This window comes from Lactuca sativa, chromosome 8 (assembly GCF_002870075.4).
Source record: "Lactuca sativa cultivar Salinas chromosome 8, Lsat_Salinas_v11, whole genome shotgun sequence".
Lineage (NCBI taxonomy): Eukaryota > Viridiplantae > Streptophyta > Magnoliopsida > Asterales > Asteraceae > Lactuca > Lactuca sativa.
In genome coordinates, this window is record NC_056630.2 from 204,239,734 (window position 1) to 204,311,822 (window position 72,089).

The following is a 72,089-nucleotide window of genomic DNA, read 5'->3' on the forward strand; positions in this document are numbered from 1 at the left end:
TATGAGGTTTTTACCATAATATGATTTGTAATCGTTCTTACTTTTCCTTGTATATATCCTTTATACGTAAAATGATGCAATAAAATAGTTAAATTTATGGTTTGAATGTTAATGCTTAAATCATTAGTTAATCAATAACAATATAAAGATCTATTTAAATGTATGAAAGTAGTTATCCACATATATTATTTTTTATTTTTGTAATAGGAATCAGAAATTAAAAAAGTTAAATTATGTTTCGTATGATCTAATGTGTAAAATAATACATTGGTTGATTAATAGTGAGAGTTAAACTTCACATAAATAGAGACACATAAGGGACCTTGGTCTAACCTAAACCCTAGATGCTAACAAATTAACATCCCCCCACCTCCCTCTCAAATTTGATCAGAGGAGACCATTAAAATGGAAATATAAACAAAACATAAAAACATAGAAAAAACATATGTGTAGATTGTGGTATTGCTCTGGTAAGGAAGACTAAAAATGACTACTCGTTGGAGAAGAAGAGAGAAGAAGCGGTGGCTATAGGGAGTTCCATTGTAGAAGAAGAAGAGAGCTAGCGACGGCGACGACGTTCATGAAGTCGGTGGCTGAGGGGTCTGGAGAAAGGCAACGAGAAAGAATAAGAGATCGAGTGTGGTGGATGGAGCCAATGTCGACGATATTAGCAAATATAGTGTTGAGAGTGAGTGGGAGAGAGATAGATAGAGAGAGAGAGAGAGAGTGTGTGTGTGTGTGTGTGTGTGTGAGAGAGAGAGAGAGAGAGAGAGACGATTGCAAACCGGAGGCTGTCCGACGGAGGGAAGAAACAACAACATAAGAGGCGGGCCAAGGAGAAGGCCCATCCGAGGAGGAGATAGAAAGCTTAGAGGCAAGGGCCATCCAAGTACGAGGTAGAAGTAGACAAGGAAGTAGAAGAAACCAAGGAATGATCTCTGGTTTGGGGTTGGCAACTATAATATTTTTTAGGAGGAGAAAGACAAAATGGAAAAATATTGAACCTAATTAAGACACCTCCAAAGACTATTAGAGAAGGTCATTAAAGGTGGAGGGTGGCAACTATGGTTTGTGGTTAGCATTAGGGTTTTAATTGAGAGCTATGATACCATGTAGGATAATAGTTGGTTGATTAATAGTGTAGATTAAAACCTCATATAAATAGGGATACATAAGGGGCCCTTAGCCTAACCTAAACCATAAGGGCCTTGGTCTTAAAACCTAGTTGCTAAGATATTGACAATATGGTGATGCTAGGACACATTCTATATGGAAGATACATAAATAAGAATAATTTAGTGATATATAAGTATATATCTAATATAAAAAGATAAAACATACCCGATTTTGACAAATTAGGTGTATTTATTATGGATGTAGTTAAAGTTGTATGTATATGAACCGGAAAATGACCGTTCAACATGAAGTACATTTATGAGAATGTAAATGGATGATGCTCATCTAACTAGTAAAAGACGAATACAAACAAGATTTTTTGTTCATTTAGTTATATGAATGACATAGACAATGGTCTTGTTCATTCATTTACATTCTCACACATTGATTTATGCTTGTTTATCACGTTCCTAAATTATTTATGGATTTTTGAATAGTATGTATCATAGGATTTTATATACAGTTATTTTTATTTACGTGTGGATCTTAATTTTAGTATTTATGTCTATTCGTTCGTTTATGTTTGGTTATATTCATTCGTTTTTGTTCTCATTAATGTCATGGGAATCACTACATAATTCTGTTGTCCTCCCTATTCCTTGTTTAATCAATCTTTGGACACAGTTTTAAGCAAGTTGTTGACATGCATCGATCACACTTATAATTTCATCATAATTTATGATAAGGTTTCTTACATTGACCTCGCCTTTAAAACAATATTCTAACACTCGCTTCACGGGATTTGTTGCCATCACATTTCCATGAAATTATGATCAAATTTGGAAAAAGAGTAAGGTGTCTTTTAAGATAATTTTAAAAACATGTGAAAAGTATAAAGAGTTAGACCTCTACCAAAATATGTTGGCCTCACATGGTCTTGTACCTGAAGCATGTAAGAAACTAGACGAGATCAAATCTTGAAAGTAGACTAGGGTGTACTTTCCCGAGGACATCGAAACTTAATAACTTCTAATGATCAATGTGAAAGATCTTTATGTCCAAGAGTCATTATAGAATGATATTGCTAATGACATATGATCCTATAGGGTCACTGCTAGTTCCATTTTATTTACTTATTTTCATATTTTCTTTTAGCATATTTCACTTCATTCTTGTTAATCCTCATGTATATTTTCCCTTTTTGTTATTTTATATTTGTATCGGGTACTTTCTACTTTCCTTGAGTATAAATGTAGATTTATTGAGGACCATGAGAAGCAAAGTGATTATGGGAATGCATGATCATGCTAAACTTGAGGATTGTAGTGTGCTTATGGATTTGAAAATCATACAATTGGGCTTGGTAGCAAAATAAAATGACATCAAATGGGCTAGTTGGTGTTTGAAGTTAGAAGAAAAAATGAAGAATTAGGCTTCTGGATTATTGAATATGATGTTGGGTTTTGAAAGTAGAGTGGGATATTGATTAATGAAGGTTTGAAGACATGGACTAGTGTGGAGTGATTGGAAGAATGTAAATTAGGATAACTTTAGATTCTAATTGAAGTCTCTTGGACTAATAATTTGATGGATAAGATTTGGGTTAGTGGGCTAACACAATTCAGGCCCAAGAAACAAAAAATTCCCAATCCTGACCAGCTTAAACAGCCCGCATGACCTCTTGTACAGCCAAATTTGAGATTTTACAGATAGCTGCTATATGGGAAAGGTTGGTGGCTCTATTTTGGAAATCTTTGGATTCGAAAATTGAAACATTTGTTGGATTAAGGTGTCTAAGCTCATAACTAAATTGGTATATACTTGTAGTTGAAAGCAAAGTCCTTTTTGGGTTGCGTTCAAAACTAGAAATTGATTAGAATGAGATTTGTAGAGAGATGATAATTTATTAGATTGTTATATGATTAATAATTTAATTGGAAGTTATAATAAATGATTTGTTAATATATTATATGATTACAAAATAGATGATTGATTTGTTAAATTATTATGTGATTAATAAATTAATATGAGATCAATAATTAAATAATTGATTTGTTAATTTATATTTATATAACCAATAAATTATTATCAATAAGAATTACTTTAGAATTTATCAGATTTAATTAGAATTAATTTTTGTATTAATTAGAATTAATTAAAGGTTAAATATTTGAATTTTTATTGCTCATAATTGAGTAATGAATGAAAATTCTAGAACCCATAGGGTGGTGGACCATTTTAGGAAGGATTGTAGGGCTTTTGGAATATTCTTAAAGGTGATAAGGATTACGATATTTGAATAGATAAAATAGTATTATTTCATTATTCAAATCTAGGGTTTCCCTTATGTCATCCACACTATTAATAGGACATCAAAGACTAAAAATTTCATTCATACTCTTTCAAGAGACATACAACCAAAATTTATTCATACCTACTCTCGCTCTTCTTCATTCTAGAGTTTCTAAGGTTTGGTTGTGAGCCATTAGAGGCACCATATTTTTTGTGCTTGCTTTCTGAAGTTCAAGGAAGGACTCAAGGAATTTTTTGCTATAAAAATTCTCAAGGTATGTAAATTCTAACTAGTATATTTTAATTTTACTAGGATTAGGGTTCTTATAGTTCATTGTATGTTGCTTTCAATATGTGAAGACATAGATCCTTATAGGTTGCATGTACCCTTAAATTTTTAAGTGTTTTTCTACAAGTACATGATTTTTGTAACCTATAAATTCCATCATTATTTTCTATGCAGTTTGGAGCCCTCTTAAAGATTGAAGAGCACTTTGAAGATTACATTTTCACCTTGGTTTACTTGAATAATGTTTGGTATTTCTAAACTAATTTACTTTTCCTTAATCTTAGCCATGTTAGGATAAGTTTATCTTTGGTTGATGTTGGTTTAACCCATGGATAAATAGTTATTTTGAAGATTGCTTATGAACTTGTGTTTGAAGTTTATGGAAGTATTTTCTAGTTAAACATGTTTTTATGTTTGTTTGTTTTTAATCATGAGTTTAGATAAATGAATGTTCGATTTGTTGGCTAATTTTTTGGTTAAATATTGGACTTTCAAATTAGCAAGAAGCAAATGGTTTATGTGTTTGTTTTCATTTAACCTAAGCCATGAAAGTATTACCTCCATAATGGTAATGTAAACATTTGACTACCTTTTGGATTTAGTGACTCTTAAAACTTAAAGCTAATTGATTTTCACAAATTACATGCTTCATTAACTTTGTGACTTTGATTAAGGAAATGTTTTATGATCTTCTCTAGCCATTTTAATAACAAAGAAGAGTTGAGGTGATTTATGCTTATGAATTGTTATAGCCAAGTTAAATGAAATCACAAGTATTACACCATAGCATCTAATGATAACTTAACTAGGTATACATATGGTGAAAGCTAATGTCAACCATCTTTCTCTCTTTGATTTCAATCAAACTATTTACTTGAAATTTCTATATCTTAGTGTAATTTTAGTTTATTTAAACCTATCAAAATATCAAAACCTCATTTTTACTTTAATTTAGTTTTACAAGTATTTATACACAAGATTTTCATAGAGTTGTAAATTGAATCAATGTCCATGGATACAATCCCTTTACCATTATATGTTATTTTGTGTAAGATATAGTGCATTAATTTTGTTGGCCTCGACAGCCACCCGTCACACCTTATAGCAAGTTACTACTAACTAATTATTTATTAGAGTAATTTTGATTATTAATAAATATCAACATTTGTACATAATTGGAAAAACATTATTTTATGAAAATATTATTTTACCAACATATTCTTTTGTTATTGTTGATTGGAATTATGGTTGGTAGAAAAAAAAATTAACTAACCTTTTTTAGCAACATACTTTGTTTAGAATCCTTTTTCAGCATTATACTTTTAGGAACAAGATTGCTATTAAACAAATCCATCATATCAAGAAACATCTTATTTTTTCCACTATATGTGTGCTTCGTAATTCATTTGTAACTAATGATCGTTTGAAGTTATAATAGTTTCATAAACCAGACAACAGTACCCACAAAAGGCATTATACTTGTGGATAATTTGCTAAAAATAACAACCTTTGATTTATAAACTAAGAAATAGCAACCAACAAAAACTAAATACAAATGATTCATTTTTTTGTATTACTAACTAATAAATGTAAATGGACAAACTAGACAAAATTTACAAATTTCATTAAAGTGGGGCCTTCATTAACACACTTCAAGCATTCAAGACAATTGTAGTTCAAGATTCTCAATGTAATTACACTAGCTTGAAAAATGAAGATACTAGGGGTTTATGATCAAGAGGCAAAGAGAATTTTAGAAAATTCATGTGAACAAATCAGTCAAAGCATTAACAAAGACAAAAATGGAAAATAGGAATAAAGCATAAGTACAATCACCTGATGCGTCTTATTGCAAAAAGGAACCGATGCGTGTGATTGCAAGAATGTGCGACAAGGAATAATGAGGACGATATCAATATTAATATGTGAACATGAGGAAGATGGCAAGTTAAATACAAACGTGTGAAATTTTGATATTTCCTACCATTTAGAAGTAAGGGCATTATGGTCCATTTATTGTTTTTATTTAATTATAAATATTTAAGGTTATAAAAAAAAGGATTATAAATTATTTAAAATCATTAAAAAGTGGATTTGGATCAATATGATATTTTATAACATTAAAAATGGCAAATATTAAATTTAGATGTTAGGCCGGATAAATATGATATTTTAACGTTTACTATGGACATATATAAAATTCTCCCATATTAAAATTACCCATTATTGATTTATATGTAAATTATTATTTATTTCATACATATATTTGAAAATAAATTATATATACTTGTAAAATATATGTTTATAATCTTTTTATTAATTTCATGCTTACGAAGCATTTTTAAAAAAATTTGAAAACATATATAATATAATACATATATTAATAAAATCAATAGAATTTATAGAAAGGAATTATTCTCAATGATAGGATTTCACATGTCTCACGAGAGAACACAAAGATCACAACTTAGCACTACTCACATGTATTTTATCTAATAGTTCAAAGAAAACGAGTTCTATAAAATAAAAAATAGATTGTCGATTATTCGGTATACCAAATTAATCCTAAATCAATTGGAATATTGGATCCAAATCGTTCAAAAAAGCCAAATCATGTTTTGTTTATTCAAGAAAACCCAACGAACTTAACCTTTTGTCTAAAAAAATCCCAACTAAGTTACAGTTTTGTTCAATTCTATGGAAGTCAGAGAAGAGAAATAGATGATGTGGCTTATTACTATATCAGGAAAATGGCTTGTCAGACCAACGAAGTTTCCAAACCGTTCAAAAAACTCCAATCATGTTTTGTCTGTTCAAAAAAACCCAACGAACTTAATCTTTTGAATAGACAAAACATGATTGTGGTTTTTTGAACGGTTTGGAACTTTGTTGGGCTTTTTTAGACGAAAGGTTAAGTTCGTTGGGTTTTCTTGAATAGACAAAACATGATTGAGGTTTTTTGAATGGTTTGGAAACTTCGTCGGCCTTGTAAGTCATTTTCCCATAAAACAAACCATGATCTAATGTAATAACTTATGTTAGAATTGAATCCGAGACAAATTCGTGCTAGGGGAAAATTGGGAAACCTTCCTTTTATTAGTTTTTGAGTTTCATGCTATGTAATGTTTTAATTAGATTAGGATTCTAATTTAGTCTAGTATAAATAGAGGTTAAGTATATGTTATTTTTATTTAGATTTCTAGCAATAAAACCTTGGTTAGTATAACACCCTATTTCAAATCATTTCATAATTCAGGGTCGTAACCCGAAGATCAGTTATCATAGGGCTTTAGGCGTTGAGGATAGTGAGGTTTAGACCCCTTTGGATGTGGGTAATGTAGAGTAAGGTGATCTGAAAGTTTGATTTGTGCTTTGGAGCCCAAGGGTATAATAGTAAAGTGGTGGTTCGAGCCTTTCATAAATTTAGGATTTAAGTTTGGAAGGTTCCAAGGAAAATGAGAGTTGATAGGATTATAGAGCTTCTCATTATCTTTCCGTTGATATAAGGATCTTTAGAATCAGAGTTAGAAATAAAAATTTATGGCCTTCAGAAGTTAGGAGGATTATGGATTAGTCTAGTACGTTGGGCATACAGAGGTGTACGTTGGGCGCACTGGACAAAGGGATCATGGATGCACCATGGAGTATGTTGGGCATACTCAAGTCACATTCAAACCCTAATTTAGGGTCTTGGACCCTATTTAAAGGCTCTAAATCTTTCTCAAACCCTCTTATCTTCAGCCTCCGTCCCATTTAACCCAAAGTTTGAAACCCTAGCCTCTCTTGTGTAAATTTCAAGCCTTGGTGTGATTTTTGGTGTGCCTTGGAGAAGAAGGAAATCTTTTTAGAAGCATTGCTTGGCTTGGAGCGTGTCGATCCAAGCTCTAATCATCTTTATCAACTTCCAGGAGGTATAAAGCTTCTAACTTGATGACTATGTGTTAGATCTATCATAGGGCTTGTTTTGGGTTTATTATGGTCTCCTGAGTTATCCTTGTGAGTATGAGCTACTCCTGGAGATTAGAATGTTTGATCTTAGCATTTATGAGGTTGTAGGTGCATAAACCTATCATCTTAATGGGTTTTGATGAATCATGCCAGAGTCGGTGTTTATGTTATGGACATAGGTGGTTAAAAATGGGTTTTGGGTCCCATTAAGACATGCAAACGAGTAAAGTTGGCAACTTTATAGGTTAAGACCTTATCTAGTGGATAGATCTGAGTTTGGACGTTTTGGTCTTAAGCATTAAGTGCTTAATATGGGAAATGGTCACCTGGGGCATATGTTGGATGTATGTATGCGTATGCTTAGCCTAATGCATGGATTCATTGTTTTAATTTATGATGAGTTGTACATTAAGTAGCGGAAGGCGGTATGTGGACCGTATCGATCTGGTACATCGGGCGTACTCCTGAAAGGCTCTTTTGGGCCTTGGGTCTTTTAGGAATTGGGTAATGAGATGTTGGGTGAGATATGGGAAGGGTAAAATGGTCTTTTACCCATTGGAAGGATATGATATGGATTTGAACTAAATGACCTTAATTATTTATTAAGGATATTTTGGTTTTGTTTAGTGTGAGAGTTATGGTAGCAGAAGCGCGTGTGTTTTGGTTATCTCAATTTGAGTTGAGTCATCTCACAACACTTGTGGGTCGGATGCACGAATGCCTCCTATTGGATTATGTTATAGTATTCTAGTTGTCTTTGTGACTCTTTCATGTATTGTATGTGTTTGTATACCAGGTAGCCTGATAAGTGTGTTGGGTGGGGCCCATTGCATTTTACTGACAGATCTGTTCCGGGCAAGGTCCGGTGTTGGGCAGGGTCTGATACCGAGCAGAGCCTGTTGGTTGTCAGGAAAGGCCCATCATATGTATGGTATGTGGTATTTTGGAGAACTCACTAAGCTTTGTGCCTATGATTTTATGGTTATGGTTTCAGGTACTTCCGGTTCAAAAGGGAAGGGCCCAACTTAATCGTAGTGCATACACCCATGTTTCCGCAATTATATGATTACTATCATAATTGTTTTTATTCTGAAATACTTTTAAATGATTTGAAAAAGGATAACTGGTGTTTCTGGTTGAATTAAAAATGACTTTTTACCTTATAATTTATGGGGCGTTACAAGTTGGTATCAAAGCCTTGGTTTGAGGAATTCGGATACACTCTCGGGTGTGATTGAACTCAAACTGAGGAGTTGATAATATTTTAAAAGAAATAAATTTCTAAAATGAATTTTATAAAGAAAAAGGGGGCGTGGAGTACGAAATCATGCAAGCTCAAGTTAGTGATTCCCAAAATACCCATACATGTTGATATGTTATATGATATGAATGTTTGCATGATAAGATAAGGCCATGGATACTTTCAAGAATTACATGATAGATTGGCCTGATTTATGATGCTTTGTAGCCTAGGAAGCATTGGATTCTATTCTAGATGGGGAATATGTAATGGTATCAGTAATAGATAAGTGTATGCTTTAAAAATTGTATACGGGTAGGATCATATACCCCTAGAATGACTGATTTGGCCTTATTTCCTGTTCCTTGTCTAGTTGTGGTCCTAAGGTAGAACCTTTCATTTGAGAGTCTATTTGATTCTCTATTGTGTATAATTTGCATGCATAAGGCAGCCAACAGTAAGATTGGAAGTTCCTAGCATGGAATGTAGCAAGTGGGCTTCGGATGTTATTTGTCTGTTCTGTGGCTTGGAGTGTTACTGCAAGAATGTTGCTTTTTTGTGCTTTGTAGGAATCTAATTAATGTGAGCTAACTATTTCATGAATATGTTAAGTTGCATGCTGCAAAGGTTAAATAATCTCATAGTGATAGATTTGACCCTATTGCACAGATGTCTTCTGAGTACAACTGTTTTAGGGTTGAGTTTGTTACTCAAAGGATTATCTAAGCTTTATGGCATGTGATTGTATTCGTGAACTAGTTAGCTGACATTAGTGGGAGTTCTTTAGCAGCTAATGGCAGGGTAAGGTTGGAACCTAAGAGGGCCCACGAAGTGGTTTAGTGGATTTGACTGCGCTTTTTAGCGAGTACTTAGAGTACGATTTGAGAAGGTGACTTATAGGATTTGGGAATACTCTTAAGGAAAGTATGGACGGGTTTGGAAGATAGTATTTGGCCCGTACTACTGAAAGCACAGGATCCATACTCGAATCAAGGGGATTTACAGAGAATCTAGGAAGTCTATGGATGAGGTTTTTTGTGTATGTTCTGATTATTGTATGGTTGCTTTTCGCTATGGTGATTAGCACTCGTGGCGAAGGATCAGGATCAGGCTTAGGTGCTGGTACTAAGCCACTCGATGAGCGGATGAGTGAGTTCATCTCGTCGGAGATCACATGTGGTATTTTGGAGTAGACAGTTGTGATCTTCGGTTCGGTCAAAGAAGGGATCATGGAGATTTTGGATGAGCATCTTGGCATGTTCCTCATGGAAATTATGGCTATTGTGAGAGCTCGCACTCTTTCCTTCTACGATTTTCATGCTTGTGGAGCTCCCAAGTTCTTTGGGGAGAAGGACCCATAGCAAGTAGGAGGTGGTTAGTGGATATGGTGAACGCTTTCCGGACATGTTTCTACCCCGAGGGGTTGAAGGTCAGATTTGATTCCTGTCATCTGAAAGGCAGAGCTCGAGATTGGTGGGAGGAGGTAGATTTCTCTTTGTGAGGCAAAGCCATTGAGATAATGACTTGGGATGAGTTTGTTACCTGATTTAGGGTGGAATTTTCCCCAGCCACTGAGGTGCAGCAGTTGGCGAGGGAGTTTTAGGACCTTGTCCAGACGACTGAGATTGTGGTGAAGATCACCACCAAGTTTAGGGAGAGGGAACTCATGCTCTTGCAATATGTCGTAGACGAGGAGATGAAGAAGACAAGGTACCATGATATGTTGCGAGACGATATTCGGGATTTTGTTAGGTTTTTATCTTGTCGGACTTTGGAGGACATGATAGCTAGAGCCCGAGAGTGTAAGATTGATTTGGAGCACCTCAAGAAGAGGAAGCCAGAGTAGATTCAGTTTGCAATTGGCCAGACGAAGAGGCCCAAGAATCAGGATTCACGTTTGGGAGACCATTAATGTTGGGGCCGTTGTGCCAAGTGTGGGAGGACCCATAAGGGTGGCTGTCAGGAGACAAGAAGGGGGTGTTTCAGTTGTGCTCTGATGGGTCATTTCAGTAAGGATTTCCCCTATGGATTAGTTCCGATGTGTTTTTACTACAACTAGGTGAGCCATAAGAAGGCCGACAGCTCGAAGTTGATGGGTGAATAGTGAGTGCACCTACTCCAGTTACTTTGAGGATAACTAACGGTCATGAGGGTAGGATGGAAGCCCTAACAACGAGGAGCCAAGCATTACAGCTTTAGTTAGGGGAGTCCAGAGTTTCATCAGATGCTATCGTGGGTATGTTATCTTTTGTTTTCTTCGTGCCTTATTATGTGTGTGTGTATATATATAATATATATATATATATATATATATATATATATATATATATATATGTGTGTGTGTGTGTGTGTGTGTGTGTGTATGTATGTGTGTGCTTTTGAATCATGTTCTTGAATGTGTGAGGCATTATCTTTAGTCTAGTTTTTTGTTATTTCCTAGTTTATATTATCAAGGATTGATATATGCCATTTTTTGCATGTCGAGAGTTATCAGTGGGGAACATCTTGTGGATCTGGATTTAGATGGTCAGGTAGATAGTTTTGGGCCATTGATGGAAATAAATTGGGGGTATCGCTTGGAAGATCAGCAGTCAGATTAACATGATTAGTTTAGCAACAAAGTAAGACTTCAGAAGTGTTGCATCCCTCAGCATGGATGTCGATCTTTTGTGGAAGGACTTTTGGGTTCGATCGCTACCACTGCTAGGAAAGGGCGATAGTAAATGGATGATAATGACGGTCGCATGGTCTTGTTCGGATTAGAAGTGTCGTAGTAACAAATGGAAAACGCATGATTGGATCTAGGATGAGGATTGTGTTAGAGCCTCTCTACCTGTTCTTGTCTGATGAAAGCTTTGGGGTTTTAAGCATAACCCAAACACCTGATTGGGTATATTCAGATGTGGGTTTAACTCATGATGATTATGGTTCGCTTAGTAGTTAGACAGTAAGAACATGGGGTTGGTCCATGATATTATGGAAGCATTGCCAGACTACGGGGCAGTCGTAGCATTCACAAGGTTGTTAGGTAGTTTTGGGAGTGTTGTAAGATTACGGGGTAGCTGTAGCGTTCACAATGGGGATAGGTTGTCGGAAAGTGTTGTAAGTTTGCGATGTAGTCGTAGTATTCACCAGAATGAGGTAGGCCACTGTAGGAGTGGCTGTTAGACTGAAAGAGGATTAGTGCATGACTGGGTTGAGGTGGACAATATTGTCGGAGGATTACTCTTTGTTTAGGATGAGGATCATTGAATCTGAGGGGAGGTTAGGCCTGTACAAAACTCAATTGGGTGAAATCCATAAGCAAGGCCCTTATGATTGTGCGGACTGGGTGAGACTCGTGGGTGAGGCTCATATGGTTATGATAAGGTTGGAGCAAGGTATTGGCTCACATTTATAGTGGGGTGACTATGTAGTCAGTGATTGGTATTCGTGATATGCAAAGGCTAGGGTAGCCTTTATCAGTTAGACTCTCAGTAGGAGCATGGTGGTGGGACCAGGTGTGAGACTATTAGTCTCCGCTATGGATTAGGAGTTTTATATCTCAGTTTAGTGGAAGGTCTCCATAGAATTAGAAGATTTCAAACAGAATTTAAGTGTAAATCTTTGGATTTCGGGATGTGAGTTATGTTCCGGGTTGGCGAATGTATGAGACTCGCGTTGGGGGTCGTCTTTATTTATACGTGTCACACCCCAAAACCGGAACGGCGGAAACGTTCTGGGGTTGATGACGTCATGTCAAGTATCACAACACATGCATTATAGTAATCAAACTATAACAAAACATTGCATTAATAGTAATAATTTTACATGGTTTACATTACAATATATCAAAGTAATACAAGCAAATGTAATAAGTACAGCAAGGTACTAAGCCATCTTCATCAACAGCTCCGAGGGTGTACCTATCTAACTGTTGACCTGAGAATACAAGTTATTTGAAAAGCGAGTATCAGCATTTTTACAAATGCTGGTGAGTTCATAAGTATTTAGTGTCACTTAGTCAAATAACTTTATAAAGTAGTAGTTTAAGTGTTTACAGTGCATTAGAGTTCTTTCCAGAAAATCCTATATTTTCTTTGATAAAAGCAGCCTTCTACCAAGACTGGTCAGTGTTATGTGGCAAAAAGTAGTTTTCCCTTAATTGCTATCATTATCAAAATACTGAATTTGATTATTAAAGAAAGCAAGAGACATCAGGGAAAAGCATATGCCTCAGCAGTGAGGACTGCTGACTAAGGCAAGGAATTCATAGACTCCAGGTGAGTATCGGACGAACGACACGCCTGGTTCAGTCTAACAAGTGGAGACACAGACCCCAGAAGGTACCAAATGAAAGGTACAGCTGGTAAGGTCTAAAAACAGTGAACACGGACCCCAGACAGTACCAACTGAATGATACGTCTAGCAAGGTCTAAAACAGTGAATACAGTGGATACAGTGGATACAGACCCCAGATAGCACCAAATGAATGATGCGTCTAGTAAGGTCTAAAACAGAGAATACAGACCTCAGACAGTATTAAATGAACGATACATCTTGCAAGGTCAAAACAGTGTGACTTTGAAAAATGGGTTACCAGCATACAGTGTAAATTGCCGGTGAACACCGTTACCTTAACGCCAATGAATTATAAGGTAACTCGGGATACTCGTAACCATACTGACTAGAGTACCAGACGCCTTACAAGCGTCTAAAATATGACATTTGTCACCCGTTGGCTTGGTAGGCCGGGACTGTAGCTAGCAGTCTGGGCGCGGGGTTGTCAATCCCGTATAGATCTATACACACAATGTCCGCTCTCCCTACAGGAGATTCTAGTTACCAACTAGACGACGGAGAAGGCCGTGTCCTGAAGATGCATCCCAAATAGTGTGTAGAGACTTCCAAATAGTGGGTTTCTAATGTTAGTGTTGAACTAGAGGTAGAGACTCATAACTGAATTGACAACCCATATGTCTATGCTTGTGTACATAATATATAACTAATGAATCAAAGGACCTTCGGATGGACATCCGATCCCACCAGACCACATCTCAACGAAGAAAAGGAAATAGGGCGGACAATCCTTCCTAAGTCCTTCAATCATTATTTATATGCATCTATACAAGTACAGACATACATCTAACTACACTTGAGTGTGTATCAAGTGGAATCATATCGTGAAGTATAAGTGTACAGTGTGGAATAACCGACTTGTGAAGTATAAGCGTACAATGAAATATCTGAGTCGTGAAGTATAAGCATACAGTGGAATGTCCGAGTCGTGAAGTATAAGCGTACAGTGGAATATCCGAGTCGTGAAGTATAAGCGTATAGTGGAATATCCGAGTCGTGAAGTATAAGCGTACAGTGGAATATCCGAGTCGTGAAGTATAAGTGTACAGTGGGATATCCGAGTCGTGAAGTACAAGTGTACCAAGTATAAGTGTATCACGAAGTAGAAACGACGATAAGTGAAGTAAGAGTGTCTATCATGTATAAGCGACTACAAGTATAAGCGAAATAGAGACAATAACAGGTATAAACGCATCACGAAGTGAAAGCGTTATCTAGTAGGAGTTTAAAATAAATGAAAACGAAGCGGCAGTAACTAACAAGTAAAAGTATACATGAAAACCTTGGAAAAACCTTTATACTTAGGGAAATCGCATTTTGTATTCTTTGGTAAAATAAGTGTGAAAACCTTTAGAAATCTTTGGAACCTTTATAAACCAGTTTGAAATGATTTTAGATAAAACAGTATAAGTTAGAGTTTTGAAACAATTGAAAACCATTATAGTGTCCTACTCGGTAAAACAGTGTAAAGTGTGGTAAAATCTTGTGCATGCGGGTTATCAATCACATGTGATTGATATGATAACTGGCATGTTTAACTTGTATTCCCCCCTATAAAACATGTAAAAACATTTAAAGGTTCATTCAGGGGTATGAACTCACCTGGTGTAAGTAGGTCCGACGAGGGTGCCGGTTGGGTGTTCGGTGTCATGTAAAGACTCGAACACACTCAATGACCTATTTAACATATGATAACATATGTTCACATACAATTAGTATATTTAATACTAATTAAACACGTATACGCACTAAAAGGAGCGGAAAACACTTTGGTTAAGTGTTTGGGGTGTCCCGGGTAACGTCTAAAGATGTGTATGGCTTAGGAATGGAGTTTACATTCTGAGAGTAAACTCCCAAAGCTATGTTTACGGCCCAGGGACATCTCACCATGAGTTTACGGCCGTAAACTAATGGTGAGGGGTTCTAGTGTATTCCCATGTTTAACTTGTATTCCCCCCTATAAAACATGTAAAAAACATTTAAAGGTTCATTCAGGGGTATGAACTCACCTGGTGTAAGTAGGTCCGACGAGGGTGTCGGTTGGGTGTTCGGTGTCACATAAAGACTCGAATACACTCAATGACCTATTTAACATATGATAACATCTGTTCACATACAATTAGTATATTTAATACTAATTAAACATGTATACGCACTCAAAGGAGCGGAAAACACTTTGGTTAAGTGTTTGGGGTGTCCCGGGTAGCATCTAAAGGTGTATATGGCTTAGGAATGGAGTTTACATTCCTAGAGTAAACTCCCAAAGCTATGTTTATGGCCCAGGGACATCTCACCATGATTTTACGGTCGTAAACTCATGGTGAGGGGTTCTAGTGTGTTTTAAGGCCTCTAACTTGTTCATGGAATTATTCTAGGTCCAAAACTACATAGTATGAATGAGTTTAAGGTCTTTAAGGGCATTAAAATGGAGTTTACGGCCTAGGGACAAGTCCTAAGGGAGTTTACGGCCGTAAACTCTTATTCTTTGAGTTTATTGAAGTTTCAAGCCCCTAATACCTTGCTAGTAATTTATAATGAAGTATGAGGCCATTTGGGGGATTTAAAACTACCTTTTTGGCATGTTTAGGGGTGTTTACGGCCTTGACACATGTCTGGGCCGTAAACTCCCTTTACCCCTTTATTTCCTTGTGTTTAAATGATCTAAACCCGAAAGGATAAGCCCCTAATTTATGTATTAAGTCCAATGGTGTTTTAGGAGTGTTTTGGGGCATTTTGACATGTTTAAGGGGTGTTTACGGCCTTGGCATATGCCTGGGCCGTAAACTCCATTTTACACCCTAAATCCTTGTGATTTAATGTTTAAACACTCCTAGGCTAAATTCCCAATTTATTTCCAAGCCTTTAGGGACATTTAGGGTCTTTTTGGCCTCATTTAAGGTGTTTACGGGCTAAGGAGGAGCTTAGGCCGTAAACTCCTCTTCCATAGCTTCTAAGTCCGATTTTTGGGCTATAAACACAAATCATAATGTTTAGAATAATCTAGGGTAAGCGGACTTACGATTTGGAAGCGTTTGGTTGCGGATTCGGGTCGAAAACGAGTCTAGAGAGAGAGTATAGAGAAAGAGGGTGGAAAAGCTCCAAATGGAGTTTACTCCCCCTTATATATGGGTGGGAGTTGGAGCTCAGTGGAATTCTACCCAATATTGCCGTTAGACGGGGCTTTTGGTCGCACCCGTTTTAGTGGTCGTAATAATAAAAACTAACTATTTCCAATTAAATGGAAATGTGTGTTATGTGTTTTTATTTCCTTTGATCACGACTTAACGGCATATTAAATGTAAACCAATGGAATGTTTATTAAATTGTCGACCTTTAATTAACGGAACTTTTATAAACTGGAAAATTCCGTTAACGGTAACGGGGAAATGTAACGGAACAGCTTGGGTTGACACATCATCCCCCCGTTAGAGGGAATTTCGTCCCGAAATTCAGGTCTAGGCAAGGAAGTAGGTATGAATTGTCAAATAGAGGTAAGAGAGTACTTCCTATACGGTTGTCCTCGCATTCCCAAGTGAACTCTAGGTTGTGTTTGTCATTCCAACAGACCTTCACGTACGGGATGCGGATTCCGTCTCGTGTAGCTAGTGGGTTCCAACTGGTGTATCTACAAGGTTAGGGTTCTCAATGGTTTCTATCAAGATGAGTTAGGCACGAAGAGTGAAGTCGGGAAATCACATATCAAGTCTAAGAAGTGGATCGACCGGGTGTGAATCTTGTGGTATATCCGAAGGTAGTAGCGGCCTGAAAAGGGTTGGACCAAATCTCTATAAGGATTCTCAGATGGTCCTAAGCTCTCGGAATGGTAGAGCTTTTCAGTACTAAGAACATAGTGTACTTCAATGGCAATATCATCACTGGCGCGATCGCCATTCCGAAGTTCCTAACGTTCTCTCCCGTACTGGTAGTGTAGTCCTTCAGGTTGGTTCTTAGAAAACTCGGGTGGTCTTTGGTCTCGCGTTTGCTGTCAACTGGCTGGTAGAGACTTTCTAGATCGTCGAGTGGGTTGTGTATCTACGGTTATCTGTCTGCTGTAGAGTGTCTATCTCAAGCTTGTGCAAAATGGACCTGCACTAACGAATCTTGAGACACGGAAACCCTGAGGGTCGGAGAGATAGGGTTTCACCAGACGAGTGTTGGACTATCTCAGGAGGTGGTTCCACTATTTCTGCGTGAGATGGTATCTGTGGAACACCTAATAGTCCAATGAATCTCTAAGGCTTTGGTTTATTCTAGCATGGAAAGTGCATGCTCCTGCATAACCCTTCGACTAACACCAGGACTGGTGTCAAGTCTATAACCTCTTCGGGATCTGGGTCATGAGGCTTAACGCAACTACTTTCGCACTTCGATCAAGGATTGTTGGCTGCGGAGGCTATCTTGTGGTTCTCGGTAATCTAGTGTTCACTTCGGAGAATGAAGTCTATCGCCTACAGGGCGACGACGACTTCCTCCATGCGAGAGGGTGGAGGATGATAGGCACTACTTGTCTATAACAAGATGGACGAATGCCTGAGTAGTGCGAGCATCTACTGCCACTACTCTTCCGAAGGTTCTAAGTTTTCTCGGTCTAGGTTAAATCTAGTGAGTATAGGTTCCATCACTTGGAACTTTAATCTTTTCATCCACTCTTCTTAGAGTTTACTTTATTGCAGCTCTCAGATTTCTGGGACATCTGCTGCGATGCTCAAATCGGGGATCTGAGCGTGAATGGATGGTCGCAGTCACTGGTCTTGACTCTAGCTCTCGTTTCATGGGATAGGACGAAGGGCCTTTCTAGGGAATCTACTAGGTATGCTTTGGGTGGTTATCGTCTTCTGGAGTATCTGCAGTGTCGTTCACTTCGGTGTCCATCTGACTACGAGGGGTCGGTCAACAGCGTACGGTACCCTCTCTTGGGTACTTCGGAAGGTTTGAGATAAGAGGGACGATTGACGGATCGCATTAGGTTTGATTTATTTGTGTTAGGTTTAGGTTCGGGAGAACCTTTATTTGCCGACATGGCTACGGGGAAAGTTCTTTTTACACAGCACTAAGAATGTACACATGGTTGCACGAATTCGAACCATGATCAATAGAGTCGTCGAAGTTGGCACACTCCGACATGATGTATAATGAAGATCGATAGAGTCATGTGCTGAAAAGGCACACAAGCTCTAGGCGTCTCGGGTTTCGTCCTATGTATCACTACCGCGGATACCTGGACCGATAGAGTCGACGCGGAACTATAGAGAGTTCTAAGTGTTTCCGAATAGAGTACCTTTTCATGAATGGATTCTCACGAGGCATTTCTATAACCGCCTAACATATACTAGTCATGTATATTTAAGGTGGGGAGGACTGTTGACTGAGCAACTCCGCCCTAAATCCACAACCAAACGAGGAACAAGAAATGAGGCGGCATTCGCTCACTCTAGGTTTATCCATCTTAAATATACATCGTCGTAATGTATATGTTTAGCCATTATAGTTTTACCTGATGAATTTTTTTTTAAATCTTATAACAGTGCTGCGACTTTCGCCTTACTGGGAAGAATTTACATTTGAATTAATCTTTTATTGTTTTTAGTTTAGTTATCTGAGGTCGAGAGACTTACCAACATCTACTAGGTTCCTTGATGCTTCTCCCTAAGCAGTAGAGTTAGGCTCCTCCTGTGTCCTTGTCTTTCCCTTCGGTTGGGCAGTCCTTCTTGAAGTGTCCCACTTCACCACATAGGTGGCAAACTGTACGGGTCGCCACATTTGTGGTTGATGTAATGAACTCAACCGGGGTTCTGCAGACACGAGCAGTATGTCCCTTCATGTTTCACCTAGCATAATAGAGTTCCCGGCAGGCACCATGATGATGGTAGCTGCACTTGCTGCAGTGGGGAAGGTCTCCTAGGTACGGTCTTCTTGGAGTCGGGAGGGAAGGATTTACAGGAGCATTGGCCGTCTCAGCTCGTTGCCCTTCGGAAGGTCCTTGAGCCGAGGTACTTCCCTCCTCAATCTTGAGTTTTCTCTTTAGTGGGTTCGGTTGAGGTTCTTGGGTGACTGGGTATGAAAGTGTTGGTTGCTGCTGTCCATTGCCAGGATTGGAAATCCCGACAGGGCCCTTGCTAACATTGGCGGTGTTAGCATTCAGGTGAGCCATGACAGCTGCTACGGCTGCTGAGACTACAGCTTGGAATGTAGCTTCATCGAATAAGAGAGCAGGTTTCTTGCTTGTGGATTGGTTACGCTTCTTCGGTGGCATGGTTTTCCTACACGGAAAGGAATACAAGGTAATGAGAGACGATGGTTAACCCTGGACATTTCTGTCACGAACGTATTAGGCATAAATTTTTCCCGTGCCTTGGGTACTAGTCGTCTGAGTGTCGACCTACATCCCTATGATGTAGTCCTGGTAATTGAACTGGGTGTATGAGTATCGGAAAAAGGCCATAAGATGCGAGTCGTTCCTACTAAGTTACCTTTATACTGGGAAAGGTTTCACTCTCCGGCCTGGAGAGATTTGAGAAGAGTTCGGAACGAAACTGCAGAAAGAGAGGCTCACAAGGGCAAATGAGTAAATTCTCTCAATAGAGATGCGGGGATCCGCCCTAATCGTGTATCTGGCAACGGGAAACGACGATTTACCTAACACATAACGTGAGTAGTGTAACCACTAACTCACTAAATTGTATTATTTTATGGGTGTATTAGCGTGACGAACATGAGGAAAAGACAATTCCCGGGTTCCATGTACTGGCTCCCTCGGTCTGCCTCGTATCTTTGACTGGAATCGGAGTTAGTTTCCTTCGGGTAGTTTCCTAGGGTTCTCTCCTCGTATGGACACATTGAATCTCCACTCCGCCTTGCCTCCGAATCTGACTCTAGGTGTCATCGCTTCATGACGGATGACTGGAAATCTCGGAAGCTTAGGCGAATCTCTCACCACTATCCCTAAAAAGGTATAGGCACTTGGTGAATTCCATAGTCTCAACCCCGTTCATTTATTTCCGAACTGGAAATCTTCTCAATGAACTTCTTCGGGGTCGGAATCAACTCTTCTGTCAAGCACTAAAGTGGGTAGGGTTTTCTACAGGGTTCGTGCGAGAATGGAAATGTCTAAAGAATCCTAAGAGATTATTAACATTTCACTGGATGATCCATATCGAGTCCTGCTACGATTACACAGGGTATACAAATCATATATAGCTTAGATCCGATAGGCCTTCGAATATGTGATACTACTCTAGAGCCACATCCCAACGAGGAAAAGGAAATAGAGCGAAACCACACATTCTTAGCCTATGGGATCCTTATTATATATAACCTTGGAAGTATACTCTCTGTAATTGTAGGTATATCAATAAGGATCTTTTTAGTTCTTCACACAAGGTTAGTTATGGATCCTAAAATACCCCTATGGTATTTTAATTCTTGTTTGTTTCCTTATCTTCTGAATATGAATTTTGGGATTAGTGTGAATCTTTTAGTGTTCCAAAATACTCCTACAGTATTTTAACTTTATGTTTGGCTCTAACATTCCTAGTTGGTAAGTTTCAGACTTGTTGCAACACCACTATCACTCCCAAGCACACGTTCATCGCATCTCGAATAAATGTAGTTGATCAGGTTACATTTATTACAGCTTATGATTACATAACTGCCCAGGTTTGACTGTAGTGCTCAACATCCGAAGACTTTTATTATTGTTCTTCTTGTGATACTTTTGTTCAAGTTTTTAGATTCTAGATGTTATTATACTTTGGTAAAATATGGTTATATTTTAAAGTATAATTCTTGGTCGGAGTGTTTTATCCCTTTGTGTTTATAGGTTGTATATCTTTTATGAATTGATATACTTAGCTCACTATAAACAATGCTCTGATACCAATCTGTCACACCCCAAAACCGGAACGGCGGAAACGTTCTGGGGTGGATGACGTCATGTCAAGTATCACAACACATGCATTATAGTGATCAAAGTACAACAAAACATTGCATTAATAGTAATAATTTTACATGGTTTACATTACAATATATCAAAGTAATACAAGAAAATGTAATAAGTACAGCAAGGTACTAAGCCATCTTCATCAACAGCTCCGGGGGTGTACCTGTCTAATTGTTGACCTGAAAATACAAGTTATTTGAAAAGCGAGTATCAGCATTTTTACAAATGCTGGTGAGTTCATAAGTATTTAGTGTCATTTAGTCAAATAACTTTATAAAGTAGTATTTTAAGTGTTTACAGTGCATTAGAGTTCTTTCCAGAAAATCCTATATTTTCTTTGATAAAAGCAGCCTTCTACCAAGACTGGTCAGTGTTATGTGGCAAAAAGTAGTTTTCCCTTAATTGCTATCATTATCAAAATACTGAATTTGATTATTAAAGAAAGCAAGAGACATCAGGGAAAAGCATATGCCTCAGCAGTGAGGACTGCTGACTAAGGCAAGGAATTCATAGACTCCAGGTGAGTATCGGACGAACGACACGCCTGGTTCAGTCTAACAAGTGGAGACACAGACCCCAGAATATACCAAATGAAAGGTACAGCTGGTAAGGTCTAAAAACAGTGAACACAGACCCCAGACAGTACCAACTGAATGATACGTCTAGCAAGGTCTAAAACAGTGAATACAGTGGATACAGACCCCAGACAACACCAAATGAATGATGCGTCTAGTAAGGTCTAAAACAGAGAATACAGACCTCAGACAGTATCAAATGAACGATACATCTTGCAAGGTCAAAACAGTGTGACTCTGAAAAATGGGTTACCAACATATAGTGTAAATTGTCGGTGAATACCGTTACCTTAAGGCCAATGAATTATAAGGTAACCCGGGATACTCGTAACCAAACTGACTAGAGTACCAGACGCCTTACAAGCGTCTAAAATATGACATTTGTCACCCGTTGGCTTGGTAGGCCGAGACTGTAGCTAGCAGTCTGGGCGTGGGGTTGTCAATCCCGTATAGATCTATACACACAATGTCCGCTCTCCCTACAGGAGATTCTAGTTACCAACTAGATGACGGAGAAGGCCGTGTCCTAAAGATGCATCCCAAATAGTGGGTAGAGACTTCCAAATAGTGGGTTTCTAATGTAAGTGCTGAACTAGAGGTAGAGACTCATAGCTGAATTGACTGAAGTAAACCCATATCTCTATGCTTGTGTACATAATATATAACTAATGAATCAAACGACCTTCGGATGGACATCCGATCCCACCAGACCACATCTCAACGAAGAAAAGGAAATAGGGCGGACAAGCCTTTCTAAGTCCTTCAATCATTATTTATATGCATCTATACAAGCACAGACATACATCTAACTACGCTTGAGTGTGTATCAAGTGGAATCATATCGTGAAGTATAAGTGTACAGTGTGGAATAACCGACTTGTAAAGTATAAGCGTACAGTGAAATATCTGAGTCGTGAAGTATAAGCGTACAGTGGAATGTCCGAGTCGTGAAGTATAAGCGTACAGTGGAATATCCGAGTCGTGAAGTATAAGCGTACAGTGGAATATCCGAGTCGTGAAGTATAAGCGTACAGTGGAATATCCGAGTCGTGAAAGCGTACAGTGGAATATCCGAGTCGTGAAGTATAAGCGTACAGTGGAATATCCGAGTCGTGAAGTATAAGTGTACAGTGGGATATCCGAGTCGTGAAGTACAAGTGTACCAAGTATAAGTGTATCACGAAGTGGAAACGACGATACGTGAAGTAAGAGTGTCTATCAAGTATAAGCGACTACAAGAATAAGCGAAATAGAGACAATAACAGGTATAAACGCATCACGAAGTGAAAGCGTTATCGAGTAGGAGTTTAAAATAAATGAAAACGAAGCGGCAGTAACTAACAAGTAAAAGTATACATGAAAACCTTGGAAAAACCTTTATACTTAGGGAAATCGCATTTTGTATTCTTTGGTAAAATAAGTGTGAAAACCTTTAGAAATCTTTGGAACCTTTATAAACCAGTTTGAAACGATTTTATATAAAACAGTATAAGTAAGAGTTTTGAAACAATTGAAAACCATTATAGTGTCTTACTCGGTAAAACAGTGTAAAGTGTGGTAAAATCTTGTGCATGCGGGTTATCAATCACATGTGATTGATATGATAACTGGCATGTTTAACTTGTATTCCCCCCTATAAAACATGTAAAAACATTTAAAGGTTCATTCAGGGGTATGAACTCACCTGGTGTAAGTAGGTCCGATGAGGGTGCCGGTTGGATGTTCGGTGTAAAGACTCGAACACACTCAATGACCTATTTAACATATGATAGTATATGTTCACATACAATTAGTATATTTAATACTAATTAAACACGTATACGCACTCAAAGGAGTGGAAAACACTTTGGTTAAGTGTTTGGGGTGTCCCGGTTAGCGTCTAAAGGTGTGTATGGCTTAGGAATGGAGTTTACATTCCGAGAGTAAACTCCCAAAGCTATGCTTACGGCCCAGGGACATCTCACCATGAGTTTACGGCCGTAAACTCATGGTGAGGGGTTCTAGTGTATTCCCATGTTTAACTTGTATTCCTCCTTTATAAAACATGTAAAAACATTTAAAGGTTCATTCAGGGTATGAACTCACCTGGTGTAAGTAGGTCCGACGAGGGTGCCGGTTGGGTGTTCGGTGTCACATAAAGACTCGAACACACTCAATGACCTATTTAACATATGTTCACATACAATTAGTATATTTAATACTAATTATAAACACGTATACGCACTCAAAGGAGCGGAAAACACTTTGGTTAAGTGTTTGGGGTGTCTCGGGTAGCGTCTAAAGGTGTGTATGGCTTATGAATGGAGTTTACATTCCGAGAGTAAACTCCCAAAGCTATGTTTACGGCCCAGGGACATCTCACCATGATTTTACGGCCGTAAACTCATGGTGAGGGTTTCTAGTGTGTTTTAAAGCCTCTAACTTGTTCATGGAATTATTCTAGGTCCAAAACTACATAGTATGAATGAGTTTAAGGTCTTTAAGGGCATTAAAATGGAGTTTACGGCCCAGGGACAAGTCCTAAGGGAGTTTACGGCCGTAAACTCTTATTCTTTGAGTTTATTGAAGTTTCAAGCCCCTAATACCTTGCTAGTAATTTATAATGAAGTATGAGGCCATTTGGGGGATTTAAAACTACCTTTTTGGCATGTTTAGGGGTGTTTACGGCCTTGACACATGTCTGGGCCGTAAACTCCCTTTACCCCTTTATTTCCTTGTGTTTAAATGATCTAAACCCAAAAGGATAAGCCCCTAATTTATGTATTAAGTCCAATGGTGTTTTAGGAGTGTTTTTGGGGCATTTTGACATGTTTAAGGGGTGTTTACGGCCTTGGCATATGCCTGGGCCGTAAACTCCATTTTACACCCTAAATCCTTGTGATTTAATGTTTAAACACTCCTAGGCTAAATCCCCAATTTATTTCCAAGCCTTTAGGGACATTTAGGGTCTTTTTGGCCTCATTTAAGGTGTTTACGGCCTAAGGAGGAGCTTAGGCCGTAAACTCCTCTTCCATAGCTTCTAAGTCCGATTTTTGGGCTATAAACACAAATCATAATGTTTAGAATAAGCTAGGGTAAGCGGACTTACGATTTGGAAGCGTTTGGTTGCGGATTCGGGTCGAAAACGAGTCTAGAGAGAGAGTATAGAGAAAGAGGGTGGAAAAGCTCCAAATGGAGTTTACTCCCCCTTATATATGGGTGGGAGTTGGAGCTCAGTGGAATTCTACCCAATATTGCCGTTAGACGGGGCTTTTGGTCGCACCCGTTTTAGTGGTCGTAATAATAAAAACTAACTATTTCCAATTAAATGGAAATGTGTGTTATGTGTTTTTATTTCCTTTTATCACGACTTAATGGCATATTAAATGTAAACCAATGGAATGTTTATTAAATTGTCGACGTTTAATTAACGGAACTTTTATAAACTGGAAAATTCCGTTAACGGTAACGGGGAAATGTAACGAAACAACTTGGGTTGTCACAATACGAAAAGTCTTTACATCGGCAAGGTATGGTCAAGGATTTTGCCCACCTAGGGTACCTGTTGGATAACTTAGGATTGGAGGATGTCTTTCGGTACAGATTGGAGAGAGCGGTCGTAGTGGTTGATTTCGGAATAGTCCTACCGGTGTGGAGGTCAGGTAAAGTTTTGGGGTTTTAGACTTATAGCTGTGAAATACTAGTTTTCCTTATTATAAATGTTTTTGGATCGATAATTCGATCCCCATCAGGGCGTATCAGTCCTACTATGATTGGGTTTCTATGGTAGCATTGGAATGTCGTCGAGTGCATGTGTCAATCTTTTTGTCAAAGCAGGGTTCAAGAGGAATTAGCCAGAATTTTTGGTCGTGTAGGGGTTGATATGTTATAGTGAGGTGTCGAAATGGTCTAAGTCTGTATGGGGTCGAAACTAGTCCGATTTTGACTCTTTATGTATTTGCAAGGCACTATTAGTATTGGAACCTAGAATGTTTAGTCCCTGTATTTTTTCCTAAGCCTGTTGTACCCTATAAATAGGGTAAGTACTGTTGGATTAGGTATCTAAGCCCATAAGTATAACTCAGATGTACTTGACCTGATAGTAGCATGGTCCTTTTGGGTTGTCTTCACCAGTGCAATTTAATATGATGGACTTTTGAGAATAAGGCTATTTGTGATTTATTAATATATTATAAGTATAATATATTAATTGAGAAATCATATTGTTTAATTAGTATTGATTAAAAATTAATTTAGTGATCAAAAGAGACTAATTAAATATACGGTGACTGATTAAGTAAATCAGTGTTTCTTATAGTGTGGGCCAATGATCCATGGTTAATTAGGATAGGCTAAAACAATATGATTGTCCATGGATAGTCCATGGTGGTTTAACCCATAGAGCCTAAGTAATATGAAAGGTCATGGTGCATTAGGGTTTGCATGGATGTAACCTAGCCTATGTAACACTATAAAAGGAACCCCTTAGAGCCAAAATCGTTTTCCCCATTCATTCTAATAGAGTGATAATTGATTTTGTGCTAACTAGCTTATTCTCTCAAGACTCCTCTTGCATTTGGTGTTTGTGACACATTAGAGGCATCACGCTTGAGGCGCTAAAGCTTTCAAGGACAAGAACTTCAAACTACATAAGAGGTATTCATCTAACTATGAGTTTTATGTTGTATATCCTCCGTATATGCTAGTTAGGATGTATGCTTTGGAAAAATGAAATTACATGTATAATTTGAGAAAACATAGATCCAAAGAATCTAGGGTTGCATGTGCATCATAGGAGTGTTATAGTGCTTAGAACCCTTCTAGCTCATCTAATCTAAACTTTGTTCTTCTTTCTTTTTAGATGTCTATCCCAAATAATGTTTCAAGCTCCAACCCTTCTAGCTCGTTCTCCCTCATGAACTTGGTTGGGAGAACTATCTTCGATGGGTCAAACTTTAACAATTAGAGACGAAACATTCATATGGCCCTTCGCTACGAGGACAAATAATATGTCCTCGATAAAGAGCTAAAGGAGATTGATGAACAAACTGCTACTCCCGAACAAATCGAGGAATACATCATGAAAGGGACACGACAAAGGTGTTGTGCATTATGATTGCTACTATGACCGTTGAGCTACAAAAGTCCTATGAGGACTTCTGGCCCTTCGAAATGCACCAAGATTTGATGGAAAGGTACCATCAAAGTGCTCGACAGGAAAGGTATGAGATCATTGCCTCCATGATCACAATCAAAATGAAGGATGGAGAGTCCATCACGGCCCACTTGCAAAAGATGCAAAGATATGTGGACCGCTTGCTTAAATTGAATGTCAATTTTGATGAAGAGTTGGCCATTGACATCATCCTACATTAATTACCTTCTTGTTATGATCAGTTCCGCATGACCTATCATATGAACAAGGAGGAGGTCACTCTTAGCAAGCTTCAAGGACTTCTAAGAACTGCAGATTGCAACTTGAAAGGCAAATCGGTTGTACCTTCTCCTACTACTGATGGCCCTGTTCTGGAAATTGGACACAAGAAAGGGAAGAAGATGAAGGATCTTTCTAAGAGTCGCAAGGGAAAGTCTCTTGATGGATCCTCTTCGAGTGGGACCAAAGTTGGTTCTGCTAATCCCTCGACCAATCCGAAGGATACATAGTGCTTCCATTGTCATGAGAAAGGGCACTAGAAACGAAGTTGCCCTAAATACTTGTAGGAAATTAAGGATGGGAAGATAAAGCCCACCCTCGCAGGTATTTACACTATTCTTTCTAATAACTCACCATATGCTAATTCTTGGGTCCTTGATACAGGTTGTGGATTTCACATTTGTTCTGATGTGCAGGGACTAAAAGGAAGGTGGGATGTGGAGCACGGGAAGATAAACTTAATCATGGGAAATAGGAAAATGTCGCCTGTCACGAAGATTGGAGTTTATTCTTTATTTCTTAGTAGTGGGTTAGAATTAAAATTGAATAATTGTTGTTACTCGTTTGAAATGGAGTGAAATATTATTTCCTTTCATAGTTTGTATAAACAAGGTTTTACCTTTTCTTTTAATAATGAAATTGGTAGTATAAATTCTTATTATAATGGTATTTTTTATTTGAAGCATTACCATGTAATGGTATATATGAAACTGTGATGGCTGTAGATAACCTAGGAAATAATGTGTTGAATATTGATTCGTCCAATGTTTTGGACAAGGCATGCTTGTGGCATTGTCGTCTTGGACATGTCAACAAGAAGCGCATAGCCCAAATCCAAAAGAGTGGAGTCTTGGATTCATTCGACTTGAAATCGGATAACACTTGCGAATCTTGTTTGCTTGGAAAGATGACCAAGTCACCCTTCACTGGTACTTGTGAAATGGGTGAAGGCCTATTGAATCTCATACACACCGATATGTGTGGACCCTTTAGAACCGCCACAAGAGATGCAAACCTCTTCTATGTGACTTTTACTGATGATTACAACAGATATGACTATATCTACTTAATCAAGCATAAGTTAGAAACCTTTGAAAAGTTCAAAGAGTTTAAGCAGGAAGTTGAGAATCAATTGGGTAGGAGAATAAAGATGATGCGATCCGATCAAGGAGGAGAGTATCTTAGCATTGAGTTCCTAGATTATCTTAAGGAATGTGGAATTGTTTCACAGTTGACGTCACCTAGGACACCGCAGTTGAATGGTGTGGCTAAGAGGCGCAATCGAACCTTGTCGGACATGGTTCATTCCATGATGAGTCGAACTTCGTTACATATCTCATTCTGGGGGTAGTCCTTAGAGACTGCCACCCATATCCTTTATCTAGTCCCTACTAAGAAAGTTGCCAAAACACCTCACGAGATGTGAACACGGAAAGTTCCCTCGTTAGATCACATCAAAGTTTGGGGTTGCGAGGCTTTCGTGAGACGCAATACTCACGACAAGCTTGAACCTCGTAGTGAGCGATGTATTTTCATCGGCTACCCACAGAAGTCCTTTGGATATCTCTTCTATATACCGAGTGACAATGTTGTATTCATTCTGAGGAGAGGGGTTTTTCGGGGGAGAGAGAGAGAGAGAGAGAGAGAGAGAGAGAGAGAGATAGATAGATAGATAGATAGATAGATAGATAGATAGATAGATAGATAGATAGATAGATAGATAGATAGATAGATAGATAGATAGAGAGATAGAGAGAGAGAGAAAGAGAGATAGAGAACTCATATGCCAATAGGATAGTGGGATGCAAATTGACCTTGAAGAGCTTCAAGAGTTAAGTGATGAAGGAACCTCAAATACTAGCGCTCAACCCGAAGAGGAAACTCCGGTTGAACCAATTGACGAGTCTGTACCTCTGAGGCATTCCAGTAGAGTTAATGTTCCACCTGTGTTATATGGTTTTCATATAACAGCTGAAGGTGATACATTTATCAGTGATAGTACATTGATAAATCTGGATGAACCTAACAACTACAAGGAAGCCATGGTAGGCCCCGAGCCTGCTAAATGGAAAGATGCAATGGACAACGAGATTCAGTCCATGTATGACAATCAAGTTTGGAACTTGGTTGACAATGTACCGGGTCGTAAGACAGCTGGGTGCAAATAGATCTTCAAGAATAATAGTGACATGGATGGGAATGTACACACATATAAGGCGCGACTAGTTACGAAGGGTTTTACTCAAACTCAGGGAGTTGACTATGATGAGACCTTCTCACCAGTAGCGAATATTAAATCTATTAGGGTTATGCTTGCCATAGCTGCATTTCATGACTATGAAATATGGAAAATGGATGTTAAAACCGCTTTACCTAATGGAAATTTGGCTGAAGATGTTTACATGTTTCAGCCAGAGGGTTTTGTCAATGCAAAGTACCCTAATAGAGTGTGTAAGCTTGAAAAATCCATTAATGGATTGAAACAAGCATCTTGCAGATGGAATCTTTGTTTCGATGAGAAAGTCAAAGAGTTTGGATTTTCGAGAAGTGAGGATGAATCATCTGTATATTTCAAAGCTCGTGGGAGTATAGTTAGCTTTCTGGTGTTGTATGTAGATGACATACTACTCATAGAAAACGACATCCCAACCTTGCAGGAAAGTAAGTCCTGGCTTGGGAAGTGTTTCGCTATGAAGGACCTTGGAGAAGTTGCCTATATCCTAGGGATAAGTATATTGAGTAACAGGAGTAAAAGACTAATAGGACTTAGTCAAAGTACCTACTTGGACAAGGTGTTAAAATCTTTCAGCATGGAGAACTCCAAGAAAGGTGACTTACCTATCCAAAGAAATACCAAACTGAGTAAGACTCAGAGTTCGAGTACAGAGGTTGAGATAGTAGAACTGAGTCGAGTACCATATGCTTCCGCGGTTGTCTCGATCATGTATGCTATGACTTGTACTCACCCTGATGTGGCCTTTGTTTTGAGCATGGTCAGCAGATATCAAGGGAATCCTAGTAAAGCTCACCGGACTGTAGTGAAGAACATTCTTAAGTACCTGCGGAGGAATAAGGACTAGGTTCTTACCCTCGGTAGGAGTGATGACTTGAGAGTGTCAGGGTATTGTGACGCCAGTTTTCAGATCGACAGAGATAATTTGAGATCTCAGTTGGGCTAGGTGTTTACTCTAAATTGAGGAGCAGTAACATGGAAGAGTTCGAAGCAAGAAACTGTAGCTGATTCAACGTGTGAATCAGAGTACACAGCCACGAGTGAAGCATCGAAATAGGAGATATGGTTGAAAAACTTCATCAGAGACCTTGGAGTTGTTCCACCCATAAAGGATCCTGTGGAAGTTTTCTATGATAATGAAGGGTCGGTTGCCTTAACCAAGGAACCGAGAGACCATGGTAGATCCATACATATCAATAGAAAGTACCAATTCATAAGACATCAAGTAGAAGAAGGACACATTATGGTGAAGAGGATATCGTTAGAGGACAACCCAACATATCCCCTTACGAAGGGACTGAGTAGGGTTAGGCACTTGCAACATGCAATGGGCATTAGGCTAACGGACGATATTAGTTTTAGTGATTAGATAAATATTTAGAAATTTGTAATAGCTAAATTGTAATTGACATTTGATGATTAAATAAAATGATTTTTATTTAAAAGTAAAGTTACTGCCTTGTGTCAATTATTTACTATTATTTCACTTTTGCATGTTTTGACTTCCAGAATAATAAGATTATTCAAACTATCAACATTCAATCATACTTTAGAAGTAGGTTATGAGGCTAGATTGTCATGAGTTGGCTTGTAGATTGTCTAAGGTGTTATACATAGAAATTTTTTGCTAAACCATTCATGAGTACTCCTGAAATAAGATTTGAGTATTGGATTAAACCCATGCTCACATGAATTACTTCATGTAATTTATCACGAGTGATTGTGAGACAATAATATCATATAGTCTTCAAACCAAGATATATGAGTTGTTGACTAGAAATTCGTTATGCATTGATGATACGAAAATACATCAGTAACTTGATGTTATAAAACGTATCATTGTGCATGATTTAACGAGTAGTTAGTACAAGCATATAATGTCAAAGTTTATTTGTTCCTTTTATCCTAAGAGGATTAAAAGCGATATCTTGGGCCCCTCGATGATTGGTTTTGACTTATGTGCCTGGCCCGGTCAGAACTAAATTGATGTGTTCAGTTATTTTCTGTGTCAGATAAATCAGAAATCGGGAAACAAACTACAGGACAATAAGTATGACTATGTTCCATGTATTTGTCCGCATGATATCTCAAAGAACAGAGGAATATATGATCCCTTATCTAAAGGATGCGTTACTGACTAGCTTAGAGTTTGACAACAACTTCTGAAAGCTACGATTGCTAACTTGGATTCTGAAGTTGCATTGGCAGTTATAGTTATTAGACGTATCCAAGTGGGAGACTGTTCAATTAGGTGTCTAAGCCCATAACTATAACTCGGATGTACTTGACCCGGTATTAGCATGGTCCTTTTGGGTTGCCTTCACTAGTGCAATTTGATAGGATGGACTTTTGAGAATAAGGTTGTTTATGATTTATTAATATATTATAAGTATAATATATTAATTGAGAAATCATATTGTTTAATTAGTATTGATCAAGAATTAATTTGGAATAAATTTGGTGATCAAAAGATACTAATTAAATATACAGGGACTGATTGAGTAAATCAATGATTCTTATAGTGTGGGTCAATGATCCATGGTTAATCAGGATGGACTAAACCAATATGATAGTCCATGGATAGTCCATGGAGGTTTAACCCATGGAGCCTAAGTAATATGAAAGGTCATGATGCATTAGGGTTTGCATGGATGTAACCCTAGCCTATGTAACACTATAAAAGGAAGCCCTGGAGCCAAAATCGGTTGCCTCATTCATTCTAAGAGAGTGATAATTGATTTTTTGCTAACTATGAGTTTTATGTTGTATATCCTCCATGTATGGTAGTTAGGATGTATGATTTGGAAAAATGAAATTGCATGTATAATTATAGAAAACATAGATCCAAAGTATCTAGGGTTGCATGTGCACCATAGGATTGTTATAGTGCTTAAAACCCAACAAGTACTAGAGTAGAGAGTAACTTTTGGGCACTTCTGATTATAAAACACCCTTGATACTTTGTACTCTCTTCAGACTAATATGAGCCAACCATATCATATTTACATGATGTGTTCGTAATGCTTTCTTTCTTTCATTTTGTGTTCATATATCGATTCTAACTCACTCCAATTGGTATCAAAGCAGGATTCATCCAATCTATTGAAGTTTTCTCTGTTTTTTCATTTTTTGTATCGTTTGTTCTCATTCAAAATATTCCGCTATCTGAATTAGAAAACTTGTTTCAATTGATTGTTTTGTTTCGATCCTGCACTCTGTGTGTTAGATCGATTGATTTCTGTTCAATCTTTGTTTGACTTTCAGATCTCTCTTTTTTAATCTAAAATCTCATTCATTCGTACAACAATGGCAAACTTCAACATGAACACTATGTCGAGTTTCTCACACCTGCTTGGATCATCAACTAAGATTCTAATGCTTATTCTATTGTACTACGAGCAGTGGCCTGACAGAATAGAGGACTATCTGAATGGAATAGTTCAAGATCTTTGGAGATTAGCCAAAAGTGGTAATTTTCATACCGGCATGCTTGAAAATGTTGGAACTGTTGGTTCTTCTGTTGATCCAAGGTTTCTAGGCTTGCATATACACCTTAGGAGTGTTAGAATGCTCAAAACCCTTCAGTGGTATCAGAGCCAGACTTGTTTGTTTGATACTTGATGCAAATTTGTGAAAAAATTCAATTTTTCTGCACTCTGCAGCATGAACTCGCTAAGTCCATGGGGGGACTCAACGAGTCCATGAGTAAACTCGTCCTACTCGTCGAGTAGGTTCGTGCACTCGACGAGTAGGAGCCACAGAATGCAATTTTTCGAGTTTTGTTGCTGGAAATGGACTAGAATATTCATGTGTTCATATGTTCTGTAAATTTTGATAGGAATATTCACGTTCTTATGAGTTCTTGATAGATCATAGGAATTACTTGTTAAAATTGTTTAATGTTTAATTCATGATCATTATGTGGTTTAATGTAATCCATAATTTGTCTTCAAGTTATGGATAACCAAAAGAATTTCTTTTAAAGTCCATTAAAGAAACACATAGGTTACATAAAATGAAAAGTCACTCATTTTATTACACCATTTAATTCATAAGTTATGAATTGAAAAGTTTTGTAAAGTTACAAAACTTGCCCTCAAGTTTTGGAACATGTGAAGTCATCTAGTAAACTTTAGTTCCAACCCCTAGAATTTTAAAAGTTAAAATTCAACCCTTATGCTATATAATATTATAAGTTAATAATATATATATATGTATAAGATCAAGTCGTTTTACCGTTAGTAAGCCTCATTCACGAAGCTAGTCTATAAGGGGGTATAAGGTTGTTGCCTATAAAATGGCATCTTAATGGGTGGTCACTCTCACCCACCGCTTCCTTGACTGGTGGAGGGTCGTTAGCCGAACGGGTAGGACAATGACTTGAAATCCTCAATAAAAGTATAATGATACTAAAGTAACTATATGTTTTTATAAATTCCCAATCTTATTTACTTTAGGAAAATGTGAATAAGGTGCTAACCCATGAAATTACACTTTGCACCTTGATTAAGTCGTTAGTGGAGCGTGTGTGGTTAACCAGCACACTAACTTGGACTTAACAAGGTAAGAAAAGAGTGACTTGAGGTTTTTCATAGGTCGGTGGAGCGCGTGTGGCTAACCGGCACATCGATTGAGTGAAAAGCATTAAGGGTACCAAGTAATTTTCATGGTTACTTCACACCTTGTTTTGTGATCCTCGGCATCCCAGTTACAAAACCTGAAGGGCACACTCGAGATTGAAACATGCCATTGAAAAGTTTAATGAATCTCAAAAGAATCTAGGAGTTTCTAAAACCAATTAAAACCTAATAATTTATATTTCGTTTTTCATGGTGGAAATTGGTGAATCGTCATTCACCTACCTTTCAAATATGTTATAGCTTAGATTACGGCATCCCTCTTCTAAGTTATAATATATTGTGATTGGATCCTAGCCTTAATATTACATTTGGGTGTTTTATTAAGGACTATCTTTATATCTAATCTAAACTTGCTTTTCTTCTTTTCAGATGTCAACCAACAATGCTGCTTCTGGCTCAAACCCTACCGGCTCCTTCTCTCTCATGAACCTTTGTGGGAAAGTCATCTTTGATGGATCCAACTTTATGGATTGGATCATGAACATCAGGATGGTCACTCGGTATGAGAACAAAGAATATGACCTCAGCAAGGAGCTTAAAGAACTCAATTCGACTGCTACTCCTGAGGAGATCGCTGAATATCAGGACCATGAAAGAGATGCTACCAAAGTGGCATGCATCATGTTGGCCACTATGATAGCCGAGCTCCAAAAGTCCTATGAGGACAACTATCCTTTTGAGATGCAACTGGATTTGATGGACCACTACCATCAGAGTCCTCGTCAATAGCGATATAAAATCATCTCCTCCATGATAACAACCCGGATGAAGGATGGTGAACCCATCACGGGCCACATGCAGAAAATGCAAAGGTATGTGGACTGTTTGCTAAAGCTAAATGTGAACTTCCCTGAGGAGCTAGAAATAGACATCATTTTTCACTCCTTACCTTCATGTTATGATCAATTTAGTATGGCATACCACATGAACAAGGAGCAAGTTACCCTCAGCAAGCTTCAAGGACTCCTAAAGACCACTGAAACAGGTCTTAAAGGTAAGTCGGTTGTTACCACTCCTACTCCTACTCCAAACTCCGCCCATGTCTTGGCAATTGCGAAAAGTAGAGGAAAAAAGAGGAAGAACCCTTCGAAGGGTACAAAGTGTAAGACCCTTGATGGATCCTCTTTAAGTGGAACCAAGAAAGGTTTCATCACTCCTTCTTCTGGCCCAAAAGAGGTTGAATGCTTCTATTGCCATGAAAAGTCGCATTGGAAGCAGAACTGCCCAAAGTACCAGCAAGATATTAAGGATGGGAAAGTAAAACCCACCCATGCAGGTATTTACACAATATTGTCTAATAATTCACCCTATTCTAATTCTTGGGTCCTTGATACAGGTTGTGGAATTCACATATATTCTGATTTGCAGGGACTAAGAAGAAGTGAGAATGTGGAGCATGGAAAGATAAACTTGATCATGGGGAATAGGAAAGCTTCACCTGTCACCAAGATTGGAGTTTATTCTTTGTTGCTAACTAGTGGGTTTACATTAGATTTGAATAAATGTTGTTACTCACCTAAAATGGCAATAAATATTATTTCTTTTCATGTTTTGTACAAACAAGGGTTTACCTTTTCTTTTGATAATGAAGTTAGTGGAATAAATGTTTTCTTTAATAATGTTCTTTATTTTAAAGCATTACCTTGTGATGGTGTGTATGAAGCTGTGTCTGTTGTAGATAACCTAGGAAATAATGTGTTGTGTATTGATTCTTCTTCTAATAATAACTTGGATAAAGCATCTTTATGGCATTGTCGTCTTGGACATGTAAGCAAGAAACACATAGGCCAACTCCAAAAGGATGGGGTCTTGGAGTCATTCAACCTAAAGTCGGATGATAGTTCTGAATCATGCATACTTGGAAAAATCACAAAGTCACCCTTTACTAGTTCTTGTGCAAGGGGTGAAGGTTTGTTGGATCTAGTGCACACAGATGTGTGTGGACCCTTTAAAACTACCACAAGGGATGCTAATCGTTATTATGTAACTTTTACAGATAATTATAGTAGATATGGTTATGTCTACTTAATCAAGCATAAGTCAGAGACTTTTGAAAGGTTTAAAGAATTAGAAGTCGAGAATCAATTGGGCAGGAATATTAAGATGCTTCGATCTGATCGTGGTGGTGAGTATCTTAGTACAGAGTTCCTCGACTATCTTAAGGAATGTAGGATTGTCTCACAATTGACACCTCCCGGGACGCCACAGTTAAATGGTGTGGCTGAGAGGCGTAATCAAACCTTGTTGGATATGGTTCGTTCCATGATGAGTCGAGCTTCGCTACCAATCTCTTTTTGGGGGTATGCCTTAGAGACTGCCACCCATATCTTTAACCTAGTCCCTACAAAGAAAGTTTCCAAAACTCCTCATGAGATGTGGACTGGAAAAGCTCCTAACCTAGACCACATCAAGATTTGGGGTTGCGAGGCATTCGTGAGGCGTGAGACTCACGATAAGCTCGAACCTCGAAGTGAGAGGTGTATTTTCGTCGGCTACCCACATAAATCCTTTGGTTACCTCTTCTACAAACCCAGTGAGAATGTGATCTTTGTAGCAAGGACGGGTGTCTTTCGAGAGAGAGAGAGAGAGAGAGAGAGAGAGAGAGAGAGAGAGAGTTCATATGCCAAGGAAACAGTGGGAGGCCAATTGAACTCGAAGAAATTCAAGAGTCAAGTGGTGAAGGAACTTCAAACCCTAGCAGTCAACCTAAGGAGGAAACTCATGTTGATCTAATTGACGAGTTTGTACCTCTGAGGCATTCCGCGAGAGTTAGGAATGCACCTGAGCATTACTATGGTTTCCATATTACTGTGGAAGGTGATACACTTATCAGTGATCAGACACTGGTAAGTCTGGATAAACCTAACAGTTATTCGGAAGCCATGGCAGGCCCCGAGTCTGCTAAATGGAAAGAGGCTATGGACAGCTAGATACAATCCATGTATGACAATCAAATTTGGAACTTGTTTGACAATGTACAAGGTCGCAAGACAGTCGGGTGCAAATGGATCTTCAAGAAGAAGCCCGACATGGATGGTAATGTACACACTTATAAGGTGTAACTGGTTGCAAAGAGATTTTCTCAAACTCCAGGACTTGATTATGATGAGACCTTTTCACCAATAGCGAAGATTAAGTCTATTAGGGTTATGTTAGTCATTGATATACTTCATGATTATGAAATGTGGCAAATAGAAGTCAAAACCGCTTTTCTTAATGGAAAGTTGGTTGAGGATGTTTACATGAGTCAGCCAGAGGGTTTTGTCAGTACAGAGTACCCTAATAGAGTGTGTAAGCTTGATAAATCCATCTATGGATTGAAACAAGCACCTCGTAGATGGAATCTTTGTATCGATGAGAAAGTCAAAGAGTTTGGCTTTTCGAGGAATGAAGATGAATCTTGTGTATATGTCAAGGCTAGTGGGAGTATAGTTAGCTTTTTGCTACTGTATGTGGATGACATACTACTCATGGGAAATGACATCCCAACCTTGCAGAAAGTGAAGTCCTGGCTTGGGAAGTGTTTCGCTATGAAAGACCTAGGAGAAGCTACCTATATTCTAGGGACAAGGATCCTAAGAGACCGGAGTAAAAGACTAATTGGACTTAGTCAGAGTACCTACTTGGATAAGGTGATGAATAGGTTCAACATGCAGGATTCCAAGAAAGGAGAGTTGCCTATCCAGAGTAACGCCGGATTGAGTAAGACTCAAAGCCCAAGTACCGAGACTGAGATAGCAGAAATAAGTCGAGTACCTTATGCTTCCGTTGTAGGCTCGATCATGTATGTTATGATTTGTACTCACCCTGATGTAGACTTTGCTTTGAGCATGGTTAGCTGATATCAGAGGAATCCTGGCAAGGCTCACTGGACCGCAGTAAAGAATATCCTCAAGTACCTGCGGAGGACTAACGACTGGGTCCTTACCCTCGCTGGGAGTGATGACTTGAGAGTTGTAGGGTACAGTGATGCTAGCTTCCAAACTAATAGGGATCATTTCCGCTCACATTCAGGTTGGGTCTTTACCTTAAACGGAGGAGCAATTACTTAGAAAAGTTCCAAGTAGGAGACAGTAGTTGATTCAACTTGCGAATCGGAGTATATAGCGGCAAGCGAGGCAGCAAAGGAGGCTATATGGCTAAAGAACTTCATTGGAGATCTTGGATTAGTACCAGCTATAAAGGAGCCTATGAAAATTTTCTGTGATAGTGAAAGTGCAGTTGACTTAGCGAAAGAACCAATGGATCATGGGAGATCTAGACACATCGACAAAAAAACACCATTTCATCAGACATTGAATAGAAGAAGGACTCCTCGTGGCAAAGAGGGTATCATCGGATGAGAACCCAGTAGATCCCCTCACGAAGGGACTGGGTAGGGTTAAGCATCTCCAGCATGTGAGGCGCATAGGGCTGAAGGATGATACTAGTTTTAGTAGTTAGATAGCTCTTAAATTTGTAAAGTGTAATGACATTTGATGATGAATAAACGTTATGTTTATTTATGAGTAAAGTGTTGCTATCTTTTGTCAATCGGTTACTATTATTTATTTTGCATGTTTTGACTTCCAAAATAATTATGTTATGTTATTTCATATTATTCAAATTCTCCACAGTCAGTCATATGTTGGAAGTAGATATGAATTAAAATTGTCATGGGTTGGCTTGTAGAGGTCTAAGATGTTGGACATAGCTACAACACTCATGAGTGCTCATAAGTTCTGAGTATTGGATTCAACCCACGCTCACTCGTATCACTTCATGGAATTTATCTCAAGTGATCGTGAGACGGTAATATCATATAAGTCTTCAAACCTAGAGGTATGTGTTGTTGCCTATGAGTTGGTTATATATTGATTGTACGAAAACGCATTGGTAACTCGATGTTATAAAACGTCCCTTTGTGTAAGATTTAACAAGTGGTAGAACAAGCATATGAGTCGAAGTTTATCTATTCCTTATTGGATTAGAAGCGATATCTAGGCCCCTCGATGATTTTGTATTAACCCATGTCCCGGGCCAGCTCAGAACTAAGTTGATGTGTTCAATTAAGTTCTATGTCAAAAAAAATCAGGAAATCAAGATGCAAACTGCTGGATAATAATTAAGACATTGTTCCATGTATTTGTTCAGCTGATATCTACAGCAAAGGATTATATGATCACTTATCTTAAATGGCGTATCATCATCTTCTCAGTTTCGCGAGACCTTGAAGGAGTTGCGATTGTTGATCTGTTCCTGAAGTCATACTTGCAGTTATAGTTATTAGACTTATCCAAGTGGGATACTGTTGGATAAGGTGTCTAAGTCCATAACTATTTTTGGTATGTACTTGACCCGGTTTGGCATGGTCCATTTGGGTTGCATGGCATCATGCATTTGGATAGACTAAAATGAGAGAAATAACACTTATGGTTTATTAATATATTATAAGTTCTAATATATTAATATTATTATTTAATTAGTATTGATCAAGAATAAATTTGGAATTAATTAAGTGCTCAAAAGGAGAGTAATTAAATATGTGGATTGATTGTGTAAATCATCCATACTTATATAGTGGCTAATGCTTCATGGATTATCAAGTTGGGCTAAAACCCATAGGATGTTTCATGGATGCTCCACGGTGTTTATAGAACCCATCAGTCATGGAAATGAAAAGTCATGACAATTAGGGTTTACATGGTGTAACCCTGATTGTAACACACTATATAAGGATCCTTATGTTCACCAAAATCGGCACTTAAGTAAGAAAGAAGAGGGCTAGCCGATTTCAAGTAGTGTGACATTTCTCTAAAGTTTATTCCAAGTGCATTTGGTGTTGTGTGAGACATTTGAGGCGTCACACTTGGGGTGCTAGGATCACAAGGTTCTCAAGGAATCCAAAGTACTACAAGGTATGTTTTCTTACTAACTTTTATGTTTAAAAGTTCCCCATGTATGCTAGATAGGATTATGAACCTTGGAAAAACATTTTTGCGTGTATCATAGTCAAACATAGATCCAAGGTTTCAAGGGTTGCATGTACACCTTAGGAGTGTTAGAATGCTCAAAACCCTTCGCAAATCTCCTATGACAACAACGATAAATGATCTTCTTGTATCTCTTAATATTCCTTCGAATACTTATCAAGCAATTTTAACAGAATTTGATGATACTTTTGCTTATCTTAATGATATGTTGATTTCCATGAGTAGAGAAGCTGAACAATCGAAATCATTGCTATATGATGTTCGGAAAAAATTAGAAGTAAAGAAGAGTATCATTGAGAGTTTAGAGCTTAAAATAAGAATTGTTATAGTAGATAGAGATTCTGTTAGGACAGATAATACATTGTTAGTCAAATAGAGGAATATTTACGGTAATTCAGCTAAATGCTTGAATGCAAAATTGACTGAGTTGCATCATTCATCTGACATATGTAAAGAACAACATCGAAAGTTGCTTCATTTTGTTGGCTTATAATAGAGAAAATATATATGAAAGTTCTTATGATTGTGAAAAGAATATACCTGAATATGATAAAATTCCTAATGATTCATATGCATATGGAATAGTTAAGATTGATGATTACTTGAATGTTGATGATCTTGTGCATATTGTTAATGAAACTTTAACAAAAAACAAACAAGTTAAGATTTTGAACATGACTTAGAAGTCAACACTTGACTCTCAACAAAATTTCGCTGATGTTGAAGATAATTCTGACACTATCAGTGAAATTGAGGACGAGGAGTGTGTTGTTTGCTCAGAATTTACATACATTAATGTTAACTCAATGGCTTAAGGCAAAGATTGTAATGATCCAATATCGAACCAAGAAAATAATATATCTTCGACATCTAAAGTTTGTGATCCTATTAATCATGTTGTGGTTAAGGACTATGTAAGTGATGAATAAGATGATTCAAATGTTAACTCAATGGTTTAAGGCAAAGATTCTAATGGTCAGTCATTAATGTTAACTCAATGGCTTAAGGCAAAGATTCTAATGATCCAATATCGAACCTAGAAAATGATCTATCTTTGACATCTAAAGTTTGTGATCCTATTAATCATGTTGTGGTTAAGGACTATGTAAGTGATGAAGAAGATGATTCAAATGAAAAACCACCTCAAAGGGTTGTAGTTGATCAAGTGTTCGAATATTCAAAGGAGTACACGAAAGTATTGCAAGACAAAGGACACCATTATCTTGAATCAAATGCAGTGGTTTATCCAAAATCCAAGGATTCAGAAAATGTTGTGCTTCCAAATCTAGTCTTCATCACCAAAGGAAAGGATGATAAATTTCCTCCTGAATTGAACATGTTAGTGGATGAAGATAATGCTTATGTGACAAAAGAAGGTTTTTATTCGAATCAAAACACTGTTGAAAATGGTTTGAATAAAAAGTCAACAAATTTCAATAACAAAAACCAAAAAGTGTTTGGGCAGTGAAAACTAAAAAGTCAGAAGTGGAAAATTATAATAAAGAAAAAGGAAAATGTGTTGATACTTTACCTAATGATCCAAAACATTAGAAGGTAAAGACATAATCTTTCAAAGATAAAGTAGAAAATTGGCCGTTGAAAAGGGGCTTTCTAAATAAAAAACACAAACAAGGCTTATTGGCAAAATGAAAAAGCTTTTCACAAGCAAAGAGTTTTTAAATAAAAATCATTTGAACCAGTAAGGAATTTTTCTCAAAATGGAAAGAATTTTCAAAATAATCAATTTCCAAAACAAAATGATATTCAAAGAAATCTAAACAAGCTGCAATCCTCAAACTAAGCGAGGTTGTGTTTTTGTCCCATGATTTCACTAGAATAAAGGGGGCCACAAATGCATTATAACGTCTATTGGCTTAACTAAACATTTGGGTCCTTATAGAATCATCAAACACAATAATAGCATGGGATCCTAATTGCTTTACCAAAATTTTCTAAATTAATCCTAGCAATTTTTTATGCAATTTTTTTTAAACAAAGGATTCTAAATTTTTTCACTAAATGTAATCAACCCCCTACCCCACACTTAAATTATGCAATGTCCTCATTGCATGTTATGCATGATAAATAATATAAAAGTAAAGAGAGAATTAGAACAAACTCCCCTGTGGTAGAAGTTGCGAGGTTGAAATTCTGCTTGTAAAGCTCCTACTTCAACTGACTTTAGACATGGGAACAGCTCATCCACGCCTTTGGTGCCAAATCTCGTGTGGCTATGCTGCAAAATATAAAGGAAAAAGATCATGGAAATGCTCGGAAAACAATCTATAACAGTTCAGCCAATCGCCTTTACCAAATGCAGTCAAATCACCAAGTTGAAGGTAAGAGAAAGAGTAACTCGTCGATTTTATAGATAACTCACCGAATTTAGTCTTAAAGGTTGGCACAGTCGAGTTTTTCCAGTAACTCGTCGAGTTTATATAAGGAACTCGACGAGTTTTCTTCACTAAGTGAACAAAAATGACTCCAACTTCAGGCTCGTTTCTGGATTTCTAGGGAGTGATTATAGCAGTATCCCCCCTCATTTTTCTTCAGTAAAAGCACGTCTTTTCAGCCATATATTCACCGAACATGTAAATAGACTCAATTCCCTCATTCTTCTCGTTTTAGACTCGATCTCACATTATATCACTCACTCTTTATTCTTTTACTCTATCCCTCACCCTATATTCTGAAAAGAACAAAAACAAACACTAAGTAATAAAAGGAAAACATACTAATAACAATCCTAAATTACTTAAGTTTAAACATCAACCGCACAAATAAAAAAACACACCAAACAAAATAAAAAGATTTTAAACAAACCAAACAAAATAAAAGATAAAGGAAAGGATAATTAGTCTTCATCTTCACTCTCGTCTCCTCCTAACCCACTTCCTCCGGGTCCACCTTGGCGCATACTCCACCTCTCGTTCCAACTCCTCATATACGAAAAGTCGGGCTCATCCTCCATCCTTGGTATGTTCATATGGTGCATCATATGGGCCGAATTCCTATGACCATAATTCAAGCTTTGTGCCAATTCATCTTGAAATGCCCTTAGTTCAACATTATAAGGGTCCATGGGAAGCTCATCATGTATTGGAATGACAAGAGGATCTTCTTGAATATGGCCTTGTCGTGCACGAACTCGCCTTCCCGGTTGTTCGGGTGCCACAACTTCATCAACCCCGGGAACACCAAAATTACCCCCGCCATAGTCTTCAATAATCCTAGCCCTTCTATAAAGAAGATGACTAAAAGCGGGTTGTGGCACCATTGTTAATTGATTCCCAACCCTTCCACCAAGGATTCCATATGACCTAGCCAATCTTGTCACAAACATTCCACCACAAATCCGTGAAGTGGTCCTATCCTTCACCCCTCTTTCCGCCAAATATTTTGCCAAGCAATATGGAATATTGCAAAATATGTTTGGTGTAATAATACACCATAAGGAAAAGACATCTCGGCTCAGCACTTTATCATCATCTTTGCGTATCTTTATGGAACTTGAGATGAGGCGGTGGATAAGGCGATGGATAGGGGACCGGATACTCGCCTCTTGTGCCGCGGATAGAATATAAACCCCATTGGCAATTGTGCTCCACCATATTGCCGCTGCTTCACTATCTTGAAAACCTTTGTGACAACTTTCCAAAAATACCCCAAAAGCTTCCGTCATCGCCACATTTCACTCGTACAAGCCCATACGCCATTCTAATTCCGCCATACTACACTCTCTAAACTCGCCCCCCCCCCCCCCCCCCCCAAGCATAAAAGTGAGCACATTGGTGTCAAAGTAGTTATCACCCCCATGGAAGGTAATAGTAGAATAAAATTTCCAGCACAACTCTTGATAAACCGGCTCTTGTAGTAGGAAAAGTCGCCTCCAAGCATCACATGTAACCCTTACGTCATCTTGAATGAAAACCTTAGTAAGATAAGGATTCATTCCTCCCACTAATCCCCAATGTTCCAAACTTTACCAATCCAACTCATTGGGTAAATAGAAGTCTTTCTTTTTCAACTTTTCCAACTTTTTCCTCCATGCCACCAACGTTGCTTTTGATCCACTTTGAGGGAAATCAAGCCAAGGAAAACCCCCTTGACCTCTTTGAGAACCTTGGCCCCTGTTTCTTGACATGTTTCTGCAAAACCAAAATCATAGCAAATCAAACAAACACAAAAAATGTTAAAAGGAATAAAACTGTCATACATCACATAAACTCGTCGAGTTTATGTGAAGCTCAGCGAGTTCTGCAACAGGTGCGAAAAATTCATCTCAGGTTCAGTTTATCCAACCATTTAACACAATATTTCACTCAGTGGTTTGTCTAGAATAGCAAATTAAGCAAGAATCCATGGATAAAACTAGTAGAAACATCCTAATATAGTTAAAATCTCAACCCTAATGTTCATGTGAAAACTCAAAATCAGATTTTTTAAACAAAGTGGAGTCATCTATCTACTAAAAATCGAAACGTTAACAAGAATATGCAGTAAAAATGTTACCTTTTTAAAGAAAATCGAAGGGGAAAGCACAAAGTAAGAAGAAGTTGCTTGGGAGGAGTCTTGGTCGGCTGGAATGAGGGTGACGACTATGTGGAATCGAGGTTTACCTTTTAGGGTAAAACCCGAATTTACATCAATTAAAAAAATCGATAATAAAATACAACTCGTCGAGTTGGCGCGGTTTTGACAGAAATGTCGCGAATTTAGAAATTGACTCGTCGAGTTTTTTCCCAACTCGACGAGTTTTTTCCTCTGTTTGAAAAAAATTTGGTTTCTTGGAGAAAATAAAGCACCACCCCACACTTAATTTTGCTAATCCTCCCAGCAATATTTTCAGTAAATTTGGAAGATAAAGACTAAAAATCCTAATAAAACACACAAAACAATAAAATGAAAGACTAAAATGAAAAAGAGAAAGGAAGCAAACTCAAATGTCGGGTTGCCTCCCGCAAGCGCTTCTTTTTTAGGAGTCTTTAGTTGGACTCCATTCCGCCCTACGTTGTTGCGGTCTTCTCCAAGTTTAATCCTTCTTCAGTTTCTTCTTCCCTGGGCATGCCTTCTTCATATTTCATAACCCTATGACCATTGACCTTGAAACTTATCCCATCTATATTCCACAATTCAATCACCCCATATGGAAAAACATGCTTAATTGTGAAAGGTCTGGTCCAACGAGTGCGTAACTTTCCCGGAAAAAGTTTAAGCCTTGAATTATATAAAAGCACTTTTTGCCCTTCTTCAAATTCCTTATTACCCTTCAATCTTGCATCATGCCATTTTTTTGTCTTATCCTTATAAATCAACGAGTTAGTGTAAGACTCGTTTCTTAATTCCTCGAAGGCATTCATTTGCAAGAGTCGATTGGCACGCAACTCATTTGGTTCAAAATTACATGCTTTCAAAGCCCACTAAGCCTTATGCTCAAGTTCTATTGGTAAATGACAATTTTTCCCATAAACTAACCTATAAGGTGTGGTCCCAATGGGTGCCTTGAATGCAGTCATGAACGCCCAAAGTGCATCATCTAACTTATCAGCCCAATCTTTCCAATGACTGTCCACTGACTTTTCTAGAATTCTCTTGAGTGCTCTATTAGTGATCTCAGTTTGCCCATTCGTTTGTGGATGATAAGGTGTTGAAAATCTATGGCGTACACCATATCTTTGCAATACCTTTGCTAGTTGCTCATTAGCAAAGTGGGTTCCTCTATCACTTATCAAAGCTTTTGGTACTCTAAACCTAGAAACTAATTTCTTCAAAAACTTCACCACGACCCTTGCATCATTTGTTGGCAATGCTTGCGCTTCTGCCCACTTTGATACATAGTCCACAACCACAAGTATGTATTTGTACCCCTTGGATGATGGTAATGGCCCCATGAAATCTATACCCCACACATCAAAGACTTCACACACTTGGATGCTTTTTTGAGGCATCTCATTCCTTGCAGAAATATTTCCTGATCTTTGGCAAGCATCACACTCTCTCACATAGGTGACAGCATCCTTGAAAATTGTGGGCCAATAAAATCCTGCATCAAACACCTCTTTGGTAGTGTATTGTACCCCATGATGCCCTCTTGTAGGTCCATTGTGGCAATGTTCTAGAATATCACGAATCTCCTTGCCAAACACGCACCTTCTAATGATCCCATCTGCATAACTTCTAAAAAGAAAAGGCTCATCCCAGAAATAATATTTAATTTCTGAAAAGAGTTTCTTTTTCTGCTGGTGAGTTAGCCCTTTTGGAAGAAAGTCTCCAGCCAAAAAGTTGGCAATGTCTGCGTACCATGGTTCTTCCCCCATAATCACCATTAAGTACTCTTCAGGAAAACTATCCCCAATACCCTTGTTGTCTGCTTCATCCCTTTCTGGATTCTCTAATCTTGAAAGATGGTCGGCCGCTATATTCTTCATTCCTTTCTTGTCCTTGATCTCGATATCAAATTCTTGAAGTAACAACACCCACCGAATCAGCCTAGGCTTCGCATCCTGCTTAGCAAACAAATATTTAATTGCAGAATGGTCAGTAAAAACAGTGGTTTTAGATAATATAAGATAAGGACGAAATTTATCAAAAGCATAAACCACGGCCAATAATTCCTTTTCTGTTATGGTGTAGTTTTCTTGGGTCGGATTTAAGGTCTTGCTTGCATAATAAATTGGTTGAAAATGTTTATCAACCCTTTGACCAAGCACAAAACCTAAGGCAAAATCACTTGCATCACACATTATTTCAAATGGTAAATTCTAATTCGGGGCAATAATGATCGGGACGTTAGTTAATTTTGCTTTCAAAATTTCAAAATCATGTAGACATTCTTTCGAAAAAATAAAAGGTGCATCTTTCAAAAGTAATTGAGTTAAATGTCGAGTTATTTTTGAAAAGTCTTTTATAAAACGACGGTAAAAACTCGTATGACCTAAAAAACTCCTAACGCCCTTCACATTGGTTGGTGGAGGTAGTTTAGCAATAGTGTCAATTTTTGCCCGATCCACCTCAATCCCCGCTTTGGACACTTTATGGCCTAACACAATTCCTTCTTTTACCATGAAGTGACACTTTTCCCAATTCAAAACTAAATTGGTCTTTTCACACCTAGCAAGCATCAAATCACAGTTAGCAAGACAATCATTAAAGGAAGAACCAAACACATAAAAATCATCCATGAATACTTCCATAAACCTCTCCACCATATCGTGGATTATCACTGTCATGCATCTTTGAAAGGTGGCGGGCGCATTGCATAATCCAAAAGGCATGCGTCGATATGCAAATGTTCCACTTGGACAAGTGAAAGTGGTCTTCTCTTGATCATTTTGGGTCAATTGGGATTTGGAAGTAACCTGAAAATCCATCTAAAAAACAATAATAGCAATGACTAGATAATCTTTCAAGAATTTGATCAATAAAAGGTAGAGGGAAGTGGTCTTTGCAAGTGGCATCGTTTAGCTTTCGATAATCAATGCACACTCGCCAACCGGTTATCGTTCGTGTAGGTATGAGTTCGTTTTTTTCATTCGTCACGACTGTCATCCCTCCTTTCTTTGGTACTACTTGAACAGGACTAACCCATGGACTATCAGAAATTGAATAAATGATCCCAGCATCCAAGAGCTTGACTACCTCCTTCTTGACCACTTCTTGCATGTTTGGGTTCAATCGCCTTTGATGTTGCACTACCGGCTTTGCTCCTTCTTCAAGATTTATTTTGTGAGAACAATAAGGACTTATTCCTTTTATATCGGTGATTTTCCATGTGATGGAATTCTTCCTTTTCTTCAAAACCTTAACTAATTCGTCTTTTTCAATTTGGGTCAGATCGGATGCAATAATAATAGGCTTCTGTTCACCTTCTTCGAGGAATGCGTATTCTAAGTGTTCCGGCAATGTTTTCAGCTCCAGTTTCGTGTTTCCTACGCTGAACACGTCGAGTTCTGGGAAAAAACTCGTCGAGTTTAGGCTAAAAGTCTTGTCTGATCGCGATTTTTCGTCGCAACTTGTCGAGTTATTGATACAAACTCGTCGAGTTTTCTGTTTAGCACTTTTGGTTAGTTCTTCGTATTTGGCTTCTTCAAGTAGTCTTTCTAGCTCCTTCAGGTCTCACACAGCATCAAAGTCATCTTCTGGAGCAAAGATTTGCTCACTTGATTTGTCTTCTTGCCACTCTTCCATTAACTCTTCCAAGATATCCACCGAAAAAGTCGTGTCATCACTAAACTTGGAATGTTTCATGGCTTTATCCAATCCAAAGGTAACCGAGTCTTCTCCCACCCGAAGAGTAAGCTTGGATTCTCGTATGTCAACTATGGCACTAACAGTGTTCAAGAATGGTCTTCCAAGAATTATTGGCACTTGATGATCCTCCTCCATATCTAGCACAATTGTAACAGCCCGGAATTTCAGGTATTTCTTTAAATTTTTTTTTGGGGCACATTTAGGAGGGGACTCGGCGAGTTGGTGCATGACTCGCCGAGTAGGGCCATGGTCTTGGTCGCAGACGCGCGACTGGACTCGACGAGTCCAATAAGGGACTCGGCGAGTCGATGCTGTTCAGCTGAACCCTAGCCGTTTCGATTCTGAACCGTATATAATGATATTATGGCCGTCATGTCGTTTTTTTGGCCGATTGAAGATCCCCTGGGAGTGTGTGAGCATTTGAGGCAAGAGAGAGGGCTTGAGAAGGCTTGAAGAGATTGTTAGACAAGGAGGAGCAAGGTGGTGATCAAAGGAATTGAGTATTGGAGGTTTGGAGACACAGGAAACACGTTTCCAGGTAATTTTCGGATTGAAATCTGTAACTTTTACGTTGAATGCGAGTTTAGGGTTTAGGAAACCCAATTAAGGGTTAGTTAGATTATATTGTTGTTATAAGTGTTTAAAAACCCCTGTAATAGTATATGTGAAAGTCCAGGAAGCCCTATATCTATATACTTCGAAATCATGCGAGATACAGGAGGCAGCGGGTTGACTGCATGGCGGGGACTCGCCGAGTCCAATGATCAGACTCGGCGAGTAGCTTGAAGATTCACTAGAACTCGCCGAGTTGTTCTTCGGACTCGGCGAGTAGCTTGAAGGTCCACTAGGACTCGTCGAGTTGTTCTTCCGACTCGGCGAGTAGCTTGAAGATCTACTGGAACTCGTCGAGTCGTTCTTCGGACTCGGCGAGTGGTGTTAGGATGTCTATACTCGTCGAGTTACCCTTTGTACTCGACGAGTCCAGTCAAGATTGACCGTTGACCTGTATATATCTTAGAGGGGTCAGTTGTCTTGTTTGATAAGATCATTAACTAGGGCTGTGGTATTATAGGGAACCTGCAGACTAGCGGATTGTGTGCGAGTAGCTCGAGGAGGTTATAGCCTGCGTACTATGAGGTGAGTCTTCTCACTATACTTCACCCGGAAGGGTTTGACTGTTAGACTGGAAGGTCGCGTGTGTTATATTCATGCTATGTGTAGAGAGGTAGATGCTTTATATGCGATGTGTGCTAATATGTGATGTATCATTATGCGGGCCGGAAGGCGAGGTTTATGTGTTAGAAAGAACGGTATGATATATGTGCTTTATGTGTTAGAGTATTTGTATTATGTGTTATATATGTGTATGGGCCGGAAGGCAATTATCTTGTGGATCGAAAGATCCGGGCCGGAAGGCAATGTTATGTGGACCGAAAGGTCCGGGCCGGAAGGCAATATTATGTGGACCGACAGGTCCGGGCCGGAGGGCGTATGTGGGCAAGTCGTATACTAGGGAACTCACTAAGCATTTATGCTTACTAGTTGTGTTTATGTTTTTTTCAGGTACTAGTGATGACCGTGGGAAGGCGCCGGCGTGACACGTACACACTGCCACTGTTGGAGATCCTGGAGATTTATTAATTTTATTTTGAAATAAACTTGGAATAAACCCTTTTGTCGAATAATGATGTTTTATTTTAAATGAAAAATTTATTTGAAAATTTGAGTTGTTACAATTGGTATCAGAGCCTTGGTTTGAGGGATTCGGGTGTACTTTTGGGTGCAACTGAACTCAGACCGGGGATTTGAGGAAAAACTTTTTCTTAAAAATAAGAAGGACATAACATTTTATAAAGGGCAAGGCGGTAAAAACAAGGGTGGAACAGTGTGTACGAGCAGCCAGCGTCCGAACGGTAAAGATCCCCAGAATACCTTGCGATGTTATGTTATGCACTGAATTATGAATTGTTATGCATGCTAGAAGACTAGGTATACATGATAGGAATAGAATTTCCTGTTTTGTGATGCCTTAGTCTAGGGAGATTGCTTAAATGAGATGTTTGGTAGCGTGCAAGTAAATAGTACATACTAGAAGTAGAGTACCCGTTATTCGGGATTTGGGGAGGAAGATTTGGGACGAATACTGATACGGTGTGGTCGGTAGTATTGGGCCCGTACCACCGAAGGCACCGGATCAGTGGAAGACTCAAATAAGAATCCCTGGAAATCGGAGACTGGGTAGGGCGCGTATTGAGTACAATTGTACTTGGTGGGGTCTCTGATGATTTTATGTTGTATTTCAGAGACATCATGGTTGTCACACGCAATGGGGCGAGTTCGAGCGGTGCGAGTGACGAGGAGATTCGTCAGATTATTCAGGAAGAGGTAGCTGCGGCGGTCCGGGCTGAGATCCCGGAGATGTTTGGGTCTATTAAGACCACGTTGATGGAGGAGTTTGAGGAGCGGTGCGCCGCAATTTCTGAAGCTGCAGTTGCTGCCGCTACCGCAGCGGTGGCTGCTGCCAGGCCGCAAGGGGGTGATTCATTACCATTCAGGGAATTCAGCAACACGAAACCCCCTGAATTTGATGGGACGCAGGATCCGATTGCAGCCATGAGGTGGATTGCCGACATCGAGGGGTGCTTCTATACTTGCTCATGCCCGGAACACTTGAGGGTACGGTTCGCCTTGAACCAGCTCCGTCTGGGAGCGAAAGATTGGTGGAAGTTCGTGACGGTGAACTTCACTCAGGCAGAGATTACGGCAGTGACATGGGAGAGGTTTACGGAGATGTTCAGGGATGAGTACGTTCCCCCGGTAGAGAGGGAGCGGTTGATTCAGGAGTTCTTGACCCTTAAACAGGGTACTGATTCCGTGGCAGTGATCACACGGAAGTTTCATGAGAGGGCAATGTTCTGCCCCGAGCTGGTATCTACGGAACAGTCGCGGATGAGCCGCTATTTGGGTGTTTTGAAGAGGGAGATTCGGGAGTTTGTGTCAAACTCCACCTATCGCACTTTCACTGAGCTTCAGGCGAACGCCAGGAAGCGCGAGATTGAGTTGGAGACTCAAGCAAGGGAGGAGGCTGAGTCTCGGCAGGTGGATCGACGGCCGGCCCAGTCTCAGCCGGCAGTCAAGCGGATTAAGTTCGCTGATTCGAGGAAGCGAGGTTCGAAGGGTCGCACTTGCGCGAAGTGCGGCAAAAGTCACGAGGGGGCGTGTCGAACTGGTGGTTGCTACAAGTGTGGCAAGGACGGACATATTGCCAGGGATTGCCCTAAGGGGTTTATGGTTTGTTTTCACTGCAACCAGACAGGCCATCGGAAGTCCGAGTGCCCGCAACTTCGTCAGGGAGCTACACCTACTACCCGGACTACTGAGACCCGACCGGTGAAGGTCGAGGCCCCGAGGGCTCGCGGGAGAGCCTTTCAGCTGACTGCGGAGGAGGTCCGCGCTGCGCCCGACGTTGTGGCAGGTATGTTATCTTTCATGTATTTAATTAAAGGTCGAAATGTTACGCTTATGTTAATGTATGTGTAGGTACTTTCCTTGTGAACTCTATGCCTGCTCTAGTATTATTTGATTCGGGTGCGAGTAGATCGTTTGTATCGTTAGCTTTTAGTCAGCACATTGGCATTAGTCGTGAGCCGTTGAGTCGGCCTTTGAGCGTTTCCATTGCGGCTGAGAGGGTGATTTGTGCTACGGAGGTTTTTCGGGGATGTGTGCTAGAGATCTTCGGGGTCGCATTTCCGATTGACTTAATTCCTATTGCGATGGGTGATGTCTGTGTCATTGTAGGCATGGACTGGTTGAGCCGATTCAGCGCTGTCATCGACTGCGAGCGTCAGTTGGTGACTATACGAGACCCTAGTGGGGGAGTTCTTACGGTGTACGGCGAGGGTACCCGTTCGAGATCAGCTTTTTGTTCGGCTGCTAGGGCGAGGCAATGCCTACAGCGGGGATGTAACGGTTTCGTGGCGTATGTGATGGATACGCGGGAGAGTTCCGAGAGACCGAAGACATTGCAGGAGGTTCCGGTGGTGCGCGAGTTTCCAGATGTTTTCCCCGAGGATTTGCCGGGAATACCTCCTGCGAGGCAAGTGGAGTTTGGTATCGACCTAGTTCCAGGGGCGGCGCCTATTGCGAAGGTGCCTTATCGTCTTGCACCTCCAGAGATGCAAGAATTGTCCTCGCAACTTCAAGAGTTGTTGGGGAAGGGATTTATTCGGCCGAGTAGCTCGCCGTGGGGAGCACCGATTTTGTTCGTCAAAAAGAAGGATGGTTCACACCGGATGTGTATCGATTACCGGGAACTGAACAAGGTGACAGTTAAGAACCGCTATCCGTTACCAAGAATCGATGATCTATTCGATCAGTTGCAAGGGGCATCTTGGTTTTCCAAGATTGATTTGAGATCAGGGTACCATCAGGTAAGGGTGCGGGATGAGGACGTCCAGAAGACAGCCTTTAGGACGCGGTATGGGCATTACGAGTTCGTGGTGATGCCTTTTGGGCTCACCAATGCCCCAGCAGTGTTCATGGATCTCATGAACAGGGTATGCAGGCCGATGCTGGATCGGTCTGTGATTGTATTCATCGACGACATCCTGGTGTATTCGCGGTCTAGGGAGCAGCATGAGGGACATTTGAGGGAGGTCCTTGGGGTACTGAGGTCGGAGAAGCTATATGCAAAATTCTCCAAATGTGACTTCTGGTTACGGGAGGTTCAATTTCTGGGGCACGTTGTAAATCAGGCAGGGATATTGGTCGATCCGGCCAAGGTGGAGGCGGTGATGAGATGGGAGGCACCAAAATCACCTTCGGAGATCAGGAGTTTCCTTGGGTTGGCAGGGTACTATCGAAGGTTCATTAGGGACTTCTCCAAGATCGCAGTGCCACTTACCAAATTGACCCGAAAGGGTGTTACATTCTCATGGGGACCCGAGCAGCAGACTTCCTTCGAGACACTTCGTCAGAGACTGTGCGAAGCACCAGTATTAGCCCTTCCTGAAGGGATGGAGGACTTCGTCGTATATTGCGACGCATCGATTTCAGGGTTGGGTGCAGTGTTGATGCAGAGGGGCCATGTGATAGCCTATGCATCGAGGCAGCTGAAGCCTCACGAAGCGAGATATCCCACGCATGACTTAGAGTTGGGGGCAGTAGTGTTCGCCCTCAAAATTTGGCGTCACTACCTGTACGGGGTTTGTTGTACCATATACACGGACCATAAGAGTTTGAAGTATTTGATGGATCAACCCAACCTAAACATGCGCCAGAGGAGATGGTTAGATGTGGTTAAGGATTATGACTGTGAGATCCTATACCACCCAGGCAAGGCTAATGTGGTAGCCGATGCATTGAGTCGTAGGGCGGAGGGTACTCCGTTGCGGGACGTATGTTTGAGATTGACGGTGGTGACTCCGGTATTAGATACTATTCGTGGGGCACAGACCGAGGTTGTGAAGTCTGGGGTGCAGCAACAGGAGCGGGTCGTCGGGTTAATTTCAGAGTTCGTTACGGATGGGCGGGGACTTCTGACATTTCAGGGTCGGATTTGGGTGCCATTCGTGGGCGGTACGCGTGTCATTTTGATGGAGGAGGCACATAGATCGAAATTCTCGATCCATCCCGGTGCTACGAAAATGTATCTGGATTTGAAAAAGGAATACTGGTGGCCGTGCATGAAGAGAGACGTTGCGTGGTTCGTGGAGAGGTGTTTGACCTGCCGTAAAGTTAAGGCCGAGCACCAGAGACCGCACGGTAAGTTGCAACCCTTGGAGATCCCTGAGTGGAAGTGGGATCAGATCACGATGGATTTCATCACCAAATTGCCGAAAACTGCCAGGGGAGTCGATGCGATTTGGGTGATTGTGGATAGACTAACAAAGAGTGCACATTTCCTTGCCATTAGTGAAAGTTCATCAGCAGAGAAGTTGGCGGAGTTGTACGTGAGAGAGATAGTATCTCGGCATGGAGTGCCGACCTCGATTGTTTCGGACCGCGATGTACGTTTCACTTCCAGGTTCTGGAAGAAATTCCATGAGGAGTTGGGTACTAAACTACATTTTAGTACCGCATACCATCCCCAGACCGACGGTCAAAGTGAGCGGACGATCCAGACATTGGAAGATATGCTTAGAGCGTGTGTGTTAGACTTCGGGGGTAGCTGGGATGCGCATCTGCCGCTGGCTGAGTTTTCCTACAACAACAGCCATCATTCGAGCATTGGTATGCCACCTTTTGAGTTGTTGTATGGTAGGAGGTGTCGGACTCCCATTTGCTGGGGAGAAGTGGGACAGAGGGTGATGGGCAGTACGGAGATTGTACTTCAAACGACTGAACAGATCCAACGGGTGAGGCAGAGGTTATTGACCGCCCAGAGCCGACAGAAGAGTTACGCGGACAGACGTCGGTCCGAGCTCGAATTCCAGGTCGGCGACTTCGTTCTCCTAAAGGTTTCTCCTTGGAAAGGGGTGATCCGGTTCAGGAAGAGGGGCAAATTGGGGCCCCGGTTCATAGGTCCATTTCGGGTAATTGCAAGGGTAGGTCGGGTAGCTTATCGGTTGGAGTTGCCAGCGGAGCTGAATCAGATTCACAATACCTTCCACGTATCGCAGCTGAGGAAGTGTATAGCCGATGAGGCAGCAGTGGTTCCGTTAGAAGATATTCAGGTAGATGCGAGTCTGAATTACGCCGAGAGACCAGTAGCTATCAGAGATCGGAAGATCAAGGTTCTTCGGAACAAGGAAATACCTCTGGTGTTAGTTCAGTGGCAACATCGGAAGGGATCGGAGATGACTTGGGAGCCGGAAAGAGAAATGCGGGAGCAACATCCGGAGTTATTCGCAGAATGAGGGACTTCGAGGGCGAAGTCTAGTTCTAGTGGGGGAGAGTTGTAACAGCCCGGAATTTCAGGTATTTCTTTAAATTTTTTTTTGGGGCACATTTAGGAGGGGACTCGGCGAGTTGGTGCATGACTCGCCGAGTAGGGCCATGGTCTTGGTCGCAGACGCGCGACTGGACTCGACGAGTCCAATAAGGGACTCGGCGAGTCGACGCTGTTCAGCTGAACCCTAGCCGTTTCGATTCTGAACCGTATATAATGATATTATGGCCGTCATGTCGTTTTTTTGGCCGATTGAAGATCCCCTGGGAGTGTGTGAGCATTTGAGGCAAGAGAGAGGGCTTGAGAAGGCTTGAAGAGATTGTTAGACAAGGAGGAGCAAGGTGGTGATCAAAGGAATTGAGTATTGGAGGTTTGGAGACACAGGAAACACGTTTCCAGGTAATTTTCGGATTGAAATCTGTAACTTTTACGTTGAATGCGAGTTTAGGGTTTAGGAAACCCAATTAAGGGTTAGTTAGATTATATTGTTGTTATAAGTGTTTAAAAACCCCTGTAATAGTATATGTGAAAGTCCAGGAAGCCCTATATCTATATACTTCGAAATCATGCGAGATACAGGAGGCAGCGGGTTGACTGCATGGCGGGGACTCGCCGAGTCCAATGATCAGACTCGGCGAGTAGCTTGAAGATTCACTAGAACTCGCCGAGTTGTTCTTCGGACTCGGCGAGTAGCTTGAAGGTCCACTAGGACTCGTCGAGTTGTTCTTCCGACTCGGCGAGTAGCTTGAAGATCTACTGGAACTCGTCGAGTCGTTCTTCGGACTCGGCGAGTGGTGTCAGGATGTCTATACTCGTCGAGTTACCCTTTGTACTCGACGAGTCCAGTCAAGATTGACCGTTGACCTGTATATATCTTAGAGGGGTCAGTTGTCTTGTTTGATAAGATCATTAACTAGGGCTGTGGTATTATAGGGAACCTGCAGACTAGCGGATTGTGTGCGAGTAGCTCGAGGAGGTTATAGCCTGCGTACTACGAGGTGAGTCTTCTCACTATACTTCACCCGGAAGGGTTTGACTGTTAGACCGGAAGGTCGCGTGTGTTATATTCATGCTATGTGTAGAGAGGTAGATGCTTTATATGCGATGTGTGCTAATATGTGATGTATCATTATGCGGGCCGGAAGGCGAGGTTTATGTGTTAGAAAGAACGGTATGATATATGTGCTTTATGTGTTAGAGTATTTGTATTATGTGTTATATATGTGTATGGGCCGGAAGGCAATTATCTTGTGGATCGAAAGATCCGGGCCGGAAGGCAATGTTATGTGGACCGAAAGGTCCGGGCCGGAAGGCAATATTATGTGGACCGACAGGTCCGGGCCGGAGGGCGTATGTGGGCAAGTCGTATACTGGGGAACTCACTAAGCATTTATGCTTACTAGTTGTGTTTATGTTTTTTTCAGGTACTAGTGATGACCGTGGGAAGGCGCCGGCGTGACACGTACACACTGCCACTGTTGGAGATCCTGGAGATTTATTAATTTTATTTTGAAATAAACTTGGAATAAACCCTTTTGTCGAATAATGATGTTTTATTTTAAATGAAAAATTTATTTCAAAATTTGAGTTGTTACAACAATGAAATCTGTCGGGAAGACAAACTTACCGACTTTTACCAATAAATCTTCACATATGCCTCTCGGGAATTTCACCGTCTTGTTTGCTAAGTGGATCGCCATTCGGATCGGTCTTGGCTCCTGAAGGTTTAGTTTCTTAAAGAAAGAATAAGGCCTGAGGTTTACACTTGCCCCTGAATCGGCCAATGCGTAGCTAGTGGCTAAATTTCAAAATTGGCAAGGTATTATCAAACTACTCGGATCACCCATTTTCTTCAACAATTTGCTCAACATTGCGGCTAAACAATTCTCATTTAGAACCACTTTCGATGCTTCCTCCATCTTCTTTCAATTTGTGAGAATATCTTTTAAGAACTTGGCATATTTGGGCATTTGTGCAACCGCTTTGATGAAAGGAATGTTGATTTATAAGGCCTTTATGTGCTCCAGGAACTTTTGGTAGTCTTCATTCTTCTTGTCTTGTCGAGCTCGACCCGGAAATGACAATGGTGGTTGGTATGTGAAACGACCCAAAAATACGACCCGAAGTCCGGCTAACCGGGGCCTTGCCCCCTACATCGGACCGAAGTCCCCCAAACTACCACATACCACACAATAACATATAAAGCACATACTGGGCCTTGCCCACTGCATCGGACCGAAGTCCGACTAACCGGGGCCTTGCCCCCTACATCGGACCGAAGTCCGAAGCTGGCTGAAACATCGGACCGAAGTCCAAAGCTGACTGGGACCTTCGTCCCCTGCATCGAACCGAGTCCGAAGCTGACTAGGACATCGGACCGAAGTTCGAAGCTGACTGAGACATCGGACCGAAGTCCGAAGCTGACTGGGACCTACGTCCCCTACATCGGATCGAAGTCCGAAGCTGCCATCGGACCGAAGTCCGAAGCTGACTGGGACCTTGTCCCCTACATCGGATCGAAGTCCGAAGCTGACTGAACATAGCATAAACATATCATCTAGCATAAACACATAACCCTGTCTGAACCACGAAGGCATCAAACATACTAACTACTACATCGGACCAAGGTCCGAAGCTGACTGCTAGCTAAACGGGCCGGCATTGTGGCCTTAGACCCGTTACTACTGGAAGGAACACTCACCTCGTGAACTGGCACTCACCTCGTGAACTGGCTGCTGCTATGTGAATGGCTCTGGAAGCTAACTGCTGCTGCTCCGGTATCTCCTCGGCTACAAGGCCATAAACACACTCAATCAAATACTAAACACTGCACTGGGGTAAAATGACTCTTTTACCCTTGGTCAAAGTCAACTCTCCCGGTCAAAGTCAACCCACAGTTGACCTGACTCGCCGAGTTGGGCCACCAACTCGCCGAGTCTCTAATCTCATTTCACAACCCCACTCGCGGCTACTCGTCGAGTATGGCATCGACTCGACGAGTACTCTCTCTATCCAAGAACTCAGACAATCTTCATCCGACTCGCCGAGTCATATGAACAACTCGACGAGTTGTTCTTGAGCTTAAGAAGATTGCCTTGGACTCGCCGAGTTGTATGAACAACTCGCCGAGTCCCTCCATTATTGAGTCTGCTCTCCGACTCACTGAGTCCACTCTACTACTCACATGCTCCCACTCGTCAACACTCAAAAGGGGAAAAACGGGGACTCGCGACTCGACTCGCCGAGTCGTTCTTCTGACTCGCCGAGTCGCTTGCATGCAGCAACTCAAAACTCGATTCTGCTTGAATCCAGTGTATAAAACTAATAGATCTGGACTCCCTTAACTCGATTAGCACGTAAAGATTCTATCTTTACGTGCCCATATGCATCCATGAAGCTAAAATGGCTCAAAAAGCATAATAAAGGCTAGATCTAGGGTTTTCATGCAAGGTAACTTCAAAAAGGCAATAGATGTGGGCTCTACCACTCCTAAATGAACAGATCTAAGGATATCTCGACATAATAGGGCATCCATACAATCATAAGGCTTGAGAGAAGCATCAAACTAGATCTAGAAGAGTTCTAATGGAGGTTAAAAGCATAAAACAGGAGGGAATCCGAAGAATACCTCAAAGAACTCTGATTTGCCCTTGGATCTTTGCTCTACACCTCTTCTCCTTGCTCCTTTCTTCTTCTCCTTCTTCAAGCCTTCAAAAATTTACCACAAGAACACTTAGATCACTCAAGGATGGATTAGGGTTTTCTCACAGCTTTCTGAGGGTGAAGGAGGCGAGATTGAGGGCTATAAGGTGGATTAAATAGTGAGCAACCCGGGGATTTAGGGTTTCTTCCAGGAAGGCAGACTCGCCGAGTCCCGAATATGGACTCGCCGAGTCGCCGACTAACACGTGCTCGAAATCCAGTCCCTACTCGGCGAGTCAGGCTATGAACTCGCCGAGTCCCTCTTGCAAACTTCTAATTAAATACTATGGAATCATCATAGCGGGGACGGGTCGTTACAATTCTCCCCCACTTGGCTCAGACTTCGTCCTCGAAGTCTGCTACGGCTGAATCTGCAAATATCTCCGGATAGTGCTCTCTCATCTCCTCCTCAGTCTCCCATGTCCACTCAGACCCCTTCCGGTGCTGCCACTGCACTTTCACTAACTGAATTTCCTTGTTCCTCAAGGTCTTTGTCTTCCGGTCCAGAATCGCGACCGGTCTCTCAATATAATTCAGGCTGCTATCAACCTGAATATCCTCTAGGGGAACGACTGCTGACTCATCCACCAAACACTTCCTCAACTGAGATACATGGAAAGTGTTGTGGATCTGACTAAGCTCCTTAGGAAGATCCAACCGATAAGCAACCCGACCCACCCGGGCCAAAACCCTGAAAGGACCAATAAACCTGGGACCTAACTTGCCCCTCTTCCGGAACCTGATAACACCCTTCCAAGGTGAGACCTTTAGAAGGACCATATCACCCACCAGGAACTCCAAGTCTGAACACCTCCTATCGGCGTAACTCTTCTGCCGACTCTGCGCAGTCTGCAGTCTAGTACGGACTTGCTGGATCAACTCGGTCGTCTTGAGCACCACCTCTGTGCTTCCAATGACTCGCTGACCTACCTCGCCCCAACAAATCGGGGTCCTGCACTTCCTCCCATAAAGCATCTCAAAGGGAGGTCGATCAATGCTCGCATGATAACTGTTGTTATACGAAAATTCCACTAACGGAAGGTACGTGTCCCAACTGCCACCAAAGTCTAGAACACATGCCCTGAGCATGTCCTCGAGAGTCTGAATCGTCCTCTCACTCTGCCCGTCCGTCTGAGGGTGGAAAGCGGTGCTGAAATGAAGACGAGTACCCATCTCGTCGTGAAACCGCTTCCAAAATCTGGATGTAAAACGGACATCTCAGTCTGACACCAGCGATACCGGCACTCCATGACGTGCCACGATCTCGCGCACATAGATATCGGCTAACTTTTCTGCCGATATACTCTCCTGGATCGGGATAAAATGAGCACTCTTCGTCAACCGATCCACCACTACCCATATCGAATCCACTCCTCGTGCGGTCCTGGGAAGCTTGGTGACAAAATCCATGGTGATGTCCTCCCATTTCCACACGGGAATGTCTAACGGCTGCATCTTGCCGTGAGGCCTCTGGTGCTCCGCCTTGACCTTCCTGCAGGTCAGGCACCTCTCAACATACCAAGCGACATCCCGCTTCATGCAAGGCCACCAATAATCGGGTCGAAGATCTCTATACATCTTCGTCGCCCCTGGGTGGATAGAAAATCGAGACTTATGAGCCTCATCCATCAACACCTGCCGTACTCCTCCCCAGTACGGTACCCACACTCTCCCATGAAGTGTCAGCAATCCCCGACTGTCATAATCGAACGAAGATGCTCGGCCCACTATCCTCTCACACTTCTGCCTCTCCTCCTTGAGGCCCTCGACCTGAGCCTCCCTGATCCGTTCCAACAACGGAGTAATCACTGTCATCCTCAAACACAAATCTCTGATAGGGGCTGCCGACACTTTGCGGCTTAGGGCATCGGCCACCACGTTGGCTTTCCCTGGATGGTAAAGGATCTCACAATCATAATCCTTCAGCACATCTAACCACCTCCTCTGCCTCATGTTCAGACTCGGCTGATCCATAAGGTACCTCAAACTCTTGTGATCCGTGTAGATAGTACAACGGACCCCATAAAGATAATGCCTCCAAATCTTGAGGGCAAACACAACCGCCCCCAGCTCTAAATCATGGGTAGGATAGTTAGCCTCGTGAGGCTTCAACTGTCTCGAGGCGTAAGCTATCACATGGCCTCGCTGCATCAACACTGCTCCCATACCTGTGATTGAGGCATCACAGTAGACTACGAAGTCCTCTACTCCCTCTAGCAAGGTAAGGATCGGAGCCTCGCACAACCTCTGTCTGAGGGTCTCGAACGCTGCCTGCTGCTCAGGCCCCCAACGAAATACCACCGACTTCTTGGTCAGTCGGGTGAGCGGCACTGCTATCTTGGAGAAATCCTGAATGAATCTCCGGTAATACCCTGCCAACCCTAGGAAGCTCCGAATCTCAGATGGAGACTTCGGGACCTCCCACTGCATCACGGCCTCTATCTTGGCCGGATCCACCAGAATACCCTTCTGGTTGACGAGGTGACCAAGGAACTGCACCTCGCGCAACCAGAACTCGCACTTGGAGAACTTTGCGAAAAGTCACTCCCTCCTCAAAACTTCCAGCACCTCCCTCAGGTGCTCCTCGTGCTGCTCCTGCGTCTTGGAATACACCAAGATATCATCTATGAATACTATCACTGACCGATCCAGCATCGGCATGCACACGCGATTCATGAAGTCCATGAACGCGAGTGGAGCATTGGTGAGCCGAAATGGCATCACCACCAACTCATAATGACCATACCTTGTCCTAAAAGCAGTCTTCTGCACATCCTCATCCCTAACCCGCATCTGGTGATACCCGGAGCGTAGATCAATCTTGGAGAACCAAGATGCTCCCTGAAGCTGATCAAACAAATCATCTATCCTCGGAAGTGGGTAACGGTTCTTCACCGTCACCTTATTCAACTCCCGGTAATCTATACACATACGATGCGACCCATCCTTCTTCCTCACAAACAGGATAGGCGCTCCCCAAGGCGAACTGCTCGGCCGGATGAAACCCTTGTCTAGCAGCTCCTGCAGCTGCGTAGACAACTCTTGCATCTCAGGGGGAGCTAGGCGATACGGTGCCTTGGCTATCGGAGCCGCACCAGGAATCAGGTCGATCCCAAACTCAACCTGCCTCTCAGGAGGTATCCCCGGTAAATCCTCGGGAAATACATCCGGGAAGTCTCGCACTATCGGAACATCATCAACTGTCGTCTTGCCCTTCTCCCGGGCATCCAAGACATAAGCTACATAACCAGCGCAACCCTGCTGAAAATAGCGCCTCGCCCTTGCGGCGGAACAAAAGGTCGGTCCGCGCTGTGGCCTCTCGCCCTGAATCACTAACTCTCCCCCACTGGGAGTGCGAACCATCACTAGCTGAAGCTCACAATCAATCACCGCCCCATTGGGTCTTAGCCAATCCATGCCCACAATAACCTTATTCCCTCGCAGGGGAATAGGAACCAGGTCCACTGAGAACTGCTCATCAAACAACTGAAGAGAACACCCTCTATGCACTCTTCCGACCCTCACGGTCCTGTCATCTGCTATCTCAACCTCTAATGGACAATCCAACTCCCCTGGAGCTCTGCTAAATCTCCTGCTAAGCGCAAGCGATACGAATGATCGGGTAGCCCCCGAATCGAATAATACCATAGCAGAAATGTCGTTCACAGAGAACGACCCCGTCACCACATCAGGAGTCGCTCGCGCCTCCTCTGCTGTAATCTGAAACGCTCTACTCTTCGCCACTGGCACCTCAGCTCGGCCCTGCCGGCCATCTGTAATCCTCAAGGTAGCAGGGGCAGGTGCAACCACCTTCCCTACTGCAGCTAAACTCGGACACTGGGACTTTTTATGTCCCCTCTGATTGCACTGAAAGCAAATCAGATCTGATGCTGCAACAGCAGTAGCAGGGGCCGTACAATCCCTGCTCAAATGCCCAGTCCGACCGCACTTGAAACAGCCGGAACTCCCTGCCTTGCACACCCCATCGTGCATCTTCCCACACCTGCCACATCGGCTGTGGCTCGGCTGAGACCTGGACCTATGATCTGAAACCTTGGGCTTTTTGCCCGAACCTCCTGAACCCGAAACCGCCTCCGGTTTCCTCTTCTTCTCCATCTCGAGATCAATCTCCCTCTCTCGAGCCCTAGCAATCATGTCGTCCAGCGTTTTACAGCTGGACCGGCTCACAAACTGGCGGATATCGCTCCGCAACATCTCATGATAACGGGCCTTCTTCATCTCCTCATCGGCTGCATACTGAGGAACGAGAAGAGCCCTCTCCTTGAACTTGGCGGTGATCTCCGCCACGGTCTCCGTAGTCTGGGTGAGGTCCTGAAACTCTCTGGCTAACTGTTGCACCTCAATAACTGGTGCAAACTCAGCCCTGAACCTGGTAGAGAAATCAGCCCAGGTCATGGCATCCCATGCTGCATCATCTCCCATAGTATGTCCGACCTCCTCCCACCAATCCCGTGCCCTGTCCTTCAGAAGACAGGACGCCAATCTGACCTTGTCCCCCTCGGGACACCTGCTAGTGCGGAATGCGTTGGCCACATCCGCCAACCATCTAGTACTCGCTATGGGGTCCTGCGCCCCATGATAGTCTGGAGCTCCACATGCCCTGAACTCCCGGAAAGTAAGTGTGCGCGACCCCATCATGGCCACCACCTCGGCACGGAAGGTGCCCAATCTCTCATCCATCAGCTCTAGGATCCCCTCCTTGATCGAATCGAAGATCACAGGAGTCTGCTCTAAAATGATACAAGTAATCTCTGAAGAAAGAAACTCTCTGGTCTGCTCATCCATGTGCTCGTTCCCCGAGCCTGATCCTGATCCCTCCCCGGCACCTCCACTGCCGGCTGCTGTCCTCGGACGCAAAACCACCATACTGAAACACATCATAGCAATATCAGAAAACTGAAATATCTCAAGGGATCATTGATACTACTACTAGCTTCCTGGTCTTGTCTCGGCCTTCCTTGATTTGAGTACGGATCCTCTGCTTTCAGTAGTACGGGCCCATACTACCTTCCACATCTATCCGTACTTTCCTTAAGAACCGCCTTGACTCCACCAAGTCACTTCTACTACTACTGATCTCTATTACTCTCATCCTAGGCTTGCCCTAGGGAAATCGCTGACTCCACTCATACCAGTCCTCAGCTGCCGAAGGCCTCCTTGTAATGCTGATTAGCCACTACCTGAATACCATCACATACAATGAGGCTTAGATAATCCTTCGAGTAAAAGACTCGTCCCTACAACGGTTGGACTCAGACAAGAGCTGCGCAATAGGGCCAAATCCAGCACTCTGAGATTATTCAACCCTGATCACATGTGATGTGGCGTATTCACCTAATGGCTAACTCCCACCACTCAGAGTCCCACAAAGCACAAAGCAAGCAGCATTCGGATAAGGGAAACATACTCAGGCAAAACTATTCTCATAACGAGAAGCTACTCTAGCATACAATGCTAAGCTCGCGCTACAAGGCATAACCTAAACAGGCTATCCTACTGCTGTTTACTCAATACTAGCATGCAATTCTCATAAAGCTGTAACACATAAAGCAGGCACATAAGGCATCCTCCTAGATCCTTAGTCCTATACTAGCATGCTGTTCTACTGAAGCTGGAACAATTGATCATAATAATAAAACTTGTATTGGTAATTTGGGAGTACTTACTTGAGCTCGGCTGATCGCATGCACCACACCCTTATCTTGTTTAAAAATTCTTTTCTTTCTAAGTGTTTATCAAAATCTCATTCGAAAACATTTTTTCTTTTTGAAAATCTTTTTATCTTTCCCTTAGTTTGAGTTCAGATGCACCCGGAGGTGTATCCGAATCCCTCAAACCAGGGCTCTGATACCAACTTGAAACGACCCAAAAATACGACCCGAAAATTTCATTTTTAATATAACCATAATCATAAAACGGAGTATATCATAATAAAACCATGCGTTGCAAATCTCAAAACCATACTAAAATACAAATGAGAAAACGATGTCATGACTGTATCAAAACATATATAAGATAACTGATCAACTCCCAGGATAAAAACTGTGGTTGTAGTGTGTGCGATGCCATCACCCCGAGCCCTTCCCTCTGCTTGCGGAAGTACCTGAAACCAAAACTGAAACTGTAAGCACGAAGCTTAGTGAGCTCCCCCAAACTACCACATACCAAACAATAACATATAAAGCACATACTGGGTCTTGCCCACTGCATCGGACCGAAGTCCGGCTAACCGGGGCCTTGCCCCCTACATCGGACCGAAGTCCGAAGCTGGCTGAAACATCGGACCGAAGTCCGAAGCTGACTGGGACCTTCGTCCCCTGCATCGAACCGAGTCTGAAGCTGACTAGGACATCGGACCGAAGTCCGAAGCTGACTGAGACATCGGACCGAAGTCCGAAGCTGACTGGGACCTACGTCCCCTACATCGGATCGAAGTCCGAAGCTGACATCGGACCGAAGTCCAAAGCTGACTGGGACCTTGTCCCCTACATCGGATCGAATTCCGAAGCTGACTGAACATAGCATAAACATATCATCTAGCATAAACACATAACCCTGTCTGAACCACGAAGGCATCAAACATACTAACTACTACATCGGACTAAGGTCCGAAGCTGACTGCTAGCTAAACGGGTCGGCATTGTGGCCTTAGACTCGTTACTACTGGAAGGAACACTCACCTCGTGAACTGGCTGCTATGTGAATGGCTCTGGAAGCTAACTGCTGCTGCTCCGGTATCTCCTCGGCTACAAGGCCATAAACACACTCAATCAAATACTAAACACTGCACTGGGGTAAAATGACTCTTTTACCCTTGGTCAAAGTCAACTCTCCCGGTCAAAGTCAACCCACAGTTGACCTGACTCGCCGAGTTGGGCCACCAACTCGCCGAGTCTCTAATCTCATTTCACAACCCTACTCGCGGCTACTCGTCGAGTATGGCATCGACTCGACGAGTACTCTCTCTATCCAAGAACTCAGACAATCTTCATCCGACTCGCCGAGTCATATGAACAACTCGACGAGTTGTTCTTGAGCTTAAGAAGATTGCCTTGGACTCGCCGAGTTGTATGAACAACTCGCCGAGTCCCTCCATTATTGAGTCTGCTCTCCGACTCACTGAGTCCACTCTACTACTCACATGCTCCCACTCGTCAACACTCAAAAGGGGAAAAACGGGGACTCGCGACTCGACTCGCCGAGTCGTTCTTCTGACTCGCCGAGTCGCTTGCATGCAGCAACTCAAAACTCGATTCTGCTTGAATCCAGTGTATAAAACTAATAGATCTGGACTCCCTTAACTCGATTAGCACGTAAAGATTCTATCTTTACGTGCCCATATGCATCCATGAAGCTAAAATGGCTCAAAAAGCATAATAAAGGCTAGATCTAGGGTTTTCATGCAAGGTAACTTCAAAAAGGCAATAGATGTGGGCTCTACCACTCCTAAATGAACAGATCTAAGGATATCTCGACATAATAGGGCATCCATACAATCATAAGGCTTGAGAGAAGCATCAAACTAGATCTAGAAGAGTTCTAATGGAGGTTAAAAGCATAAAACAGGAGGGAATCCGAAGAATACCTCAAAGAACTCTGATTTGCCCTTGGATCTTTGCTCTACACCTCTTCTCCTTGCTCCTTTCTTCTTCTCCTTCTTCAAGCCTTCAAAAATTTACCACAAGAACACTTAGATCACTCAAGGATGGATTAGGGTTTTCTCACAGCTTTCTGAGGGTGAAGGAGGCGAGATTGAGGGCTATAAGGTGGATTAAATAGTGAGCAACCCGGGGATTTAGGGTTTCTTCCAGGAAGGCAGACTCGCCGAGTCCCGAATATGGACTCGCCGAGTCGCCGACTAACACGTGCTCGAAATCCAGTCCCTACTCGGCGAGTCAGGCTATGAACTCGCCGAGTCCCTCTTGCAAACTTCTAATTAAATACTATGGAATCATCATAGCGGGGACGGGTCGTTACAATTCTCCCCCACTTGGCTCAGACTTCGTCCTCGAAGTCTGCTACGGCTGAATCTGCAAATATCTCCGGATAGTGCTCTCTCATCTCCTCCTCAGTCTCCCATGTCCACTCAGACCCCTTCCGGTGCTGCCACTGCACTTTCACTAACTGAATTTCCTTGTTCCTCAAGGTCTTTGTCTTCCGGTCCAGAATCGCGACCGGTCTCTCAATATAATTCAGGCTGCTATCAACCTGAATATCCTCTAGGGGAACGACTGCTGACTCATCCACCAAACACTTCCTCAACTGAGATACATGGAAAGTGTTGTGGATCTGACTAAGCTCCTTAGGAAGATCCAACCGATAAGCAACCCGACCCACCCGGGCCAAAACCCTGAAAGGACCAATAAACCTGGGACCTAACTTGCCCCTCTTCCGGAACCTGATAACACCCTTCCAAGGTGAGACCTTTAGAAGGACCATATCACCCACCAGGAACTCCAAGTCTGAACACCTCCTATCGGCGTAACTCTTCTGCCGACTCTGCGCAGTCTGCAGTCTAGTACGGACTTGCTGGATCAACTCGGTCGTCTTGAGCACCACCTCTGTGCTTCCAATGACTCGCTGACCTACCTCGCCCCAACAAATCGGGGTCCTGCACTTCCTCCCATAAAGCATCTCAAAGGGAGGTCGATCAATGCTCGCATGATAACTGTTGTTATACGAAAATTCCACTAACGGAAGGTACGTGTCCCAACTGCCACCAAAGTCTAGAACACATGCCCTGAGCATGTCCTCGAGAGTCTGAATCGTCCTCTCACTCTGCCCGTCCGTCTGAGGGTGGAAAGCGGTGCTGAAATGAAGACGAGTACCCATCTCGTCGTGAAACCGCTTCCAAAATCTGGATGTAAAACGGACATCTCAGTCTGACACCAGCGATACCGGCACTCCATGACGTGCCACGATCTCGCGCACATAGATATCGGCTAACTTTTCTGCCGATATACTCTCCTGGATCGGGATAAAATGAGCACTCTTCGTCAACCGATCCACCACTACCCATATCGAATCCACTCCTCGTGCGGTCCTGGGAAGCTTGGTGACAAAATCCATGGTGATGTCCTCCCATTTCCACACGGGAATGTCTAACGGCTGCATCTTGCCGTGAGGCCTCTGGTGCTCCGCCTTGACCTTCCTGCAGGTCAGGCACCTCTCAACATACCAAGCGACATCCCGCTTCATGCAAGGCCACCAATAATCGGGTCGAAGATCTCTATACATCTTCGTCGCCCCTGGGTGGATAGAAAATCGAGACTTATGAGCCTCATCCATCAACACCTGCCGTACTCCTCCCCAGTACGGTACCCACACTCTCCCATGAAGTGTCAGCAATCCCCGACTGTCATAATCGAACGAAGATGCTCGGCCCACTATCCTCTCACACTTCTGCCTCTCCTCCTTGAGGCCCTCGACCTGAGCCTCCCTGATCCGTTCCAACAACGGAGTAATCACTGTCATCCTCAAACACAAATCTCTGATAGGGGCTGCCGACACTTTGCGGCTTAGGGCATCGGCCACCACGTTGGCTTTCCCTGGATGGTAAAGGATCTCACAATCATAATCCTTCAGCACATCTAACCACCTCCTCTGCCTCATGTTCAGACTCGGCTGATCCATAAGGTACCTCAAACTCTTGTGATCCGTGTAGATAGTACAACGGACCCCATAAAGATAATGCCTCCAAATCTTGAGGGCAAACACAACCGCCCCCAGCTCTAAATCATGGGTAGGATAGTTAGCCTCGTGAGGCTTCAACTGTCTCGAGGCGTAAGCTATCACATGGCCTCGCTGCATCAACACTGCTCCCATACCTGTGATTGAGGCATCACAGTAGACTACGAAGTCCTCTACTCCCTCTAGCAAGGTAAGGATCGGAGCCTCGCACAACCTCTGTCTGAGGGTCTCGAACGCTGCCTGCTGCTCAGGCCCCCAACGAAATACCACCGACTTCTTGGTCAGTCGGGTGAGCGGCACTGCTATCTTGGAGAAATCCTGAATGAATCTCCGGTAATACCCTGCCAACCCTAGGAAGCTCCGAATCTCAGATGGAGACTTCGGGACCTCCCACTGCATCACGGCCTCTATCTTGGCCGGATCCACCAGAATACCCTTCTGGTTGACGAGGTGACCAAGGAACTGCACCTCGCGCAACCAGAACTCGCACTTGGAGAACTTTGCGAAAAGTCACTCCCTCCTCAAAACTTCCAGCACCTCCCTCAGGTGCTCCTCGTGCTGCTCCTGCGTCTTGGAATACACCAAGATATCATCTATGAATACTATCACTGACCGATCCAGCATCGGCATGCACACGCGATTCATGAAGTCCATGAACGCGAGTGGAGCATTGGTGAGCCGAAATGGCATCACCACCAACTCATAATGACCATACCTTGTCCTAAAAGCAGTCTTCTGCACATCCTCATCCCTAACCCGCATCTGGTGATACCCGGAGCGTAGATCAATCTTGGAGAACCAAGATGCTCCCTGAAGCTGATCAAACAAATCATCTATCCTCGGAAGTGGGTAACGGTTCTTCACCGTCACCTTATTCAACTCCCGGTAATCTATACACATACGATGCGACCCATCCTTCTTCCTCACAAACAGGATAGGCGCTCCCCAAGGCGAACTGCTCGGCCGGATGAAACCCTTGTCTAGCAGCTCCTGCAGCTGCGTAGACAACTCTTGCATCTCAGGGGGAGCTAGGCGATACGGTGCCTTGGCTATCGGAGCCGCACCAGGAATCAGGTCGATCCCAAACTCAACCTGCCTCTCAGGAGGTATCCCCGGTAAATCCTCGGGAAATACATCCGGGAAGTCTCGCACTATCGGAACATCATCAACTGTCGTCTTGCCCTTCTCCCGGGCATCCAAGACATAAGCTACATAACCAGCGCAACCCTGCTGAAAATAGCGCCTCGCCCTTGCGGCGGAACAAAAGGTCGGTCCGCGCTGTGGCCTCTCGCCCTGAATCACTAACTCTCCCCCACTGGGAGTGCGAACCATCACTAGCTGAAGCTCACAATCAATCACCGCCCCATTGGGTCTTAGCCAATCCATGCCCACAATAACCTTATTCCCTCGCAGGGGAATAGGAACCAGGTCCACTGAGAACTGCTCATCAAACAACTGAAGAGAACACCCTCTATGCACTCTTCCGACCCTCACGGTCCTGTCATCTGCTATCTCAACCTCTAATGGACAATCCAACTCCCCTGGAGCTCTGCTAAATCTCCTGCTAAGCGCAAGCGATACGAATGATCGGGTAGCCCCCGAATCGAATAATACCATAGCAGAAATGTCGTTCACAGAGAACGACCCCGTCACCACATCAGGAGTCGCTCGCGCCTCCTCTGCTGTAATCTGAAACGCTCTACTCTTCGCCACTGGCACCTCAGCTCGGCCCTGCCGGCCATCTGTAATCCTCAAGGTAGCAGGGGCAGGTGCAACCACCTTCCCTACTGCAGCTAAACTCGGACACTGGGACTTTTTATGTCCCCTCTGATTGCACTGAAAGCAAATCAGATCTGATGCTGCAACAGCAGTAGCAGGGGCCGTACAATCCCTGCTCAAATGCCCAGTCCGACCGCACTTGAAACAGCCGGAACTCCCTGCCTTGCACACCCCATCGTGCATCTTCCCACACCTGCCACATCGGCTGTGGCTCGGCTGAGACCTGGACCTATGATCTGAAACCTTGGGCTTTTTGCCCGAACCTCCTGAACCCGAAACCGCCTCCGGTTTCCTCTTCTTCTCCATCTCGAGATCAATCTCCCTCTCTCGAGCCCTAGCAATCATGTCGTCCAGCGTTTTACAGCTGGACCGGCTCACAAACTGGCGGATATCGCTCCGCAACATCTCATGATAACGGGCCTTCTTCATCTCCTCATCGGCTGCATACTGAGGAACGAGAAGAGCCCTCTCCTTGAACTTGGCGGTGATCTCCGCCACGGTCTCCGTAGTCTGGGTGAGGTTCTGAAACTCTCTGGCTAACTGTTGCACCTCAATAACTGGTGCAAACTCAGCCCTGAACCTGGTAGAGAAATCAGCCCAGGTCATGGCATCCCATGCTGCATCATCTCCCATAGTATGTCCGACCTCCTCCCACCAATCCCGTGCCCTGTCCTTCAGAAGACAGGACGCCAATCTGACCTTGTCCCCCTCGGGACACCTGCTAGTGCGGAATGCGTTGGCCACATCCGCCAACCATCTAGTACTCGCTATGGGGTCCTGCGCCCCATGATAGTCTGGAGCTCCACATGCCCTGAACTCCCGGAAAGTAAGTGTGCGCGACCCCATCATGGCCACCACCTCGGCACGGAAGGTGCCCAATCTCTCATCCATCAGCTCTAGGATCCCCTCCTTGATCGAATCGAAGATCACAGGAGTCTGCTCTAAAATGATACAAGTAATCTCTGAAGAAAGAAACTCTCTGGTCTGCTCATCCATGTGCTCGTTCCCCGAGCCTGATCCTGATCCCTCCCCGGCACCTCCACTGCCGGCTGCTGTCCTCGGACGCAAAACCACCATACTGAAACACATCATAGCAATATCAGAAAACTGAAATATCTCAAGGGATCATTGATACTACTACTAGCTTCCTGGTCTTGTCTCGGCCTTCCTTGATTTGAGTACGGATCCTCTGCTTTCAGTAGTACGGGCCCATACTACCTTCCACATCTATCCGTACTTTCCTTAAGAACCGCCTTGACTCCACCAAGTCACTTCTACTACTACTGATCTCTATTACTCTCATCCTAGGCTTGCCCTAGGGAAATCGCTGACTCCACTCATACCAGTCCTCAGCTGCCGAAGGCCTCCTTGTAATGCTGATTAGCCACTACCTGAATACCATCACATACAATGAGGCTTAGATAATCCTTCGAGTAAAAGACTCGTCCCTACAACGGTTGGACTCAGACAAGAGCTGCGCAATAGGGCCAAATCCAGCACTCTGAGATTATTCAACCCTGATCACATGTGATGTGGCGTATTCACCTAATGGCTAACTCCCACCACTCAGAGTCCCACAAAGCACAAAGCAAGCAGCATTCGGATAAGGGAAACATACTCAGGCAAAACTATTCTCATAACGAGAAGCTACTCTAGCATACAATGCTAAGCTCGCGCTACAAGGCATAACCTAAACAGGCTATCCTACTGCTGTTTACTCAATACTAGCATGCAATTCTCATAAAGCTGTAACACATAAAGCA